Raw genomic sequence first — 71519 nt, 5'->3', positions numbered from 1 at the left:
TAGGTCTGTTTATGCTTTTGTTTATTTATTCATTGGTTTTGTTTTTTAGATTACACATATAAGTAATATATGTACCCTCTAGGTCCAGCCATGTTGTTTCGCATGGCAAGAGCATATCCTTTTTATGGTTGAGTAATAGTCCATTCTTTATCCATTCTTCTGTCCATGGACACTTAGGTTTCTTCCCTATCTTGGCTGTGCAGAAGCTTTTTATTTTGGTGTATTTGGAATGTTTTATTTCTGCTTTTATTTCCCTCGCCTGAGGGGCCAAATCTAGAAAAAAATTCACTAATGCCAAGGTCTAAGACTTTACTGCCTATGTTTTCTTCTAGAACTTTTATGGTTTCAGGTCTCACATTTAGATCTTTAGTCCACTTTGAGTTTATTTTTGTGTGTGCTGTAAATGTGCCTTGTGTTTCAGATGCTTGTTATATAAGGAACTACAGGGAAGGGGAACAGAATCTCGGCTGAAAGTGAAATTGAACAGCTATTAATATGCTTCTTAGCTATGACTAACTTTTTAATGTAAATTTATGTAAAATTCAAAGAATATTTAATTGAGTTGAAGCAGACAGCAAGAGGACAGTAAGAAAAATTGGACTAAGTTCAGTAATGTGCCTGGTCGAAATCCAGCTCAGTTTGGTAGTGATCTAATTATCATTTCATGCTTATTCACAGTTTATATTTCTATTGGATTTTCATAGCAGAATTTTTTTTTAATTTTCAGCATAACAGTATTCATTATTTTTGAATAATGAGCACCACACCCAGTGCTCCATGTTCATGGGTTGTCTAAATCCAATTCCTAAATGACATTTCACTTTAAAATTTCTGCCCACTTGACAAGTTCAGACAGGAATTTATAGATCATAGTGGTATAATTACTATTGCAGAATTAATTACAATTATATTTAGGTCCAGTGCACATTAGTGAAGTAGGTTTTGGGTTGGAACAAAATATTTAGGAAAAGCAATCTCCTCTCTGTCAGTGTAACTAAAAGGACACATATATATGTGTAAGTGTACAGGTATATCTTACACAAGTTCTATAGAAAGGCATATTACCCGTTATAGATAATCAATCAATATATAATCTTGTATGGAAAGGACTAGAAGTCTTATTAGCCATATTTCTGTTATTCGTTAGTATTTCTAATGCATTCGAGAAAAATGAGACCACAGTTTCGCTGTATTCTATTTAAGTCTCTCATGACATGTAATCTGCCCACCGATTGGTTTGAAAGCATGGCCCAGTTGAATGTCTGTATTAGATTTTTGTCTCAGACCTCCTGACCTTATTTCCCTACCTCACCAGTGAACCTCTTCTAGAGAAAATCCCTAATCCATCATTAATGCCAAAACGTGCTAGAAATCTTGAATGCTCGTTAGTGTGAGGCGAAGGAGAATAGATAAAGGTAACAAGTACTACACAAACTATAAACACGCCCAGAGGTGATGACAACTAGCCAAATATTCGTGTCTTTATATAAATTATCACTGTTAACTTTGTAGAGAAATATAGATGTGAGGGTGATTGCCATAATCTTTTTATTTAGCAGTTAAAAATAGCATGCTGAACTTGTCACATCAAACTAAGGCAAAATATTGTCTGGGGTCCACTGCTTTTAACTTATTTTCCCAGAAAAAATCTTTTGTGAGTGAAACCAACACACTTAGCAACATACATTTTAAGTATTTTCAATGGTGCTTTGATTGGAAAATGTCCAGTTTGGTAGAGCTAGCATTTAAAAGAAGACAAATCTCACCCATAGTTTAGAATAAAGTTTAACTGAGTTGATTAGTAAAACGGGAAGGTAATTTGTTGCTTCTAATGAAGGAGACCAACTTTCTGTACAAGCCATTTTGCAACTCTAATTTCACAAATGAGAAATTTACACTTAAAAACTCAGCGTCAATGTCGCCATGACAATATTTCCTTAATCTCCTGGTGCTTAGATATGTGTAATCCCTTTTCATGACATGGTCTAGCTGACCACAGGACGTATTTTTATAAAATTTGAAATGCTGTGACTTAATTCCCCAAACCAGGTATAATATAGAGCTGGTGGAGAAAAAAAAAGAATACTTTCTTCTTGTTCACTTTGAACTCTAGAAAAAGCAATGAAGGAGAGGACATAACTTTCAATGTTTATTTACCACTGAAATCACTAGGGGTTCTTAATTCCTAAGAGTAACAATGTATTCATTAATGAAAGCTGGATTACCACTTTCTTGGGGAGGAACTCTAGGGGCCTTAGATCCAGTCTCTTTCCTCTGGAAATGACTGGAAGAACATGATCTGGGTGGGGATAGGAATGCCAGCCCCAGGATCAAAAGTGGAAGTATAGGTTCGTGGGGAATATAGTTGGGCCTTATGAGTTACCTGTTTCGAAGAAAAAAGAAGAGATTAACCAAGAAGGTGAGCAGAAGCTTTTATTTTGTAAGACTCCCACGGAGAACGTGTATCATTCACAGGGTAGATTCTAACCATCTTATATTTTAGATAAGTATTATTATAGGAGTCACGAAATTGCTGAATTTGACCATCATTTTACTAACAACAGCAATTTCACATGATTCAACTGAATTTCTTATTTTTATTTATTTTTTATTTTTTTAAGATTATTTATTTATTCATTTGACAGATAGAGATCACAAGTAGGCAGAGAGGCAGGCAGAGAGAGAGAGAGGAGGAAGCAGGCTCCCTGCCGAGCAGAGAGCCTGATGCGGGCTCTATTCCAGGACCCTGAGATCATGACCCGAGCAGAAGGCAGAGGCTTTAACCCACTGAGCCACCCAGGTGCCCCTCAACTGAATTTTTTAAAGTACTTTTACAGTATTTTTTAATACTTATTAGAAAGCCCAAGTAAAAATGTTGAGTCATTATAAGTTTTTAATGATTTCTATGCCAAATCCCTAATCTTTATTTGTTTCACCTAAAGGAACAGACACTTTGGGAATTTTGACTTCTTATCATTCTGGCCAAGTTGGTTTTGATAAAACTGAAAGCCATTAGCAAAGCCTCCCCTTCTCTGATCGCCAAACATGTCAGTGCCACCTCTAATCTAAGAGTTGCTCATTCAGGGAGGTTTCTGCCACTAAAACATCTGGATTGAAAAGGCAGTCATGGGTGGCTGGGTGGCTCAGTGAGCTAAGCGTCTGCCTTCAGCTCAGGTCATGATCCTAGAGTCCTGGGATCGAGTCCCACATCAGGCTCCCTCTTCCTCGGTGAGTCTGCTTCTCCCTCGACCTCTGCCTGCCCCCTGCCTGTGCTCTCTCTCCTTCTTTCACTTCCTCTCTCAAATAAATAAATAAAATATTTAAAGGAAAAAAAAAAAGAAAAGAAAAGTCTGTCTTTCAGAATGATAAAACTCTTAAGGCCACTAACTTAAATCTACAGCTCATTTTTGAGCCACTACTCTGCCGTTGTCTTAAACAGACACTAAACATGGTCCTTGTTTCAAACGCAGCCACGGCTATGAATCATTCTCATCATTGATTATCTGTCACTGGCATCTGCATTTATGTGGTTTTCAGCAAAGAACAAATATATGTCTCAGTGATGTAAAAGTCCTTGAAAGATGACAAAGTAATAGTGACAGGAAGCTATTATTACCAAGCCCTTGGGTTTCATTTTTAAATATATCACCAAGTACGTCATCCTTATTATGTAGGCATGTTTCCGAGGAGTCTTAGAAATACATGTCGTGACTTTGCCTTCAAAGAACAGACCCTCGAAAACACTGAAAAGCCATTGAACGAAGACGCCCTTTAAAAAGTGGTTCACAAATCCTTAGTTTGCTCATCTGGAAAAACTGGATAATAATGGCTTGCTTACTTCCAGTTACTCTAAGAAAGTTACTCGAATGAATGATTTATATGGGAATGATATATAAACTTTAAAACACTGGTTTCAGGGGCACCTGGATGGTTCAGTGGATTAAGCCGCTGCCTTGGGCTCAGGTCATGATCTCAGTGTCTTGGAATCTAGCCCCGCATCGGGCTCTCTGCTCAGCAGGAAGTCCGCTTCCCTATCTCTCTCTGCCTGCCTCTCTGCCTACGTGTGATCTCTCTCTCTCTCTCTCTCTGTCAAATAAAATAAATAAAATCTTAAAAAAAAAACTGGATACAAGTAGGGAAAAAATGTAATTCGGGGGGGGAAAAAAAGTAAAAGTTATTTAAAGGGAAAAAAGTGCTCTGATGGGTCGCCTGGGTGGCTCCATCTGCCTTCAGTTGAGGTCCTGATCCCAGGATGCTGGGATCAAGCTCTGTGTCGGGCCCCCTGCCTAGCTGGGAGTGGGCTTCTCCCTTTGCCGCACCCTCACCCCGTTCATGCTCTCTCTCTCTCTCTCTCAATCTCTTAGATAAAATATTTAAAAATAAGTAAAAAGAAAAAAGTGCTCTGAAATTAAGTGAATAGCCATTCTAGAATGAAAACAACTAACATGCAACCTACACTCAGGGGTCAGTAACAAGTGGGGAAGTCTGGTGTTTGGTTTACCAGGGACAGTATTTCTCAGGTTGAAGGTGACCGGGCTCTTGCATCCAGGGAGCAGCGGGGAGGTGAGCGGGAGCAGGAGGCATCGCCTGGTGGCCAGGCTGACCGCAAGCCAGGGCGATACGGTCCTGGGCTTCAGCTGTACCTGCACTGCTTGGGGTTGCAGTTTGCTTTGAGACCAATTAACTCTGCTCTGCGGCATTTCTCCGTCTTTTCGGTCACCTTGAGAAGCGTAGAACCTTTGTCTATCCATCCTCTTTTCTGCTCGCATCTGTAGTTTGTTCCGGGCTTCTCCTCTATCTGTAATTCCCAGTGTTCCTCTCCTCGTGCAAAACTTCTCATTTGCCTTTGTGACCTTTACCAAAGCCACTTCACCCACGCCTTTATCCCAACCACAGAATACCTTCTGTGCCCCCGAAGCCTGGTCCTCCTGGCATCCTCCTGGTATACTCCCGGCAGCCCTCGCTGATGCCGCTCATTTTACTCCATGTCAGGGCAGGAGAAGCGATCAGCATGCTTCCCAAGTTCCTAAATCAATTTCCGGTCAATCTCCCTCTTCAGTAAAAGGACCCTCAATGGGGGTCAGCCTTAAAGCAGTGCTTTCTCCTGTGATCACCATCTTTTTTAGCCACAAACCTCCCACGCCCTCCTGAAACCCTGGAGATTTCTGCTCTTGGCGTTGTCGTCGTCTTCTCTATCCCAGTCCTGGCATTGTCTGGCATGTCTTCCCCGTCCAAATACACAATCCCTGACTCACAGCTCAGCCAGCGACATTCTTCCCTCCATGTGGGAACTGGGGAAACCCTAGAGAGTGTCATCACCTAGAACTCCCTCCACACCTCCGAAATAAGTCTCCTCTGCTGTGGCTACAACTTGCTCTCCTTTTACTCCCTCCCTGCCAACTTCTCACCACTCCTATTGTCCCAGCTCATTTGTCCAGTTCTTCTGTTTGCCTCCTGGGTGCTTCAGTCCTTGCTCCCTTCATTTCCTTCTCTACGCTATGGTGTGGTTTCTTTATTTTATTTATTTATTTGACACAGAGAGAGAGAGAGATCACAAGTAGGCAGAGAGGCAGGTGGGGAGTGCGGGGGAAGCAGACTCCCCATTGAGCAGAGAGTCCAATGCAAGCCTCCATCCCAGGACCCTGAGATCATGACCTGAGCTGAAGGCAGAGGCTTTAACCCACTGAGCCACCCAGGCGCCCCACCATGGCCCATCATTTTAACGCATCTCCTTGTGGGGAAAAGTGTCAGTCCTCTTATTCCTCCCACACCCCTAGCAAGACCTGACTTTTATGTCACTCAGAGAACTGAAGATTGCTCCAGAAAATGCAAACTGAACGGATGAGGCCATCACAAACATAACAGTCTCCAGCCGCGACGGCGTCCTCACGACCTGTCGGTTTGCTCCTCGGCTCCTTCCCTCCGTTCGCTTTCCTACATCTCTTTCCTCAGACCCAGCATCATACTTAGCAGTATCTCACCTCCTACTTCCCAGATAAAATAGAAGTCACGTACGCTCCCTCCACTCCCCACTTGCTCTCTGGAGGAGACAGCACATGTTTTCGGCGCCTGCCGTTCCCTTCCTCTCCTTCTCCCGACAGCATCTGGTAAGGGATCCTCAGCCAAGGGGAAGGGACCAAGAGATGAAATGGTGCCTTGCAGGGTGGGAATATTACAAAGCCAAATGAACGACTTCCCGTGGCGCTAGAGGAGGTCAGGTCAGAAATTTCAGACGCTTCGGCGAGCCTTTTTAGAAGCGATAGGGCTTAAAGTGCGGGATGACAGAGAGGACAGTCATTTCAGGCAGAGAGATGGATCTGAGCAAAAAGACAAAGAGTAGAAACGTGCATGATGTTTCTAAAGGTAAAGAACCATCTCTAAGGACAGTTTGGCCAGGGACACCCAGGTGCTTCAAACAGCTAAGCATCTGCCTTTGGCTTGGGTCATGATCCCAGGGTGCTGGAATCGAGCCCTGCATCGGGCTCCTTGCTTAGCAGGGAGCCTGCTTCTCCTTCTTCCTCTGGCTGCTGCTCCCCCAACTTACGCTCTCTCTCTCTCTGACAAATAAATATATAAAATCTTAAAAGAAGAATAAGAGGAGGAGGAGGAGGGGGAGGAGGAGGAGGAGGGGGAGGAGGAGGAGGAGGGTGGGGAGGAGGAGGAGCTGGAGCTTAGCCAGGGGAAGAAAGATGCCCCAGAAGGGAAGACAAAGCAAACCACCACTCCCTTGCCCCGAGCAACCCTCCCTCACCCTGAGCCCCCATCTCTCCCTTCCCTACCCTTGACTGCCTCCTGGTTCCCCCATTTTTTCATCTTACAAATATTTATTTCACATCTACCCCATGACAGGCACCATAAAAGATTCTACAGATTTCCACAGGAGCATAACAGATGCAGCATCTGCCCCTGTGCAATTTTACAGCAAGTGGAAGGATTTGTAGAGCACTTGTTCTGTGTCCCACGTTGTGTGCGGGAAACACTTCCTATGCAATGTCTTGTTTATCTTCCCAACCCCAAGTGCTTGGTACATTTATTATTCTCATTTTTACAGAAAAAGAAGAAACCAAGGCTTAGGAAGTTCATATAATTCTACAAAGTTTGCATTAAGAATAGGCGGGGGAAATGATCGTTGAACCTAGAAAATTTGACCGATGTCCGAGCTCTTGTTCCTCATACAAGTGTGTTGTCTCGTCTGTTTATCCTACCACCTGTGTGTTTATTGAGGACAGGGACTCAACATTCTTAAATACCCAGAATATCACCTTATTTATGAAACAGAGTACATACTTAACACGTCTTTTTCATTTCACTTTAAAAAATCATTACCGTAGTGTAATTTACATACAGTACCATTCACATATTTAAGCATACAGGTGATAACTTTTCCAAGCATATACACCTGTGTAACCACCATTCCAGGAAGCATACAAATATTTCCAGCTCCCCAGAAAGTTCCTCTTGCCCTTTGCAATCAGTCTCTCTCCCACCGCAGGCAGCCACCAATCTGATTGCTGCCATCATAATCTTTCCCCTGCTAGAGTTTTATATTTACAAAACCATACAGGACATGTTTTTTCGTGCCTGACTTCTTCACACAGCATACTGTTCTTAGATTCATGCATCCAGCTGTGTGTATCAAGGGTTCATTCCTTCATTACTGGGGACAACTCCATTGTATGAATTCATATAATTTAAACAAATCGTATTATAAATAAAGTTATTATAAACATCCGAAAACAAGTCTTTTGGGGACTTTCTCCTTCTTTGTTTTTAAGAGCTCTTCCTCTTTTTTTTTTTTAAGTTTTGTTAAGGTATAATTGACAACAGTATAAGATTTAAAGAATTTTTAAAAATTTATTCCTTTGAGAGAGAGAGAGAGCATGGGGGTGGGAAGGGTCAGCGGGAGAAGTAGAAGCAGACTCCCCACTGAGCAGGGAGACTGACTCAGGGCTTGATCCCAAGACCCTGGAAACATGATGTGAGCTGGAGGCAGATGCTTAACGGACTGAACCCTCCAGACGTCCCTGACGGTGAGATTTAAAGTGCACAGGGTGATGATTTGATAAATGTATATTTTATAAAGGACTTCTACCCATCAAGTTAATGAACCCATCCAGCCTCTGACATATTTAGTTTTGGTTTCTATTTTTGCTTTTGTTTTTGGTGGGAATACCAAAGGTCTCCTCTCAACAAATTTCAGTTATGCAACACAGTGTTTTCAACTCCAGTCAGTGATGTTTTCATCTTTCTGAAGTATTTACAGAGATAGAAATGCTTGGTCACAAAATAATTGGGGTGATTAATTTTATGAGGAAGTATCAAAATGTTTCCCAAACTGATTGCAACATTTCATATTCCCACCAACAATGCAGTGAGACTCCCAGAGACTCTACCTTTTTGCCAATACTTAATATTTCTAGTCTTTTTCTCTTAACTTTTCATTTTGGAATAATTTTAGGCTTACAGAAAAAGTACAAACTAGCAGAAACAACCACAAGTAATAAAATGGCAATAATTATGTATCTGTCAGGAATTACTTTGAACGTGAATGGACTAAGTGCTCCAATCAAAAGATGTAGGGTCGCAGCAACATCTTCCTAGGAACATCGCCAAAGGCAAGGGAAACAAGGGCAAAAATGAACTATTGGGATTTCATCAAGATCAAAAGCTTTTGCACAGCAAAGGAAACAGTGAACAAAATCCAAAGACAACTGACAGAATGGGAGAAGATATTTGCAAACGACATATCAGATAAAGGAACTAGTGTCCAAAATCTATAAAGAACTTAGCAAACTCAACACCCAAAGAACAAATAATCCAATCAAGAAATGGGCAGAGGACATGAACAGACATTTCTGCAAAGAAGACATCCAGATGGCCAACAGACACATGAAAAAGTGCTCCATATCACTCGGCATCAGGGAAATACAAATCAAAACCACAATGAGATATCACCTCACACCAGTCAGAATGGCTACAATCAACAAGTCAGGAAATGACAGATGCTGGCAAGGATGCAGAGAAAGGGGAACCCTCCTACACTGTTGGTGGGAATGCAAGCTGGTGCAGCCACTCTGGAAAACAGCATGGAGGTTCCTCAAAATGTTGAAAATAGAACTGCCCTATGACCCAGCAATTGCACTGCTGGGTATTTACCCTAAAGATACAAATGTAGTGATCCAAAGGGGCACGTGCACCCGAATGTTTATAGCAGCAATGTCCACAATAGCCAAACTATGGAAAGAACCTAGATGTCCATCAACAGATGAATGGATAAAGAAGATGTGGTATATATACACAATGGAATACTATGCAGCCATCAAAAGAAATGAAATCTTGCCATTTGCGAAAACATGGATGGAACTAGAGCATATCATGCTCAGAGAAATAAGTCAAGTGGAGAAAGACAACTATCATATGATCTCCCTGATATGAGGAAGGGGTGATGCAACATGGGGGCTTAAGTGGGTAGGAGAAGAATCCATGAAACAAGATGGGATAGGGAGGGAGACAAACGATAAGTGACTCTTAATCTCACAAAACAAACTGAGGGTTGCTGGGGGGAGGGGGGTTGGGAGAAGGGGGGTAGGGTTATGGACATTGGGGAGGGTATGTACTTTGGTGAGTGCTGTGAAGTGTGTAAACCTGGCGATTCACAGACCTGTACCCCTGGCGATAAAAATATATGTTTATAAAAAATTAAAAAATTAAAAAAAAAAGATGTAGTGTGGCAGAATGGATAAAAAAACAAGACCCATCTATATGCTGCCTATAAGAGAACCATTTTCGACCTAAAGACACCCACAGGAGTGCCTGGGTGGCTCAATCAGTTAAGTGTCTGCCTTCAGCTCGGGTCCTGATCTTGGGGTCCTGGGATTGAGCCCTGAGTGAGACTCCCTGCTCAGTGGGGAGTCCGTTTCTCCCTCTCCCTCTGTTCCTCCCCCCACTCATGCTCTCTCTCTCTCTCTCACTTTCTCAAATGAATAAATAAAATCTTTAAAAATAAATAAATAGCTCAGAAATGGACCCTCAACTCTATGGTCAACTCAATTTCAACAAAGCAGGAAAGTATATCCAATGGAAAAAAGACAGTCTCTTCAACACATGGTGTTGGGAAAATTCAACAGCCACATGCAGAAGTATGAAACTGGACCATTTCCTTACACCACACACAAAAATAGACTCAAAATGGATGAAAGACCTTGATGTGAGACAGGAATCCACCAAAATCCTTGAGGAGAACACAGGCAGCAACTTCTTTGACCTCAGCCGCAGAAACTTCTTCCTAGAAACATTGCCAAAGGCAAGGGAAGCAAGGGCAAAAATGAACTATTGGGACTTCATCAAGATCAAAAGCTTTTGCACAGCAAAGGAAACAGTCAACAAAACCAAAAGACAACCGACAGAATGGGAGAAGATATTCACAAATGACATATCAGATAAAGGGCTAGTATCCAAAATCTATAAAGAACTTATCAAACTCAACACCCAAAGAACCAATAATTCAATTAAGAAATGGGCAGAGGACATGAACAGACATTTCTGCAAAGAAGACATCCAGATGGCCAACAGACACAAGAAACAATGCTCCACATCACTTGGCATCAGGGAAATACAAATCAAAACCACAATGAGATATCACCTCACACCAGTCAGAATGGCTACAATCAACAAGTCAGGAAATGACAGATGCTGGCAAGGATGCAGAGAAAGGGGAACCCTCCTACACTGTTGGTGGGAGTGCAAGCTGGTGCAGGCACTCTGGAAAACAGTATGGAGGTTCCCCAAAAAGTTGAAAATAGAGCTACCCTATGACTCAGCAATCACACTACTGGGTATTTACCCTAAAGATACAAATGTAGTGATCCAAAGGGGCACGTGCACCCGAATGTTTATAGCAGCAATGTCCACAATAGCCAAACTATGGAAAGAACCTAGATGTCCATCAACAGATGAATGGATAAGGAAGATGTCACACACACACACACACAGAGAGAGAGAGAGAGAGAGAGAGAGAGAGAGAGGAATATTATGCAGCTATCAAAAATGAAATGTTGCCACTTGCAACAACTTTGCCCTTAGTGGTAATCAGCACCTCGATACCAGCTCTTGGTTTACAAAGTACTTTCACGTTATCTTACGTAAGTCTTTCAGAACAAAACCACCCCTTCATACATATGCTTCCCAACCCCGTGAGGTCACATTAACTTTGCCCTTGTTTCCATCTGGGGAAACAGACTCATGGAGTCACACAACTTCTTAAACCTTACACAGCTAGCTGCCCAGGGCCTGGGTCAGCCTCCTGTGCTAGTCTCATATGGCTCCACTGAGGCTGTCACCAGGGCTGTGCTCAGGAGGCATTCGGGAAGAATGTGGGCAGAACTCGTGTCTTGGTTGACCAAGGTACCCTTTTCCAGACTGGCTGTCAGGTGAGAATTGCTCTCAGCTTCTAGAAGTATCAGTGGCTCCTAGCTGGTGAGTCCCTCCCATGCTTCAAATCTCCCTGACCTTTCCTTTGCCTCACCACCTCTCTATCTGATGGACTCTTTGACCTTCTTTTGATTTTCAGGGCTCCCGTGATGACATGGGACCCCACTGGACAATCCAGGTTCATTTCCTTGTTTTCAGGTCATGTGGTTAGTAACCTCCATGTCATCTGTAAAGTCCCTTTAGAGCAGTGCCTAGATTAGTGTTTGATGGAATGGCCTATGGTCACAAAACTCTCAGGGTCTGTCGTTAGGGTCCTGGTGTGTCACTGTAGGTGGCTACTGGCCAGCAGGGGGTGGCCACTGAAACAGCAGCTTTGCTTTAAAAGCAAGTACGGGACAAGCATACAAAATACTAGAGCAAAACTCTGAATTCTTGCAAGGACAAAAAGGTACCACAACAGTGTTACTAATTTCAGTTTCTGTGGGAAAAGCTCAGGTACCATGAGGAAGAAACACAAAGGCTTTTTATTTGGGTGTCCCAGTGCATTCAGAGAGCCAGATATGGGATTTGAGTTTCACCGAAATCCAATGAGGCTGACCAGGAGGGAAGCTCTGGGCAAGGGGCTGGTGCGGGCACCGCTCAGCTCTGATATTAGTTCTTGATACGATGATCCATCCGCTGAGCTTGCCGTACCCACGCATGCGATGCACACTCTCTTCCTATTACTTGGACATCCTGATGTTTCCATTTATGTCCTCTTTTCTGGAATAAAATAGATGCTGATACTGCTTCATACTGAAAAGAATAGACAAAAATGTTCTGTAGAGAATAAAACCACGTTTGATCATTTAAAAAAAGAAAACAGTGGCCAGTCCATATGCCTTTTATTTCTACTTTGTTTATTTTACTTACAGTCTACCTTCAACTAAATGTTTATTTTCAGGTTAATCTGTGGCTTGCTAATTCTTGTCTCAAATTAATTCTTTCTTTCTTTCTTTTCTTTTCTTTCTTTCTTTCTTTCTTTTTTTAAAATATGGGTCTGCATCTACCACCTGAATTTGAATTCTTAGCTGAAGAATATCTTCCCTCAAGAAGACACTTTGAGTAACCCGTCACAGTTCTCAATGTGTCTTTCATCTTCTATTTGGGGCTTTTAACATAGCTCATCTGTGAAAACTCTATGCAGCCATATCTTACTTTTCCATAGTGCTCAATTATATATGTATGTGAAATAAATATTTTCCTTGATTCTCATTGCAGGTAGAGACAGGTGATGAGTTATTATCACTGCTCTTTGTTCTTTTTGTAGTTGTTAAGCCTGTGAAGAAAAAGACATCCACGTGTCCCACTCAGCAAGCAACATCTATATGTTCTTGACCTTCTTTTTTTTTTTTTAATTGTATTTATTTATTTGACAGAGATCACAAGTAGGCAGAGAGGCAGGCAGAGAGAGAGGAGGAAGCAGGCTCCCTGCCGAGCAGAGAGCCGGATGCGGGGCTCGATCCCAGAACCCTGAGATCATGACCTGAGCCGAAGGCAGAGGCTTTAACCCACTGAGCCACCCAGGCGCCCCTGTTCTTAACCTTCTTTATGCCGATAATCTTACACTTTTACTAAACTTCAGTCAGTTGCTTCCATTGTAAAGACAGAACTGTGACTCTCTAGAAATGTTCCATAGATGAATGTTACTTTGGATAATCCACCATTTTGACTTCATCTCCACCAGAATTCACCGAGCTCTAAGCTTGTATATACTACTGCCTGCTGGGACACATTTCCGTGCATATCTGAAGAGTATCTCAGACTCTGCTTGTCCTAAACTGAGATCATGAGTTTCTCTTGCAAACCTTATCCTCCTCCCAACTTCAGTTAATGGTGCCACCACCATTTCTGCCCACAAGCTAGAAACCTGATGCCTTTCTTACCACCTACACCCACTCAGCCACCCACTCAGTCTAACCCCAAATCCTGGAGACCCCTCAATTCTCTGGCCTTCTGCTTACATTGATTTATTTATTGATTCATTCATTCATTCTTTCATTCATTCGTCTTCATTTCCACAAGCTCTCACTTTGTGCCAGATCCTGTTCTAGGTGCTAAGGCTACAGAACAGTGATCCTTGCCCTTACTGCATTTACCCATAGAGGTAAACTGTCATCATTGCTTTCTGGAACACTCCTTCCCAATCCAATGGTTCTGTGGCATCCACTCCTGCTCTACTCAAACCCATTCTTCACCCTGCAAAGTGGCCATCTGGAAATGTAAATTCGTATGCTGGAAACCCTTCCCTGGATTCCAAGAAAAAGTCCTGTATTCCTTATCTGCCCTGCAAGGTCCCGGGTAATCTGGCCCCACTAGCTTCATAGCCTCTTTCCCGCTAGTTCCAGATCCTCCCTCAGCCCCACCTCTTTGTTTTAGTTAATTCCAATCATCTTTCAGTATCTCAAATAGCACAGATGAGGGAAGCCTTTCTGATGCCCATATGCAGACAGACCTCCCTGTCATCCACCATATAGTTGCCTGCACTGTGCTCCTCTTGTTTAGTTAACGTTTGAGTCTCTCGTCTGAATATGTCTAAGACAAGGAACATAATCTTGTTTCTCGCCATTCCATTCTCTGAGCCTAGCGCCAGTCTTGCTGCACGGCGGGTTTTCAATCTCTGTTTGTTAAAGGAAGCAGTAAGTAAATGAATGAACAGACCCACCGCTTGCTTTCTCTTTTTCATTGTCTACTTCCATGCTATGGATTGCAGTCGTGCCGACTTCCTCTGGAACTATTCTTTATCAGATGTTTCTTCTTTCTTCTCTCGCTTTAAACCCCACTTCTCCACTGGCTCCTTCCCCCCAGTACACAATCATGCTCAAGTCTCTCCGGTCCACGCAACAACCATCCCCGCCCCCGTCAGTGGCTCCCTTTCCACCCACACACTAGCCGGATCTAATGTTCTGGGCTTAATGCTGTTCACTTCTCCACCTCACTCTCCACCTGGGAGCAGTAGCTCCCAGGGCCTCTAGAACTACACGGGATAGAGTTCCCAACAGCTCCATGGTGGGCACATCTCAAGCTTCCCTTTGTGTGCCCTCCTGCAGCACCCAGACCTTCTGAGCATTTTCTGCGTTAATCTCTCTCCTCCCTTGTCTTACAGGTCACCGTCCTCCCCTGGTTTTCTTCCTGCTCCACTTCAGAGCACCTTTCTTGATTGTTTCCAATGCCTTTTACTAAAACCTCTCTCACCTTAAAATAACAGATAACATTCTGCTTCTTCCTCTAACTCTGTTCTTGTCCATCCCTTTGCACAGTTGAGCATTTGGGGGGCACTGTCTTACCTGGCTTCCTCACTTCCTACTTACTGCTCAATCTACACTCTCTTCCTGTGCTTCTCTCAGTTCAGGAAAGCCTGCTCTTCTGTCTTTTTCTTCCTTATTTTTCAGGCTGGCAGTTTTCTTCCCTTGCCCCTGATCCTTTTCAGCCACAGCACCCACCACTGCCCGAGAATCTCCGCTGGGTTTTCAAATAATTGCAGTGAATCTGGTTGGTAGACAGACAATCGTCTGTTGACCAGCTTTGGTTCAAGCTCTATCCCAATCCAATCAGTCATGTTAGGGTTATGGTCATAGCCACAGTCCTGTTCCTTCTAGAATCTGTAGGAGTGTGTTGTGTTTTATTGTGTCTTATTTCAAACATTCAAAATTAAAGTCTAATAACAACCTTTGCCTTCCATTGAAGGAAAAAGAACCTGGAAAGTTTTCTTTACATATGGAAAATCCTAGAATCCAATAGAACAAAATTACCCCCAAAATAAATCAGTTCCCTGTCTAGGGCCCCCCAGGCAGGTCCTTGTGCTAAGAACCAGCTTCCTCACATTGAAAGCAATGACAGATACTTACTGTATAAGCACAGGGTGGTTGACCGTGGTTCTAAAAATATTTCTCATTAAACAAAGTTTTCTTCCTGGGGAAAGTGTAATCATTGTGATTATTTATTAATCAAATAAGCAAAAGGATTTATGGTACATACATCAGGTGAAAAAATTGTACCAACCGCTATCAAGGTTACAAAGAACTGAGAGACACAGGGATTCCTCCTAAGAGTACACACTCTCAAAGAGAGACAAAGCGTCTACGGCTCATGGTTGAACAATGCTGGGGTTAGGGGCACCAATCCCCCGTGCAGTTCCAAATCCACAAATAACTTCTGACTCTCCCAAAACTTAACCACTAATAGCCAACTACTGACTAGAAGTTTTACCAATAATGTAAATAGTCAGTTAAAACCCATTTTATATGTCCTATGTATTATACGCTCTATGCTTACAATGAAGTAAGCTAAAAGAAAATGTCATTAAGAGGAAGGAAGAGAAAATACACTTACAGAGTTGCATTGTAGAGAAGAAAATCCATACATAAGTGGACCTACAAAGGTTGAACAGTGCTCAAGGGTCAAGTGTACTCACAAAAATAATGACACTTGGAAGGGGTACGTTAGGGACCTGGAGACTCAAACAGATCATGTGTGTATTCAGAAGGGAGAATGAGAGGGGAGGGGGATTTTGTGTGTTTAGATAAAGTTTTTTTTTTTTAAAGATTGATTTATTTATTTGGAAGGGGCAGGGCAGAGGGAGAAGGGAGAGAGAAACTTAAGCAGACTGTGTTGATACTCAGAGTCCAATGTGGGGCTCGATCTCACAGTTCTGAGATCATAACCTGAGCGGAAACCAAGAGCCTGATGCTTAACAGACTGTGCCACCCAGGAGCCCCTATTTAGATAGTTAGAAAAGGTGGCCTAAATGGCAGATCTGGATTGGGTCTTGCGAAACAGGAAATTTTAAGTGGAAGTGGCATGTGATATGGGAGGAATTAAACCATTCCAGGACGGAAGGGAGAGACTAATACAACAAACTCAGAAGCTGTGGAGTGAACGTTTACAGACTCATCTGGAGTCCTGGCCCAGGAGTGCAGGGGCTTTCGTTGGGGGAATCTCTGTGTCCCCAGATCTGAAGATTTTCTGAGTGGGTAGGTTCTTCTTGAAAAGCTAAGCCACTGACCTTCGCCATAAAGCCACTCTCTGCTGGAAAGCTTCCTGGAAGACACTCGGTGCCCCGTGTGCAAACATAACAGGTTATGAAGTGCATCATGCCAAGCCATCAAAGAGCTGAACCAGGTGCTGTCACGTGGTGGTGGGGGGTGGGTTCTGGTGATAACCAGCGCCCAGGCTGGACCGTTCCAGGTGGCAAAAAAAAGATACTGCCCTACTCTTCTTTCTTTCTCTTTTCTGATGTTAGGGCCGTAAACGCCCCCATGGTAATAGACTGAGATCATGGAAGAACTAAGCCTGGGGGAACCCATTCCATGCTGCTGAGACACATGACCCAGTTTTGGACAATGCTAAAGTGTTGGGTGACCACTGCTCAGGTCAGCAGGACTTCAGAGGCAGGGGACAGTAGCGGGACCGTGAAGGTAAGTCCTGCTGGGGATGGGAAACACCCTCCCAGTGTGCATGGCAGGGTAGAGCAGAGGATGTCAATAGAACACTCTCTAAAACAGCTTTTCTTTTAACTAAAAAAAATTTTTTTTTTTAGTTCCAACTTTTCCCTGTTCTATCTGATCTCTTGCTTCCAGGAGCGCCCCCATCTTCCTTCCCCTTCCTTCCTTCCTTATTTCTTGCACCCACGGGAGGCATGTTGAAGAGGTGAGCAGGGATCCATTCTGTTTTGACACTCACAGGTAAAGTGGGATCGGAGGTATGGTTAAGAGATGGAGATGAGAGAAGGGACATTACGAGCATCGCCCAGGCCAGGGCAGACCGTGTGACACAGGCCTGTGTGGGCAGAAGGACCCGAAGGGGAGTCATCTGGTGCTTGCTGCTCTACCACCGGACCTCAGGCTGCACCTGGTCTGCATTTCTCACAGGATGGACACCTCCCACCACAGTAAAGGGACATTGTGACACTCTTTGCCAAAGATGTCAGAGAAGCTGGGGTCTGCTCTGTTGGGGTCCCCTGACACACGGTCATGGTACGAACAGAAGTTGGGGGCTCAAGGTTTGGAGCATGTTGGGATTCCAGGTGAGGCATCCGCAATTGTCAGAGGGCCAAGTTTGTATGTCACCTGCTTCACGCCTCTCCTCCCCACACACTTGACCTTGTAAATGCTGCATCTATAAAACCGCAGACTTGGAAAGAACCTTAATAGGCTAAATGCTCTCCATTGTGTCTTTCTAATTTGTAATGGTTTGCCTTCCTCTTGGACACTCATGGCTGGAACTCACCACTTCTAGAGGCAACTCATTCCATAGGTAGCCAAGTCATAATTAGAACGTTCTCTCTTACAGTGGTTTCTAAGCCCTATGCCCGTATCTTCTGCCCATTAGTCTTAGCTTTGCCCTTTGAAGACACACAAAATAAATTCACACACTTTTTTTTGTCTGCATGCAGCTATCCGATCATCCTAAATTGTCTTTCCTCCAGGCAAATGTCTGGAATACTCCTGCCATTTCTCCAAGCTGAGCTTCCAGACCCGTCATCAGACAGGTATATCTCATGGGTGTATGGGCCATACCTTGTACTGGGCACCCCCACTCCCCAGACTGTCCCAACCCTCTCCGGGAGTGAAGGATGTCTACTTCAAAGACCCACATCAGAGATACAGCCCGAAGCTTGTTGACTGGTGGGATAGCTTCAGTCCATTCTTAAAGAAACTGCCCTCCTCCTGTCAACCCAAATGCTAACATTTTTTTTTTTAATTACGCTAAAAGACACGTAACATGAAATTTATTGTCTTGGCCATTTTTCAGTGTGCGGTTTGGTGGCATTAAGCACATTCATGTGACTGTGCCACCCCCATCCGCATCAACCATCCTCAGGACTGTTGATCTCGCTGAACTGAAACTTCTGCCTTATTAAACACTAACTCCCCATTCCCCTTTCTTCCCCGCCCCTGGCAAACACAGTTCACTCTACTTCCTGTCTCTGTCAATATGACTACTCTAGATTTCTCACGGAAGTGGAATCATACAGTTTTCGTCTTTCTGCGATCAACTTATGTCACCTGACAAAGTGTCCACAAGTTCAATTTACATTGTAGCGTGCATCAAAATTTCATTCTCTTTTGAGGCTGAAAAATACTCCATTGTAAGTTCATACTACGTTTTGCTAATCCATTCATCTGTTGATGGACACTTGGGCGCCTCCCTCACCTTGACTATTGTGGAGAACGCTGTGAACATGGACGCAAAATGCCTCTTCTGCCTCCAACTCTCTCGGGTATAAAGCCAGGAAAGGAACTGTGAACGCTATTTTGTACTTGCTGCTGATGCGCTGGGTTTCCCTAACACCGTGTTTGTGAATTTCACTTTTTGAAAGTGAAAGACTTTCCTATGCAGCTACCATTTCTACAAGTTGTTCTCATCATCTTACCCTGTTGAGAGAATTAAACCTATTCACAGAAACTGCTTGCCATTTATGCCTAATTATCATCCGGCACAATAGTGATCATTTACATCATTATCTCTATGTCTGATTAACTTGCAAGACTCTGTGCCAAGCACAAGATTTGTTTCTCACAAAGCTTGGTCACTTGTCTCCAAATTATGTCAATTAACGTGAACACCAAAGCAGAAAGCAGTCCTACGCCTCTCGCATCCAACACACCCCCTCCTGCCCACCCTCGATCCCCCCTTGTGAATCTTCACCCCTTCCCCTGTGTTTTCTTCCATATTCCGAATTTTTTCTGAGAAATGCATGGGCTGACCTCTGCCATGCTCAAGTGGGGGTGGGGTGTCAGAGACATCAGCTCCTGCTCACGTGGTCACAGGAGGGAAGTAGCCAGTAGACAGAAGGCCTAGCTGGACATTGCGGAGATTGCTAATTTCTCTGATGACAAAGACAGGTGATCAACGTGCCCAGAGCTGTGGGCCGAGAAGAGGAAGGGAGGCAGCCGACTTCGGTCCTCAAGATTCAGGTCCACTTTGAAAGCCAAAACTACAGAAATACTTGCACTCCTCAGCCCACCCCCTCCTCCAGGCTCCAGTCGACAGTAACATATGATTTAAAAGTATTTGGGTTTTGGAGGGGCGAGGGGTGGGAGGTTGGGTGAGCCTGGTGGTGGGTATTTAGGAGGGCATGGATTGCATGGAATACTGGGTGTGGTGCATAAACAATGAATTCTGGAACACTGAAAAGAAATTTTAAAAATAAATAAAAACTAAAAAAAAAAAGGTATTTGGGATTCCTTGGCCCAGTTGTAATATGGACCCAGGACAAAGTCTAAGTCAGAAGTGAAATACAGGAGACAATGGCAAAGTCATCTGAAGAACCCTTCTAATGATTTGTCAGGCTCAGCATGATGCCTACTGTTCCGGGCTGTCTGTCAGTAAACAGCTACCTCAGAACTCACTGGCTGAAAAATAGCAACCGTATTATTATAGCTCATGAGTTAGGTCCGGTTTAGCTGGAAGAATCTCAAATATGTAAAATATTTGTATTTTGTACTGTAAAATATAATAGTATATGACAAATAGATCGACTGCATGGAAAAAAAACATTTCTGCAGAATATTTGAAAACTATAAAAATGTACACGAAATAAAAGTCACCTATGTACTCCACTATCACTCAAAGACGACGTTTGGGAGCCAGCTGATGTATCTGAGACTCTGTACATAAGACTGTGTATCTTCAATACATAAGATCACGTAGGCTTCAGTAGTCTTCAGATCCATCTTCCACAGCTGTATATCTATGCTGTAGAGATACCATAATTTATTTAGCCATTCCCGTACTTGAAGCATTTTAATAATCATTTCATAATAAACACATGCATACGTATTGCATATATAACAATATCCATGTATTATTTATGAATAGCCTGTCTATAAATCTTTACCCGGTTATTTTTTTTTCTTAGGACACATCATGGAATCATCTTGAAGCACAAACGCTTCAAGGCTCTGGGAATGTATTGCCATATTGCCTTTCCAGAAGGGTGCCCCGGTTTTCACTCTCCTCCACGGTCAGGTGGCTCACTGACCCTGTCACTTTAAAAGAAGCACTTGGGAAAGCTGAATTTCTTCTGTTCGTTGGCACACTGGGAACTTGCTTCCCTCTTCACGTTTTAAACAGCGAGAGTTCAGAAAGGTGCCTTTCCCAAACTCTACTTTATTCTCAGATTCTTTTGCGGGGTTGGGGACTGTAGATCTCTATGACCCAAGGTGCCTTCCAACCCTGGGGTTTTGATATTTTCACCATCACCGTTGCCACCACATCGCTCGAGGCTTGGGCCAATGGGCAGACGAAGGAGGGATTCCAGAGCTCGCTATTTGGTAATACAGGCCCCATTAAGACAAAATGGGTGGGAGGTGTGGGTGGGAGCAGAGGCTGGGACAGCCAGCGCGCTGCCGCGCAGACGGTCACACCCGGCCCGCGGTCCGCTGGGCTTTGGTTACAGCAGCCAGGAGGGAGCAGGAGGTGCCTGGGGCGACGGCGGGACGAGGGTCTGCCCGCCAGCGACCCCCGCCCACTCCGCGGGACCACGCGATGGGCGGGGGTGCCCGGGCCGCGCTCCCAGTCCGGGCGGTCCGGCCAAGTTTGCCACGCAGTCTCAGCCGGCTCTCGGGTTACCTGAGCCGGCACCCACGTCAGCGCCACATCATCGGGGCCTTTTATATTGCAGGGAAGCAGGAAAAGAAGGAAGAAAAACCTCTCCGGGGCGAGCCAATCGCAGGCAGACGCCGCTGCCTGGGAGCGCGGGGGGCGCGCGTGGGGAGTGGGCGCGGGCCGGGGGCGGGGCCGAGCGGGGGCGGGGCGGGGCCGGTGCCGTCCGGGGCGGGGCGGGAGCGGGGCGGGGGCGGGGCCGAGCGGCGGCGGGGCGGCGGGCCGCACGCGGGCCGGTCTGCGGCGTGGGCCTCGGCTGTGGCGGCGGCGGCTGTGGCGGCTGTGGCGGCGGCGGCGGCGGGGGAAGATGCTGCAGTCCCTGGCCGGCAGCTCGTGCGTGCGCCTGGTGGAGCGGCACCGCTCGGCCTGGTGCTTCGGCTTCCTGGTGCTCGGCTACCTGCTCTACCTGGTGTTCGGCGCCGTGGTCTTCTCGTCGGTCGAGCTGCCCTACGAGGACCTGCTGCGCCAGGAGCTGCGCAAGCTGAAGCGTCGCTTCCTGGAGGAGCACGAGTGCCTGTCGGAGCAGCAGCTCGAGCAGTTCCTGGGCCGCGTGCTGGAGGCCAGCAACTACGGCGTGTCGGTGCTCAGCAACGCCTCGGGCAACTGGAACTGGGACTTCACCTCCGCGCTCTTCTTCGCCAGCACCGTGCTCTCCACCACAGGTAGAGGGAGGCCCGCCGCGCGGGCGGCCGCGGCCCCCGGCCCCCTGCCCTCCGCCCCGGCCCCTCCCCCGGTCCCCCCGCGGCGCGCACCGCGGGCTCCGGAGCCGGAAACCGGCGCGGCGGCCACCGAACGCGCCTTGGGTGTCGCCGCGCGTAACTCCGGGGAGTGGTCCCTAAAGCCTTCGGCCGGGGTGTCTGGGGGGCTTCAGGGCCCGCGTCCCGTTTTCCGCGGTTCCCTGCCCCTGCCTGTCCGGTGGGGATCTGGAGTATCCCAGCCGCCGCGCGGCGGGGCGAGGGGATGCTGGAGCCCGTTTACCGTTCCGAGTGCGCGCACCGTCCTCCGCCCCCACCCCACAGGGCCGAGGCTGCGCTCAGGGGTCACCTTTCGGAGGGTGCCCCGTCCCGGTGATGCATAGATTTCTCGCCTCTCTGCTCTTTGGGGAGCGGTTGTAGGGGTGGCCGGATGACATCACCCTGCTCTTCGCGGGTGACCTCTGAGCGGACTGGCGGATCCGGTTTCTTTTCGGAGTCGGAGGAGGGGTGCAGGAAGGGAGCATCGATCGCCTCGAGTCTGGCGAAATGGGGGCACCCTGATTCAGCAGTTTTTTCAACTTCAGGTGTGCGAGGCCGCCCTTAAACTTCGCAGCGACACTTCCCCGCCTTGCTCACCCCGTAGGACGCTCAGGAGTGGCGGAGCGTCCTGGGGTGCGGGCGCGGCCGGCGCGTGCCCCGGGGCGCCCTTCCTGTGCGGGATTAGATGAATGAAGGCTGGATTTTCCCGGCGGCTAAGCGAGGCGCACCCACCTGGTTGGAGATATTTATAAACTGATACTTGAGCCCTGGAAAGTCTCTCAAAGAACGTTCAGCGAAGTCCCCTTTTTTATCCAGGAGATGGAATCTTTCAGCCGCCCGTCTTGGCTGGAACAAGGTCACGCACTTCCTAGTTACCTGGGCAGTTCTGGAATCCGGGCCCCGGGTGACCCCTGCTAGGATACCGGGCCCGCCCCACCCCCACCTCCGGAGCAGGTGAATCAACTTTGTGTGGCAACAATTCTTCCTTCACTCCACCCTGGTGGAGATGGTTTATTTGTAATGCCCTTGGGCTAAACCCGGTTGAGTGTTTTGGTAATAAGTGGTACTAATAGTACACTTTCCATATAAATCCTGTAAAACAACGATTTGGAAGTCTGGGGTGCATTACCAAACTGCCGTGAACAATTCTAGCTTGCTTTGTGATATTCTAGAGACAGTGTTAAGCTTCGGGCTAATCAAGAGTGCTCTCTTTCCCACTTTGCCAACACCGGTCTTTTTTTATTTTGACAAGGGCTGCCTCCATTGTCTTTGTCAGGCTCCCAGCCTCCCGTCATTTAAGTCACCATGCTTTTCCTTTGAAGTACATTTGTTCTCAATCAAAAATCATTCATTCTCTGCCGCACTGTTTCCACCCGCTACAAAAGGTCTTAGAACTGGGTCACAATGTTGAGTAAACGTTAACATTTCTAGTGTTTTCTAAGTATTGGTATTTTAAAGGCAGAACCAGGATAAGAACAATATTAAGTGTTTGCTTTTACGGGGTGGGATTTTTTCCATGACTGACACAGCTCATGCCTAATCTCATCAATTAAATTGAATACAATAAAGCCATTTAAATCTCAAAAATAAGAGTTTACATCTTGAATAGAGAGTTACTTCCCAGGTTCCCTCTTCTCCCTTTTTGAAAATTAGGAAAATTGCAGTTCCTGGGTTTTTGTTTTGTTTTGTTTTGTTTTTTAAAGTGGGGATAGATGTCTTATTATTGGTATTCAGATTACATTGTAGTTCCCAGGAAAGTCTGTTTTCATGCAAAACAAGAGTTCACTTAAGGATACACTAGATGAAAGATATGCCTCTTGGTTTGTAAAGTCAGCAAATCAATTAATTTTTGTCATTGGTAGAATTGACTTGATTAATTCAAATAGAGTTCCGGTAAGCTTCAGAATTTTCTACATTTTTGTGTTGACCCAGGATCTGGCACATTTTGATGTCCCAGGTGGTAGCAGCACACTGGTGTGGTGGCAGGGGGTCAGACGGTTTGTCGAATGAAGCCAGTCTGCTTCATTACTAGAAAAATGTTTTCTGGAAAAATACTAGACAACTTGAAGCGGAATTGTGGTCCATGCTTCTCTTTCAGAGAGCTCTAAGGCATGTTGTGGTTCTGTTTGTTTAACTCTTCCAGCGCTGCCGATGGCAAATCTCTGAGCTCATTGTCCCCCAGTCTCTCAGTACAGTCAGCCCTGGCTTGCCCAGAGCCTTAACGGTGGGCATCACAGAGTTGCTGTTCTGAGTAGAAATCGCTGCAACCCAGGAACGTGAATAGGCTTAGGGCAGAATGTTCTCTTCTTAGGGCAGAATGTTCTCTTCTCAGAGAGTACCAGCTCCCATTCCTGTGAGGAACTGGTCGAGGCTTGTGGTCTCTTTGGAAGAAGACTTAGGTTGGTGATTCAGGGATGTTGACTTGAATCTCTGCTTCACCAAGGATCCCGTGAATGTCTCTTTACTTCTCTTGGATTAAAAAAAAGATAACAGCAACACGGGCATGGGATTTGTGTGGGGGTGGGAGAGGAAAGTGTGGTACCCTTTTACCTTTCCAGAGGGAAGAGCTGTATAAAAACAAAAGGAGGCATTCTAGACTGAGGTATTTCCCATATAACTTTGATACTGCGGTTTTGTTTTTTGCTTTTTGTTTTGTTTGGTTTTCAAGGATGAAGGGACATGTAGGTGACACTTGGGAAGTAAGAAATAATGAGGAACAATTTGTCATGTCTGTGTACTGTACGTTTGCTTCTTTGTTCACCCCCTTAAGCAGGGTTGGTTCTATCATGCTGATGTTTGGTAAAAATAGAGTTTTGTGGGTAGGTGACTCTCAGGTCCTTCCTTGTGCTGTGTTGTAAGTAGGGGTCCAAGATAGCCAGTTGTTGTCCGCTGTCAGCTTGGTACTTTGTATCAGTGATGAAGTTCTAGAAGCTAGGTGAGGTTCAGTGGGCTGAGGTCCAGAGCCGACGACCAAGAAAGAATTCTTGAGACATCTTTGGTGCAAAATGGTGGTTTATTAGAGCACGGGGACAGGACCCGTGGGCAGACGGAGATGCTGCCCCGTTATCCTGAGGAGTGGCTGATTATATACACAGGAGTTGGGTAGGTGAGGACAAAGGGGGTGATGTTAGTCTCTAAGGAATTTTGGAAGCAAGATCTCCAGGACCTTGAGGGGCTAGCTATTGTTGGGAGAAAGGTTATTTATTACTAGTAGTAAAAATCTTCTTGTGAGTCCCTTTAGATGTGTATCAATGGGCCATATGCTTGGGAATGATTCTTGACACTATCTTGGAGATCTAGAGATAAAGTTTCACATTTCTCCTATCAAGTGTCCTTGTTAGTGAGATTTGGGTTTAGAAGAAATTTAACTTTATTTTATTTTATTTTAAGATTTTATTTATTTATTTGTCAGAGAGAAGAGCCAGAGTGAGCACAGGCAGACAGAGTGGCAGCAGAGGCAGAGGGAGAAGCAGGCTCCCTGCCAAGCAAGGAGCCTGATATGAGACTCGATCCCAGGACGCTGGGATCATGACCTGAGCTGAAGGCAGCCGCTTAACCAACTGAGCCACCCAGGCATCCCGAATTTAACTTTATTTAGGGCTTGAGGAACTGAGTTATTTGCCTCTGGAAATTGTGCTATTGATAAGGTAACTTCTTTGTTGTAAATCTCTAGGACATTGGTAAACCTAGGGAGACTCCTGTCTTGCAGGATTGTGATTTCTGCAAGTTAACTGTTTGTTTCTCACTTATGGCAGTCAGGGGTGCCTGAGGAATGTCACACACATTACCGAGGGGAGCCGGTAGAGAGGGGGTGCAAGGTGCCAGCTTTTGCTTTGTCCTCAGCCAGCCTCCTGCTCCCTCATCGTCAGGACTTGCTGCCTTATCCCTTTTTACCAAGAGAGGTTTCAGAACTCTTAAGCGCTCAGAGGGGTGCCTGACTGGCTTAGCTGGTTAAGTGTCCAACTCTTGATGAACTCAGCTCCGGTCTTAATCTCAAGGTGGTGAGTTCAAGCCCCACGTTCCCTGCATTGGGCTCTGTGCTGGGTGTAGAGCCTACTTAAAAAAATAAATAAATAAAAATAAAGCGCTGAGGAAAGGAACTCAATCTGTCTTATTTTGCAGTGGCCTTTGGTTCAGTTAGGCAGGGAGCTGCTACAGCATTGGCTGTTTTCAGGAAAGAGAAGGTGGGAGAAAGAAATGGGGGTACCAGGTTGACCCTGAGTTTTCAAACTCTTTTCATTAGGAGAAATGGGTTACTGTTCGCAGCAAATCCATATGGAACTTTTGGAAGCTAATAGCGGTGGGCTGGTGATGGTTTCTGGGTCACATCTTTACAGTGGCAGAGTTGAGTCTTTTTGACAGAAACCACGTGTGTCCACAAAACCTAAACGTTTCACTGCTTGGCCCTTTGCAGAAAAAGTTTGCCAAACCCCGCTTTTAGAATGAGACTTGGAAGGAGCTCTGAGTCAGGGGTGCTCAGTGCTCCGCTTCCTTTTGGAAAACTTTCTAGAAGACGGTTTAGCATCTGAGACTTCCTTGTGCTGTTTTTTCAGGGGCATGAAGTTTTTATAAATTAGTTGCTACCATCCCAACCACTTCCAAAACCAAAATGATTATCATAGAATGACACTGCCCCTCCCCCCCTTTATAAATACTGACAAAGCCACACCTCATATTAGAATTGCCTCATCTAAAGTGGGTGGCAGATGTTGTGTTGTATGTGGAACAGAAATGCCAAGAAACAGACAAGCATACTATCAGCTGCAAGAAATCTGAAATCCCACGTGCTCAAGTTTGCATTCCTTATTTGCAGGAAAGCCTTAGGGCTTGGTTTTGAGCCTTTATATCTAATTCTAACAAATTTAGTCATCTGGTTTGGAAGCCCCCAACAGATTCAAGAAGGAAAGGCACAGCTATGGGCAGGCCTAAAGGAAAGGTTGTGAAAAGACAAATACTTCAAAAATCAGAAAAATGAAATGATATTTTGAAAAACCAACTTGCATTGAACACTTTATGTAAACACCTGTCTCGAGGTATCGGTCTCATTATCCTCACTTCAGAGGCCGCAGCTAAAACTTAGGTTGAGTGACCTTACCTACATCACAGAACTAGAAATGGGGTAGCCTTGATATGAATTCAGATGTATCTGGGTTAAGAGCTTGAAATTTGCATGGTGTCTAGCAATAGGAGGTTGTTATGGGCTGAGTGGGTCTCCAGAACTCGTATGGTGAAGTCCTCACCCCTGTACTTCAAACTGGGACAGTGGAAGCTCCTGGGTGGCTCAGTCATTAGGCATCTGCCTTTGGCTCAGGTCATGATCTCAGGGTCCTGGGATGGAGTCCTGCATGGGGGGTGGGGAGGGTGGGGTGGGGGGTCCTTGCTCAGCAGGGAGCTGCTTCTCTCTCTGCCTTTCTCCCTGCTTGTGTGTTCTCTCTCAAATTAAAAAAAAAAAAAAAAAGTGACTGTATATTTGGAGATAGGGCCTTTAAAGAAGTGATTAAGCTTAAATGAGGACACAATGTGAAGGCTTCATCTGCAAGTCAAAGACGGAGGTCTCAGAAGACACCAAGCCTGCAAACACCTTAATCTTGAACTTCCAGCCTCCAGAACCTTGAGAAAATAAATTTTTGTTATTCAAGCCCCCTAGACTGTGGTACTTTTTTATGGAAGCCCCAACAGATGAACACAGAAGTGCTGTTTTGTGTGGGGTTTTTTGTTGTTGTTGTTGTTGTTGAACTGAAACAGACAAAAACAAATATAGGAGCACAAGAAACAGCATTTTTTATTTTTTAATTTAAAAAATTTTTTTAAAGATTTTATTTATTTGAGACAGAGAGAGAGAGAGAGAGAGCAGGAGTGCTGGGGAGGAGCAGGGGAAGAGGGAGAAGTAGACTCCCTACTGAGCAGGGAGCCTGATGTGGGACTCAATCCTAGGACCCTGAGATCACAACTTGAGCTGAAGGCAGACGCTTAACCCACTGAGCCGCCAAGGTGCCCTAAGAAACAAAATGTTTATGTCTTTGCTTTTGCAACCAACAACTTCATATGCATGAATAAGACATCATTATTTGAGAACACAGCAGAATAATTGATAACCCTGAATTATCAAGAATAATATTTCAGTATGTCTCTATTTAAGAAGGCAGAGAAATGTGTAATAAATCCTAGAATCATTTCCACCTAGTGATAGACTGTGTCCTGGTGCTCACTGTGTAAGCCCATCCCTGTCTATAAAACATCAGTTCTTCACCATTTCGAAGGTTTTTTTTTTTTTTTTTAACTATAAATTTGCTGTTATCTATGCCTATTTTATGACCTTTGGAACATACTGTTGCCATTATAAATGACAACACGAAAGAAATTACACATTTGCTTTTATGACTTAACTGTAAATCTTGTCAGGGCGCCTGGGTGGCTCAGTGGGTTAAGCCGCTGCCTTCGGCTCGGGTCATGATCTCAGGGTCCTGGGATCGAGTCCCGCATCGGGCTCTCTGCTCAGCAGGGAGCCTGCTTCCCTCTCTCTCTCTCTGCCTGCCTCTCTGCCTACTTGTGATTTCTCTCTGTCAAATAAATAAATAAAATCTTAAAAAAAAATTAAAAAAAAAAAAAAAAGAATGTAGTTTTCTATGGTCCCAGTAACCTAGTGAGAAATCTGGTGCCTTTCAGGACGAGCTATTTTATGACGCTGCTCCTTGGACTGCTGTTGGCGGAGAGAGCAACCGCCCTCCGCAGCGCAGAAGAGGATGCTAAGTTTGGAGTGTGTGAAATTGTCGGTGCTTGGTTGTTTTGACCCATACAGTGATTTCATGTGGTTCAACTACCTACAAGTCGGTTTCGGGACAGAGAGACTGTCTATATCCTACCCTCTCTTTGGCGTAGAATTGCACTGTACTAGATTTTATTCTCAAGAGACATCATTCGATCCCAGCTGGAGCCAAATGCATGGGGTACTGCGATGTCTGACTGTACCGCGATCACGTTGTCTGTTACCAGTGGGAGGTGAGGGGTGTCCTCTGGTCTCCCAGACTCCATTCGTGCTCTGACATCTTTATTCAATCTTGGCAGATCCATGCCCCTGACCCAAGGTTAAAATGAAGACTGGGGTGAAGATGGGCACCTGGGTGGCTCAGTACATTAAGTCTCTGCCTTCGGCTCAGGTCATGATCTCAGGGTCCTGGGATCGAGTCCCGCATCGGGCTCTCTGCTCAGTGGGGAGCCTTTTTCCCCCATTCTCTCTCTCTGCCTACTTGTGATTTCTGTCAAATAAATAAATAAGTAAATATTTAAAAAAAAAAAAAAAGACTGGGGTGAAGGGGGATTTGGAGGCATCGATGAGGTAGAGCTAGAAGGACTGTGATTCTGTCCCTGGGCATGAGTCAGACCAGCAGTCGCGTATTTTCTAGTTTGTATTCATCTTCCCGTTCTTTGATCTGTGAAACAGAATCAGTTCTTATACCAAAGAGATTAATTGGGCTGTGTTTGACATGGGCAGTGTTTCCTCACCGGCTACTGTCTTCCTGCTTCTGGGGTCAGATTCTAACTGTTTGCATGGGGTACTCTGGCCAAGGTGGACTTGCTCTGTGAAATGAAAGCATGCATTCTGAAGCTTGTGTGGCTTTAGCTGTTGGTACCTGGCGATGAGCTTTCGGGCAGAAAGCTGCCCAGGGACTCAGTGACCAGGTAATGTAGAGTCCATATGAACCTGGCTGTGGGGGCGGAGCTGAGAAGACAAAAACGTGCAATAAAAAAATGCTTTGATTTCGGAATGTGGTCAGTGGTCAGTGGGTTGCACATTAGAAATAAGAACTGAAGAACAGACTTGTCGAATCGCTATGTTGTGCACCTTTAGTAATGTAATGCTGTCAGTGTCGTGTGTCAGCTGTACCTCAACTAAAAGGAAGGTAAGAAGGAAAGGACTGGGAAGGAGGAAGAAGAAGGGCAGGAGGCTGAATGATAAGGCTTGTGTCTTGTAATGCTTAAGTGGCCCCGGGGACCCAAGTTAAGCTCTTTACTCAAGGTGACACCTGTCGTCCAAGTGTGCACTGAGGAGGGGAGTGGAGGGGGGCGTTGCGGGGAGGGGGCGCTCATATCCCAGGGAAGAGTGCTGCCCTAGGGAAGGCTGAGCTGGGCACCCACAGGGTGGGGGCTACACAGAGGCAGGCTCTGCTTCCTGTCTTCCCAGGGAGGGGGAATCCCCGCTCTTTCTCTTCTGCCTGCTGGTCCCCATGACATCCGGGACCCCACCTTATATTGGAATATTCCCTTCTCCCTGTTAGAGCACTTAGGAAGGACCTCGGATGGAAATGATTCGTTTTCATGTCTGTCTCCCTGAAAGAGAGGTTTCGCGAATGAGCGCTGTCTTGGCCTCATGCTGCGTTCCTGACACTCAGTAGGAGGTCAGTAAGTGCAGAGGAATGCACATTTCTTCCCATGTCTGAATCTATTTCCTCTTCTGTAAAAGGAGGATGTTTCTAAAGCTCTTAATGGTTTTCGGGAGACCTTAGATCTAATTTCACTGTCTTGATAAGGAAACAGGCTCACGTTGCTCCAGTGGCTCCTGTGGCTCCTGTAGGTATTTCTGTAAAGATAGTCCTATCTGAAGGCCTTGTGTACACACGTACACTGTGGAAGGCCCTGAGTAATCTGCAAAAAGGAGAGAGGCACGCATTCTTGAACAAATATTTATTGAGCACTTAGGCTCAGGAGGAAGGATGTACGGTAAATAAGATGACTAAGTGGGAGATAATCGAAGATACATCTTGGTCTCTGCCCTGTTGTTCCTGGCACAGAGCTCCTAAAACCTTTGTAAGTTCTCGATTGGAGCACCAGGAGAGCCTTCTTTTCTATAAGGCAGCTCTGCCTGTGCTCTGGGACGGGGGCTGGTCACCAGACAGATCAAGCCATGACGAGAAGCTTGGAATTTTCAGCCCCTCTCTCATCAGCCCGAGAGGGGAGAGGAGCTGGAAATGCGGCTAAGCCTCTGTTGTGTCATCATGAGGGAGCCTCCATAAATATCCCCATAGCTCGGGGTTCAGGGAGCTCCTAGGTTGGCGAACAGATCTGCACTAGGGGATGGACACACCCCCAGCTCCACAGGGACAGTAGCTCCTGCGCTTGGGACCCTCCCAGCCTCGCCTTCCGTACCTCTCTCCCTCTGGCTATTCCTGAGCTACATCTTTTTATGATAAACTGGTGACCCAGTGACCAGACTGTTTTCCTGAGCTCTGTGAGCTGCTCTAGCAAATTAACTGATCCCAGCGCAGGGATCATGGAAACTCGGATTTGCGGCAGCCAAGTCAGAAGCACAGCTGATCACCCAGACTTGACAGGCATCTGAAGTGGGATGGTCCTGTGGGACGGAGCCCTTCACCTGCGGGATCTGACATCACCTGCAAGCAGACAGCGTCAGAATGGGGTCGAATTGCAGGGAGCCAGCTTACCGCCGTCTGGGGAACTGTTCTAGAAAAGAGTCCCTGCATTGGAGGTGTGGCTAGAAAGCCATCGTGGCTGGCGCTGAGTAAGACAGCACATGCCAAGGTTAAGGAGAAGGGAAGGGGGCAGATGGGACAGCATGTCCTCGGCCACTGCAAAACTTTGGGCTTTTCTCTGAGTGAGGTGGAAAGCCCCAGGAGAGTTTGTGGGAAAGGGTAATGTGATCGGACCCACTGTTCTACCAGGGTCACTCAGGCCAGTGTCGGGGGACAAGGGTGGAAGCTGGGGCCCAAAGCAGGACATTTGCTGTGCCCCAGATGAGGCCCAGGGGTGGCTTCTGGAGCAGGCGGTGGAAGTAGGTGGGGAAAGGTGGTCAGATTTCAGATACACATGGATGGTGGAGCCAACAGGGTTTGCTGATGGGCTGGATAGGAGGTGTTGGGAAAAGAATTATCAAGACTGAGCGCAAGGTTTTTGGTCTGAGTCCTGCCAGGACACAGAGAAGGCCAGGGGAGGAGCAGCTTTTGGCTAGAGGATCTGAAGCTCAGCCGTGGGCATGTCAGACTTGAGGTCACTACTAGGTGTTTGGGGTCAACATGAGGCTGCACTGACTCTGACGTGGCCTCCTGAGGGCCAGGCTCGCCCTGTAACAGCTGTGATGTCAGCTTACATCCCGTGCACCATGTATCTGACTGCCGAGATTAAGAAAGCTTTTGAGGGGTGATATCTGAGCTTGGCCTTGAAATCCCGCGTCCATAGGTAGAGATGAAGGAAAAGTGTTCCAGATGGAGCAGGCGAATTTTCTGGGTCGAGTTGCCATTTGATGAACACTAAATATATAGTAATTTTATACACACACACACACACACACACACACAAATATATATATTTAAAATATATAGTTGTTTAAAACACTTCAACTTCCAGGCAGAGAAAGAGTATCTAAATTTCTAAATTACTATTAAATAAGTCTGTATGGAAGACTGGGGGGATGGATGGAAGAGAAGGATTTGCTTCTTTTTTTGGTTAAATTTAACAACAGGATATTTAGTATTTGACATAATCAGTTTAAAATTTGCCTTATATATAGTCCAAAGAATAAAGGTAATTAAGTATCTTCTGTGCATTTTTTTTAGGAGCAGCTAACATTAATTACCAAGAAATCAGCATAGGTCTTTTCTGTTTTTAGGGAGTAAGTAAGAAAAACATAATTTTTTTCCCCCGTGAAGGATTGATCTAAGCATTTTATCAGGAGGTCTGTCAGCTTCAAAGAGACACATTTACAGTTTGTAACAGATGGTGAAACGATCACGTGACTCTGCAAACCACCTGAGTACTTTTCATCTCTCCGGTTTGGCTTTAAGTTTGCTGGGTTACTGTTTGAAATGATCCCCTTCCAATAACATGGCTCCTAGGTACTCGATTGAGGATCTGAGGTATGTGCCTTTCGGGTGCCAAATGCCGTAGTTTTGATGTCGCCTGAGCCTGTGACCAACAGGAGGGAGAGCCGACTGTTTGATGCCAGAACTGGAAGGTTAAAACGCTCCTGTAGCTAAAATTCTTTAAATGTTTGAACATTGGTTACCCGGGCGTTCAATTATTTAAGGACTGTGGTTCGGGGATTAGGTTAATTCAAGGCGCCAGAGAGACTGTCCTGCTTTGGCCGCCTGTCCCAGGGCCTCCCTGAGTTCTGAGCTGGGGAGGAGACCCCGCCTCGTGACCCATCTACCCCCATTACCTGCACCCCAGGGCCCACAGGAACCCCGGCAGGAGCCCTGCCCACGGGCAGCCTGCACAGGTGCACCTCTCCGCGGGAGGGGGCGGAGGCGGGCCCCCGCGCTCACAGCATGGGGGAGCCCTGCTGTGTGGACCAGCAATCTGTCATCCGCCAGGCCAGGCCCACGGTGCAACTCTGCAGTGCATCCCGGGTTTAAAAATTGAACCAACAAAGGTGGGAAGAACAAAACTAAAATTACAAAAGAAAAAGGAAAAGGCAAAGTGCTGTTGGTTGGTAGTTTCTGGAATGTGACCTAAATCTGCATTTGTTCTTCCAGCAGCTCTGGCCAAACACCTATGATTGGTGAAGGTAATCCCAATGAGGCTGAAGAGACAGGTTTGCCCCTGAACTTCCTTGTCCGTTTTCCTTCCTCCACCGTTGCCCAGCTGCGTCCTGGGTGCTGATGTGCGCTGGTGGTCCTCCCCCGCCTGGCCAGCCTGTGTCCTGCTCCCTGGGGGCTGGCTAGGCTGTGTATGTCTGGGGAAGCTGCTTCTGCCATCCCGCGCTGTCACTGCTCGGTGTCCTAGCCCCTGCACACAGCCAGCTGAGGGGAGGAACAGCACATAGCAGGGTCCCCTCATAACCAGGGTGGTGGGGGGATGGATTTCCCCTCAGGAACCAGGGAATGCTGCCGTCGAGTAGGATGGTCATGATACCAGACTGAACTAGTACTGAAAAGTACGGCCTGACTGAGTGAAAAGTGAGAATCGTGACTTTTTTAGGGGACATGTTACAGCCCTATATAGACTAAGTCAGATGTTGCTTAGCAATGTTTTCTGGGGAACTTGAAGAAATATGGCCCAGGGACGTAAGTGCGGGCTGGTGCACACCAGAGGTGCAAAAGCATCGGCCTATGGACTGGGGGGGGGCTGGGTTCTCTCTCCGCAAGTCGTTAGCCGCATATACTCCCTGGTAAGGTCTGCAGAGTTCAGTCGTTTCGTCTCGATTAGATGAAAGGACCGAGAAAGATCCTTTGTGGGCTCTAAGCGTCTGTGGCTCTAGTGTCTGGAAGGTGGACTTGCCTGCCCTGTGCCCCCAGGGGAGGACACATACAAAGCGCTGGGAAGGGATAAGCCCTGACCTTGAAAAGCCTGCAGACGGGCGGTGGCAGAGACTAAACCATCAAACGCAGGGAGAGCTCATGGCTGAGCTGACTGGGGCCCTGGCAGCAGCTCTAGGATTTTGAGGGGTCGACCCGTGTGGGGTGCTTCCTGCTGGTCGGTGGCAGCCAGGAGGCGTAGACGTGGAGGCAGAGGTCTGCCACCATGGGAAGCTCTGGACTGAGCAAGGGCAGGGGGCCATGTAGCTCCCGACCCACGCTGTGACAGTGCGGCTGTCCGCCACCCGGCTGGAAACAGGGACAGCTGGAGTCGGACAGCCTGGCTCCGAGGCCTTGGCCTCCGTGGCTCACCCACAAGCCGCCCGGCCTGCGGAGGAGAGTGAGCAAGGACAGGGCAAGAACGGCCTAGAGGACAGTGGGGCGTGAAGGCAGAGTTGCAGGGGTGGGGTGCGGAGAGCCAAGGGCAGACCTCCCACAGGATGCCTGGGTGGGCATAACCGGGACCTCCTGGGCCTCTAGGTGCGGTGGGATAAGAGAGATGACCCTGGGTTGGCAGAGCAGGACGTTCTCAGCCAGGACGCCAAGCCTCACCCTGAGGCCCGGGTGAGAAGCCAAGTTGTTGCTGGAAATAGGACTGTAAGTTCTTTCTAGGTGTGTTTGTGGCAGGGAATATGGAAGGGAACAAGCACCAGTTCTGTCCCCCTTCCCCTCCTCACACAGGCATGGCTGACCAGATGCCTGGCTTTGGGCGGGCTTCTGGGGGCCCTGAGGAGCCGTGGGGAGCTGGGTCCTCCACCCTGCTTTCTCAGGGACTTGGCCAGGAGATGATATAAGCCCTTGAGGCTGTGGCTATGGATGTGATTTGTAATTAAGATTTCAGTTCGTTACAAATGGGCATTGCTGAGTAGTTTGAGAAAGTTCTAGTAGACTAGCCATTGCCTATATCATGTTCTTGCTCTTCATCTGCTCTAAGTCAGTTCTCTTTGACCTGCTAAAATCCCCATCGTAGCCCAGGGCCCGAGTAGCCAGACTGTAACTTAGTGAATATTTGGGGGTTCAAAGAGCACGCATTGTAAATATAGTCCTTTGCATTTTGTAATTGCTCAAGGTAATTTCTTAGTGCATGGGACCCAGGATAAGGATCTCTCAAGATTTTTATTTTTTTGCCCAAGGCTGTCCAGTATTCCAGGTCTGTTCTGACTTCATGGAGAAGCTGGGATGATGAAACTGCTGTAGCACACTCAGAAATGCTTTGAGCAAAGGGCACCACTTAGCGTACTTTTTTTTTTTTTTTTAATTGGGGGGAGTGGCCAAGGGAGAGGGAGAGAATCTTAAACAGGCTCCATGTCCACTGTGGAGCCCAGTGTGGGTCTCGATCTCATGACCCTGAGATCATGCCCCAAGCTGAAATCAAGAGTTGGATGCTTAACCAGCTGAGCCACCCAGGCGCCCCTAGCGTAAATCCTTAATTTTATAATCTTACTTTCTTTCTCATTAGATGTGGTTTTTGTTGTTGTTGTTGTTTTAACTGCACACACGTTCATACCTACAGAATTTTCTTTCTCCCTTGTCACCTTATTTGAATGGTGTGTACTTAAGAACTAGGTCCATATTGAACCGACACGTGCACAGGTGGTTATTTTAGCCAAGGTTTTTGCCCAAAGGACCTGAGAGATGGACCAGTACGTGATCTAGTTCATAAGCAAATCTGAGAATAGACCAGTACGGGGCTGTGTTTGATGAGCAAAGCAAAGTGAATCAGATTTTTATAATCTCTTCAAAACCTGCCATCTGAGCTCTGAGCATCGGTTCTAGTAAATCTTGGGGTCAGACAGGCCCCCCCCACTCCAAGGCTCTGGGGTCTTGTGCACTCTCAGAGCAATAGAGAACCCCAGAGAAGACTGATACAGATGAACTTCGGTATTTCCAAAAGACTTACTTGAAACAATTAGAGTAGATTGGGTATTATACCCATAGTAACGTCACCCTTCCTTCCATTCTAGCATGCTTTCTTGAAAACGGAGACCTGGCCCTGAGAATTAGGCATCATGCACAGTTTGTCGTATTTATATGTCTGGTTGGTAACTAGTAATTCTAATAGGCATGATGGTTATTGATCAGCGTGCTTCCTGTGTTCTGGGGTACAGAGTGAGACCATTTATTTGTTTCCACTCATTTCCTCTGTGAGATGAAGCTGGGCTAGAGTCTAGCTGTGTGTTCCTGAAGAAACATCCTTGATGTTCTCACACGTTGGGCTTTTTCCTACGTTCACTCTCCTGAAATGCCCATAGGCTCTACCTTTTCCGCAGCAGGTCATGCCCCATTTCCCATTAAATGGAGAGGTAGAGAGAGTTGTGCCTTCTAGAAGCTTTAGCAGCAGAGACTGTCTTCTGGTTTGGTGCCCTTTGGTTGGGGCTGGAGGAATGGCTGCCCTGGTCCCTACAGAGCCCCCGGCCCTAAGAGCCACCGGGGACCTCCCCCAGACCAAACCAGGCAGCATCTGCCCAAGACACCACGACAGGAATTTCCCCTCATTCTTTGCTGCTGCGTGTGTGTGCCGCTGGCTCGTTCCAGAAGGAAAACTCTGCTCTGTGTTCTGCTTGGTATGAAAATGACATTTGCCTGAAGAGCCTCTTAACAGGGGTGACTTCGTGCTCTGCCCATTCAGTTCAGGGAATGTTATCTCCCTTCCTCAAAGGCTGCTGCCCAAAGGAATGATTCCTTTCCTGATGTGAAGACTTCTCGTGGCCAGAGTTGCCCTGTTTTCTCCTTTTCTTCTCCCTGCCGCCCCCACCAAACATACCAACTCTAATTTGAAGCTAATACATTTTGACATGCGAACAACCAGATTAGTAGGTGAAGTCACAGAGGGACATTGTAGTCGTCATTTTGACCAGGTAGGGGGATAAGGCCAGTTAATGGACAAGAGGCTTGAAGGGTACCTTTTTTCATAATGCTACCAGTCCTGGCTTTTTATCCTTTTTCCGAGATCAGTGCAGACTCTTCTGCTGGCTCTCCTGGCAATGCTTTATTCCCTCCATGCTGCTTGGACTTCACCAGGGGTCTGGTTCATGATTCCAGTAATTACTACCACTAGCTGACCACATGCTGCGCACCAGCCACCGGACATGCTTCATTGTCCTTCACTTAACTGGGGCCTCTGTTGTCCATATGCCAATCTCAAGGGCACAGCCACGCTTTTCTGATTATCCTGGGTTTGTGCCCCTTCCCAGAAGGCGCCCCGGGTGCACTTCCTGGCCGGCCTGTCTGCTTTGCCTCTGGCGTTTCCTCCTCATCAGGCTCTCTTGCAAGTCAGCTCTCAGAACTTCCTTGGGGACAGCTTCTCAACTCTGAAACAGCCTTTTCCTATAAAGACGAGAGCCAGGAGACTGTACTTTTTCTTCCCAGAAATGCTAAGAAAGCTGGCTTCCCAGTGTCTCGTGTCCACCTGCTCTGCGGCCGGGCTCCCTGTGGGTCCTGTAGAGGCTAGGTTAGCCGTTGTTAACTTTGGTTTGATCCCAAAGTCTTCTCCACGAAAATGGTACTGATTAATGCGTGATTTTGTACGACAGTAGCGGTGAGATCCTTGAGAAGCAGGGCTGGAGAGCCTTGTAGCAAATGCTGGTTCATCCCCTGACCCTTAGAAATCTACCCTATATTCGACAGACTTGTCATTTTCATCCTTCTGGCAGGTATGAAACCGTAAAAGTATGTTACAAAAAACCTCACATTTTAAAGAAGAAAACATCATTAGAGTGTAGATTTTAGGGCATTTCCCCAGGGCATTTCCCTGTAGGTCAGTACATTAATAAAGCCAGATTAGCATAATTGTACTTGGGAAACGTTACTAGCCCATTTAAACCTCATGTTTGTTTTTCTGATGAATTCGAGAAATATTCTTGAATCTAAGAATACTTGACTTTATACAGTCCTTCAACTGCCAGTTTTGTAAGAGAGAATTTTGAGTCCTATTTGCTCTTTCTCTATAGAAGAATAAATTGTGGTGCTAATTTGTCCAAAATCTTTACTAACACCCTGTAAAAATAGTAAATTTGCATTTAGAGACGGTCTGAAAAGGAGACGAGTTTTGATAGTTTCCAGGGTCTGAAATGCCATGGTTTGTTTTGGGGGGATTTTTTGGTTTGTTTTTGAGGTATGGAGAGATGATTGGAAAGGAGGGGTACAAGAGGCCTATGACCGAATTGTTCATGGTAGGCGTCAAGGGAAAACCATCGTGACTTTTAGGAGGGGCTGGTGGGGGGACATGGTAGAATACTTCTCTGTCCACGGAAGAACAGTAGTCCCATTTGTTTCACGGACTCTCTTCTGGGTGCGAGAAATCATGACAACAGGTGTTTGGCCCTGACAATGAATCACATAAAGAGGGGACAGTAAGAAATAACACTCTAGAAGAATATTTGCATTTCAATACCACTTGGAGACTTCCCAGCTGCTCTCACTACCGTTCCTTTCTTGGATTGTCCGGTGTGGACGGCAGAGCAGACCCCCATCCACTGGGTTTTACAGCTGTGAAACCGACCAGAGACCACGAGGGTCTTGGATGACTGGAAGCAGCTGGGGAGTGGCAGAATAGGGAGGGACTCAAGTCCAAGTGCTCTGGCAGTCCTGGGAGGACTTTGGGGGAGTCGGACAGATTTTGAGAGAGTAGGTGTGGTGGCAGGGTGTTCAGTAGAAATAGGGCTCATGGGATGGTGATGGCCACAGCTGCCCATGGTGACGTGATTCTGTGAGGGGCCTCGGGTTGCGAACTGGTAAAAGGATCACCAGAAAACTCTCCTGGGGCTGATGAACCTGTACTTATGCTTCCTTCAGATCAATTAATGAAAAGCTGAAGGAAAATCAAGCTCATGATCTCCTGGGAGTAGACAGCCACCTGATTCAACTCACGCATCTGCATATGAAGTGGTCATTTCATCCAGATGGAACCCTTTAAATAGGGAAGGAAACAATTGTTTCCTTCCAAAGGGAAACTGACATATTATCACCTTCATTGCTACTGGAGTTGGCCCAACTCCAAAAAGAGACGGTTGTGAATTTAGGTAGTCTTCTGGTCTAACCTGTCTGCTGTATAGGCCAGTGCTTTAAGATGGAATTATCTTGAGGTGGGGGAAGGGAGCAGTAGGCAGAGAACAGAGGAGTTTTAGGACTGTGAAGTGACTCCGTATGATAGCGTGATGATGGATGTGTGTGACTGTGCATTTGTCCAAACCCATTGATCATACAGCAGCAAGACTGAGCCCCAAGAGAAACTGTGGACTCTCTGTGATGACACTGTGTCACCGTGGGTCCAGCAGTCATAATAGATGCCCCACAGCAGAGGCGGTGTTGATGAGGGGGGAGGCTGTGGAGGAGTGGGGGTAGGAGGTATATGGGAACTCTCTGTACCTTCTGCTCCATTTTGCTGTGAATCTAGAACTGCTCTACAAAAACAAAATCTTTTCCAAAACTGTAGTTCTCATGATAGCTGACAGGTAAATACCCATTTTTCCCCCCTCTATTTCAGGAGCCATTTAAATATGATTAATAGCAATTATCAGCCTTTGAGTGGGAAAAAAATCTTTTCCATAGAAATGTTTTACAGGTATATGGGCACAGGTGGGAGTAGACCTCTCTACCCCCGAGGGTGTGTTCAGCCTAGCATGCTCAAGAACTAATGACATCTGACCAAAACAAAAGCCACATTTAGTGTTCATTCAAGCCACAAATATTTTTTGAATTCCCACTGTGAGCCGACCTCTGCTAGGCTTTAAATATGGGATTAAACAGAGCAAATGTACTCTTGCCCAAAGGGAACCTGGCTCCAAGACCATCACATTTTTGTTGCTTTTCATGCTTTTAAGTTCTTGAATAAAATAGGAAGTTTGAGCCAGTAGAACATCACAGCTTTGTGTATTTTATTTGAAATTTGGTACTTTTTCCCATGTGATGTGGTGAGTAATAAGTCAGTGAGACACCAAACCTAGTAACTGGGGTTTTTGTTAAAGATTAAGCGATGGATTTGATTTTGCCAAGTGGAATTCATTTATTCTCTCATTCACTCATGCATTCTTTAGTACTTGTATTAAACACTTTTCAAACAACTCTATTATGTGGGGCACATTTTTAGGTGCTGAGGAACATCAGGGAACAATGTAGACCACAGTTCCCACCATGGAATCTAGTTCCTAGAAGGGAAGCATGACAATATTAGCAATATAAGTAAATAAAATATATGCTAAGGGAAAAAATAAAGTAGGGAAGGGTGAAGTAAGGTTTGAATGAGGGGATCATTGAAATTTTTCATAAGGTGGCTTGTGTAGGCTTCTCTGAGTTACGCAGCTTTTGAGTAAAGACCTGAAGTCCATGAGTAAGCCAGCCAAATGGATAGTTGAGGAAAGACCATTCCGGGCAGCAGGGACAGCATGTGCAAAGGCCCTGAGTCAGGAGTATGCTGTCGTGAAGCTCAGAGGCCAGTGTGACTGGAGCTGGGTGAATAGCAGGGTATAATTGCCAGTGAAGGTCAAGAGATGTGATGTGGGGGTCATATCCTACAGAATCATATGGACCATAATAAGGACTTTGGGTCTCACTATGAGTGAGAGACTGAGTACCACCTGAGGATTTGAAGCAGAAGAGTAATACTTGTTTTCTAGGGTCGCTCTGCTGCTATTTGGGGAACAGAGTATAGGAGGCTGGACAGATCAGGGAGACCCGTTGGTAGACCATTAGTGTGATCTTCAGAGAGAGTTCCATGGCTTAGACCACAAGAGTAGAACAGGGATGGTGAGAATCAGATAGATTCTGGACATCCTTTAGTGGTAGAACCAACAGGATTTAATGATGGATTAGACATAGGTGAAAGCGAGGAACCAAGAAGAGAGAGCATGGCTGTAGGGTTTTCAGCGTGGAGCACTGAGATGGAGGTGCCACAGACCGAGAGGGGACAAACCCAGAGAAGCAGGTTGGGAGGTGGTGAAGGAGACCCAGGAGCTCTCCTGGAGATGTGGTAAGTTTAGGTGCCTGGGGGGAATGGGCAGCCAAGTGGAGACGATGGTTGGATGTGTGGGTCTGGGCAGTGCAGCATCACAGGTCAGAAAGAGGAGGGATTGATTGAGAAGCTGGGAAGGCGATCAGTGAGGTCATGGGAAAGCCAGGTGGCCACCATGGCCCAGAGGCCAAGCAGTCAGTAATGGAGACATTGAGACCTGTGGGTGGCTCAGTTGGTTAAGAATCTGCCTTCGGCTCAGGTCATGATCCCAAGGTCCTTTGACGGAGCCCCTCTTTGGGCTCCCTGCTCTGTGGGCACCCTGCTTCTCTCTCTGCCTGCTGCTCCCCCTGCTTATGCACGCTCTCTCTTTCTGACAAATAAATAAAACCTTACAAAGAAAATAATGGAGACGTGGAGAGGAGGCACGCATGAGCGGTGTCAGATGCCACCCGTGGGTCAGCAGGTGAAGGCCGAGACCGCCATGAAGATTTAGCAAGGGCAAGTCCTGGCTTGGTGCGGGTAAAAGCCCAGTCTGAGTGAGATTCCAAAACAAATGAGAGTGTCCTTCAGGAGGTGGGTGAGTAAATAAGGTGTGGTCCATCCAAGATAAAGTATTACTCACCCCTAAAGAGAAACACTCTACAAAGCCTTGGAGAGACTTGGAGGAACCTTCAGTGCCTGCTGCTAAGGGAAGTGAGGCAGGCTGGAGGCTGCAGACTAGATAGGATTGCAACTATAACGTCCTGGAAAAAGCATAACTTACGGGGACCGTAAAAAACGCTGTTACCAGGAGTGGGGTGTGTGTTGGGGGGGATGAGTGAGCAGAGCACAGAGGAGTTTCAGGGCAGTGAAACCAGTCTTCGTGGCACTCCCGTAGCGCATACATGTCATTATCCATTTGTCTAAACCCGCAGACCACAGGGCACCAAGAGTGAAGCCCGGTGTCCACTACGGACACTCTGGGCGAGGATCGTGTGTCCTTGTGGGTTCATCCACAGTGACAGATGTACCCCGGGAGCGCTCCTGGCGGGGTGTGGGGGGGGCTGTACCTGTGTGGGCAGGGAGTACATGGGAACTCTCTGTACCTTCTGCTCAGTTTTGCTGTGAAATGAAAACGGATCTGAAAAATAAAGTCTATTAAAAAAAAAAAGAGAGAGAGAGAGAGGTGATGAACTGAAGGCAGGAGGTCCGTACTGGTTTCTAAGGAACAGAAAAATGGGTGGCATCTGGGAGGGAAGTGGCGGACGGGAGAAGGGTCTGTGTGTTTATATGAGACAGGAGAGTTAACAACGTTTATGGAAATCGTGCTGACATGCTGGCCTGGGCCCTGGGCTTGGGTGAGTGGGTCTGGCGCCTCATGCTCCAGGGGAGAGCTGGCGTCAGAAACCCAAGAGAAAGTCTGGGGTCTTTGTCACAGGTACAGGGATGGGCCAGTGTGTTCTTGTGCCAGCTCTTGGGTGTGGGTTTCTTTGTTTTCTCCGTGGGAGAACAACATAAGGAGACGTGGATACAAAAGGAGTTTGAAAAACGCACCAGTCTACCTCGCCAGTTTTTCTACCCATCTCTCAGTGTTCACCATCATTGCTTCCAAGCTGGCCTCTGAGCTCTTTCAAACCAAAGTTTCCATTTGGCGGCACGTGTTCCTCTTTCCTTAAACACAGAATGATTGCGCTTTCAAGTGGGATCTTCCTGACGGTAGCATGTTTCCCAGGGCCTGGCCAGTGATGAGATTTTATCGGTATGAAACCTACATAGGAATTTTTTTTTTTCTTTTGAATGTCATGTCTTTTTTGGGAGCCTCTGGATTAAAAGTAAATGCAATTCAGTTGTTTGAGGTGCAAGAAATTCATCTTATTTTTTGGGTGGTTCTGTTGGGCAGATTAGACTCAACATTTAAGGCCCTTAAGAGCAAGGGCTGTAGAGTCTCAACATGTGTGGGGGAGGGGAGAGAGAGGTAGTGTGAGTACCAAGTATGATATTTTATATTTATCATGCAAATTACAGAAATTAGTGCTTGATGGAATGTTCAGGAAGACGAAATCGTAAAGGGTTATCTGCCCTCCCCTAACCAGAGAAGCCAGACTCTCTCCCATGATGGGTTTACTTTTTCCTTGGGTTGTTTATCTGAAGGGAGTACTGCTTTTCAAAGCTAGTATAGTACTGGTTTGGATATCCATCGCTGTTAGCTGACACGTCTTACGTAGTAGAACAAAGCCCATGGTATGTCTGATTGACATGCTTAAAGGTGGGGGGGGGGGCCGTGTGCCTCCACTGCCTCCTGACTCTGCAGTGTGCCTGCCCTAAACAGGAGAGCTCACAACCGCTGTTTCCTGATGTCACACAAAGCTGTGGGTTAGGAGAAGAGAAAAAGTGACTCTGTTCTTTCTCTGGTGTGTATGTGTGTGTTTGATGATCAGTTTCAAAAAACAAAAGAAAAGAAAGGATCAGCTCTAGAAACGATGGTCCAGCACACGCGAGAATGCTTCCTATTCCTTAGATGGGACCAAAGCCCTGTGGGATACACTGTCGTGCAGCAGCTTTGTGACGATTCCGGAGCCTGCTGGCCCCGAGTCTCCTCCAGTGAGGGTCTCCTGACGGTCCCTTCTGGCCGACTGCCTGATGGCACAGGTGCAGGGCCGGGGGACCCAGCTGGGGCAGCGCCCAGTGGGATGTGTACTCCAGCTCTGCAGCCATGGGCTCGATGACTAAGTCGAGCCATGCTCGGTAGCGTTGTATGCCAGAGAGGAATATTTTTAGAAAGGGAGGGATTCACATGACTCCTCCAAGCAGCTTGTGCTGCCTACGTTTGGCTCGATGGGGGTGCGTGTGTGTCCACAGATGTGGCAGTAGGTTTTTCCCGCTACCCCAGGGTAACGGCCCACAGAACAAACGATGCCACTCACTGTTTGGGAAAGGACACCGTAAGCCTGGTGATAATTAGTTTCCTTGGACCAGAAGGCTTCAGAAGCCTTCTCCCCTCAATTTTGCACCCACGTGTGTATTGCGCATGGCTGTTGGCTCCACAACTGGGCTCAAGTCTTAAGGCACCAAGACAAGAGGCGAATATACAGGATTTGAATTGAATATGCAGGATTAGCGTTTTGCATTCTTGGGACCCTGAATCTGGACCAGAGCAAAGAGTGGGCTGAACCTCTTCTTCCTCTCTTCTGTAAAGCTTTTTTTTTTTTGCATTTTTTAAGATGCTCTCTTCCTGTTTCCACATCTTTATTTTTCATAAGAGGAGAGGAACGTTGCTCTGTTCCTGTTTCTTTGAAGAACCTGCACCATGTGAAGAATCCAGAAGCCTTTGGCGCCTCATGGGTGTGGCCTAGAGACCTGAACATCACAGCCAACACAGTCAAACTCTACTCCTGCTTTTTGGGCTTAGATATGGTTTTGTGTTGCCTAGTGGGACCATCAAACTTCCTGCTCACTTATCTGCCAAGAATCTTTAAAGTTAGAAGAATCTAACGTCTGACAAAGCACTGAACATTCTCTGTGTGCTTGGGTCGAATACCTGATCTTCCTCCCCAGGGAATCCGGAGAGGGGTTTCCGTGCTTTTTAAGCTGTCCAGTTTTTAAAAAAACAACAGGCTATCAATCATCCCATGAATCTGACACTGTGGTTTGTTCGCATGTTAGCTTGGTTTCAGTTTGGATTTTCACTTTGTACTCCTGGATTTTATCCTGAAAACTCCTTTCTGCAAAGTGGTACTGAATGCTGATTCCATCCTACACATGGTCCAGGTTAGAATGTACCTGATCGAGGGCCTCAGCGGGGCTCTTCCTGCCTCATTCTTGCTTTATGCCATTGCTAACCTGAGGTTTTGGATGAATGGAAAAGAGAGATTACAAATTAAGCATATGTTGGGGGGTCACCGCTATTACTTCAATATTCTCATTTTTCCAGTGAGGCTCTGCAAAGGGGACCTCGCACATGTATCCAAAGAGAGAGCTGAGTTGCGAATTCTCTTCTCCAAACAGAAAGACTGTAATACCCCGAGTGTGTGGGAAGCAGCAGTGAGAGAAAGCCATATGATACTTGTTTGAGGTGTTAAACATTTTTTGTAACATTTAAGTAAATTGGAAACTAGTTCTTTGATAAAATATAACTTTTTTTTTTTTTTCCCCACCACGGGTAGATTCCAAAAGACCTGGAAACACTTATAAGAAATCACAATTGCAGGATATCCGTGTGGGCTTAACTCAGACTGATTTATTGTAGGCTGATCAGGTAAAGAATAATGGCATAAGGGGCCTGCCTTCTTGTTACTGAACCATCTTAGGGACCTTTGGGAGGCCCAGCCTTGCTTTTGACCTAGTGATTAGCCCAAATTCAACAGACTCATCATATTGCTAATTTCATCTCCATTGAAAGAGAAAACAGACAGGGAAGTCATTAATTATAGCTACATGTTAGTGGTAAAATGAATTGGCCTCAACAGTTAGGTTCTGTTCACGTGGACTAATTTCCCCATGCTGGAAATCTGGTTACATTTTACATATGTATTTTTCATCTCTTGGAGAGGTACCCCTGTACATTGTTCCAAAGGAGATAGTTTTCTGGGAAAATGTTGAGACTAAAGGTCAGGACTGTCTCGTGTCTGCTGGTAACAGCCTTTCAGGACTGCCTTCTTCTGCACAATGCCCCCCGCCTCTCGTGGCTGTGTGAACTTGCCACCTGTGAGGCTCTGTGCCGGGCTCCAGAGTTAGAGAAATAAGCAAAGAGCACCAGGGGTCAAGCATATCTTAAAGACACATGTAAACTGATCATGATTATACAAGTCACTGACCAGTTAAGATTGCTTTCAGCTCTGGTCAACCGAAGTTCCAGTTTGTAGTGGCTGACACTGATGGGGGGACAGTTTTCCTCTGGCTATGAGGTCTGGCTGTGAGCAGTTGCTGGAGTAGGTCTAGCCACTCAGCCTGGCTGGCCCCTTCTTCCAAAGGAGCTGTCACACTCACACCGTGCCCCAGGAGTCCCAGGATGAACGCTCAGCTCCAGATGTGCTGTCTGAAATAAAGGCAGGAAGAAACAAAGCTTTCCTTGGACCAGCTTCCCTCTAGTGGATTCCCACTCATAGCTCCTTAGACGGGTCTCTGTCAGACAGTCAGCTCCCAGCTTCTGGGGCGGCAAGGAAGGTAAGTGTGCAGCTTCTGGGTTCTGGGGTGTCACCTGCTATGGGAGCCCATCCAAAGACCTACGCCTGAGGGGCAAGAGATGGCAGTGGCAGGGATGGGCAGAGTAGGAGAAAAGTGAGCAGGAGCTCTTTGTACAGGGGACATGATAAAAGCCTCATCTAAGACATCAGGGGGCTGATAGAGAAGAAGGAATAAATTGGGGAAATTCTTCCAAAGTCAGTGGCTCTTGGTGTTCGCTCGAATGTTGGGGGGAGGCCCGAAGAGTTGGGGGTTACTGCTAGGCACCTGGTGGGTGGACAATGGAACTGTTCTCTAACCTAGAGAATGCAGGTGTCCGTCTGGGTGCTGGGTTAGAGGCAGCTGTGGTCTGTCCAGTGGGGCGGGAACGGAGGGCTGGGTTTGATGAGAGAGGTGGGGGCTTGGAGTACGTATGGACCGGGGACTTCGGGTTTGGGGGCGGGGGGTGCATGTAAGTATTATTTGAAATTTAACGGCTTGTTGGGAGTTCCTGGGTTAGAGAATGGCCCCCTCGCTGCACGCTGACTGGAAATCATGTCTCTATGAATTCAGTTCCACTTTTCCTTCCATGATGCACCATTTTCTCTGATGGGTTCCTATTTTTAGCACTTTTCCCAGAGTGAGTTCCCTTGAGTCACTGTACTTCCTCCCTTGCTGGGTTTTATTTTCCTGGTCCACAGTCCCCAGAGAGCTATGCTGCATTTCACGTTTCTTTCCAATTAAACTCACCGTCTCAGGGGGTTTTATGATGCTCCCCAAACAGACAGCCTTCTGATTCACACGGCCAACAAATTCGTAGTAAGGGCACCCTACAGGCAAAGCAGCTCTCCTAGGCATGTAAGCATTCAGCAATAAACAAGACGAACAAGGGCCCTGTCTCCATTTTGGCTGGGGAAGCAGCCAGCACAAAACTGAGTGAGATGATGTTTGGAAACTGCAGTAGGGTGGTGGGCGTCAGCAACTGCGAGGGGATGGAGCTGCTGGGAGAAAGCAACCTGGGAGCCTGCTCTTGAGGTAGTGATACTGAGTCTGAGACCAGAATGAGGAGGAAGTACCAGTCCTGGAAGTCTGGAGGGAATAGCACATGCAAAGGCCCTGGGGTTGGAGGTTGGACTTTCTGAAGAGTACACACAAGGCTGGTGTCCCTACAGGGTAGTATGTGAGGGAGATAGTAGTGGGAAAATTTGGTCACAGAATTTAGTCAAGAGCCAAATCCTATAGAGCCTTAGAAAACATAGCAAGGAATTTAAGTTCACATTTTCTTTCTAGCACTTGCAATGAAAAGTTGTTGGAGCAGTTTGATCTAATGAGTAATGGGATATAATTTTCATTATTAAAAATTACAGTGTTGTAGTGGATTGGTGGCAGCCCCCCAAGTTTGTGGCGATGTCCTAACCCCTGAACCTTATTTGGAAAACGGTCCCTGCAGATATAATGAAGAATCTTTTTTTTCCTTCATATTTTTGTTCATTTATTTGTCAAAAAGAGGGAGCACAAGTAGGCAGAGAGGCAGGCGGCAGAGAGAAAGAGAGAGAGAGGAGGAAGCGGGCTCCCTGCTGAGCAGAGAGCCCGATGCGGGACTTGATCCCAGGACCCTGGGATCATGACCTGAGCCAAAGGCAGACGATTCGCTGACTGAGCCACCCAGGCAGCCCTTATTAAGAATCTTGAGAGGAGATCTTCCAAATTATCCAGATGGGCCTGAGATGCGATGACGAGTGTCCTCGAATGAGACAGAAGCGGAGAAGGTACAGAGGCGAGGTCGAGTGGAACTGGGGGCAGAGGGCAGAGTGATGCCGCCATGAGCCAAGGAAGCCACCTTCCTTGAAGCCTGGAGCCACCAGAGGCTGGAAGAGGCAAGAAAGGATCCTCCTCTAGGGCCTTTGAAGGGAGCGCAGCCTGCCGACACCTTGATTCCAGACTTCTGGCCCCCAGAACCGTGACACACACTTGTCTGTTGTTTTAAGCCATCACACGGGTGGGGTTGGTTAGGACAGCCACAGGAAACCAGCACGGGTGTCTCCCAGACTTGGCGTAGGGCAGAGGGGGCAGGAGGAGTGTGTTCCTTCCAGTCAGTGGGGAGAAATCATGTGGCTTGGGTTAACGGGCATGGGAATGATTAAAACAAAAGTGCTCTGATTTAGAACATACTTTAGAAGTAAAACCAATAGGATTTGTTGATAGTCTTGATGCTAAGGACAAGGGAAAGAGGAATTTTTAAAAAATCTAGCTGGTATTTGGCCTGAAGAACTAAACAGGTAACAGTACTGAAATGAGGAAAACTAGAAGAGGGACTGGTCTGGGCTGTGGTTTTCATAGCAAGGGGCAATGGTGGGGGCAGGAGGTCCTTTGTGTGACGTAATCAAGGAACTTTCTTGGATCCAGCAATTTTGAGGTGCCTGTATCACATCCCAGATGGGATTTTGAATCGGGTTTTCGGCATGAATTTGGAGCTCAGAAAAAGGGGAAGGCAAGTACATTTGGGAGTCATTAGGGTAGATCAGTGGTTCCCAGCCCTAACTGGTGACTCTTGGGGAGCCTTGGGGGGGAGACAGCAGCCTGGCAGGTGCACCCCAAGAATTGTGTCCCACAGATGGCAGCCGATAGCCGACTTGCTTTAAAACCCTGGAAACACTGTGAGGAAACCCCCGACTCTCTCTGCTCAGCCCCTTGCCCATGGCCCAGGAGTGTGTGCCCTCAGAGAGCAGCTGGAGATTTCAGCTCCTCTGGCTGAGGAGATGATGAGACTTTTAGAGGTTTAGAAGGCTTAGAAAGCACATTTGGCTGTACCAGAGTGTAAGTGCTATACCTCTGGGTTCTGCTTCATCTTGTTAATGCTTTTATTTAGTATTTTTTTTTTAAGGTTTTACTTATTTATTTGAGAGAGCAAGCAAGCGAGGGAGAGAGAGCACAGCAGGGTGAACTGCAAAGGGGGCGGGAGAAGCAGGCTCCCCGGTGAGCAGGGAGCCCAATGCAGGGCTTGATCCCAGGACCCTGACCCAAAGGCAGATGCTTCACTGACTGAGCCACCCGGGCACCCTTGTTAGTACTGACTGTAAAAGTGGGATTTTAAGGAATAAAGACAGTCTAGGACTTCCTCAGAGGCTGTCTAGATGAAAAGCTATTAATGTCCACATTTCAAAGTCTCGACGCTTTTACTTTTTATTATAGTTATTATGAAACCTGTAAAATTAGAGAATTGTGTAATGAGGACTCCCTCCACCCCCAGGCCAGCTGTCCGCATTCAATTCTGCCATCCTGTTTCATCTGTCCCACATGCCTCCCCCACCTTTTAATTTTATCCTAGCGTATTAGTCCATTTTTTCAAGGCAGTGCTGGGGTGACATGGCCCCCAAGTCTTGGTGGCTTCCAGTAACAATGTCCTTGGTGGGTGCAGGTGGCCCTGCCCCTCACCTTTACTCTGGGGCCAAGGCAGAAAGGGGGGCCTCCACCTGTGCAAGTCTGCAGAGAAAAGGGCTATTTTGAGTCACTCTCCGGGCATTTGACAGGAATTCAACCCTGCTCATACCAAGTCTGGACATTTAAATAAGGACCTGAGCTTAGGATTCCTGCCCCGCGTTTCCACTCTGCTTTTCCTGGGGCACCTTTGAAGGTAACTACTTAGAGGGGAGCCTGGGTGGCTCAGATGGTTAAGCAGCTGACTCTTGGTTTCAGCTTAGGTCCTGATGTCGGGGTTGTGAGATCGAGTCCCATGTCAGGCTGGGCATAGAGCCTGCTTGACATTCTCTCTCCCTTTCCCTCTGCTCCTCCCTCCCTTGCTCATGCGCATGTGCTCGCGCTCTCTCTCTCTCTCTCTCTCTCTCCCTCCCCGTCTAACCTGGGTGGCTCAGTGGGTTGAAGCCTCTGCCTTTGGCTCAGGTCATGATCCCGGGGTCCTGGGATCGAGCCCTGTGTCGGCTCTCTGCTCAGCAGGGAGCCTGCTTCCCTTCCTCTCTCTGCCTGCTTCTCTGCCTACTTGTGATCTGTCAAATACATAAACACAATGTTTAAAAAAAAAAAAAAAAGACTGACTAGGAATCTCCTCTTCTCAGTCTGTCTCAGCAAGTACCTGAACAACTAGACCAGAGAGGTCATTCATTCGCCTAAGGAGTCCTAGGGGTGTTTTGCATGGGTAAGAGTGGGGGAGGTCAAGTTATGTAGATCAACTAGAGATGTCCGGATGTCATTTGTCTGCTCTGGCTTGGAGCGAGTAGAAGATCTTTGTGCGCCCAGCAAGTGGGTACCCCTCACAACGCTGTTTAAGGCCTAGGACTCGGTCTTGTTCTGTGCTCTGCCACTTAAGGAAGGACCTGAGTATTTCATCACCTGATTTTTCAGCTGCCAGAAGGGAGTTGACTGCAGCTTCAAGAACAGTGTTGCCTCTGACTCTGGCAAACCTTGCAACGAAAGACTTGCTCAAGGATCTAAAGGAGAAAGGGTTGGAATTGCCCCGAGTTTATAACCTGTTGTATAACTATTCTGTCCCTCTTTCTGGTGTAATGTGCCACCCAGTAGAGGAGTTTTGTGGGAGGGGACCTGCAGTTTTCCCTACCTTTGGTCACTGGAATCTGCTGGTGTCTCCCCATGAAAATGGGACTGTGGTAAACGGCCACCATATTGGATCAGTTTACACTGGAGGGAACGAGAAACTGAAAGGGAGTCTAGATCTTTCTCTGGGGTCATTAGTAGACCCTCCCAGTTGCGGAGTGGCCACAAAGTTCCTATATCCGATTGGTCCCTAAGTGCTGTTGTTAGGTCTCTGGTCACTCTCAGGAACTGCTTCAACCGTCGGTGTGGAAGAAGTGACCTTGAAGGATGTGAGGAGAATTAACATGTGTGCAGAGAACAGAGATGAGAGTGCAGACAGTTTTTAACCAGCGTGCCTAGATAGAGTGTGACCCACCAGAAAGAACAGACTTACTGTCGAGATGATTTCATTAGCGATGTCTTTTGGCATCAAAAAAGGAGTTTGCCTTCCCCGCACTTCGGACGTACCAGCATCTGTGCTAATTGCTTCACGTGGGTTATTTTATGTAAACCTCGTTGACCCCTCCGTGAGGGTAGGAAGTATGACTTATATGTGATAGATGAGGAAAATATAGATATAAAGTTTCCCGGGGCCTCACAGCGAGTAGGGAGCAAAGCCAGGGCTCAGTCGAGGAAATCGGATTCCTCCTGTTCCCGAATCTCTGCTGAGTTTACACGTGTGGCCTTTGTTTGCACCTTCCTCCCGGTGTTCTCAGAGCTCAAGCCTCAGAGTCTTTACATTCTGATGGAAAAGGGAAAAAAAAAAAAATTGGCTTTATTTCAGGAACCTCTCCCTCTAAAAAATGTGGAGATTTTCCCATCAAGCCAGGCGGACACCTGTGTTTTCCTCCCAGAGCCCCTAGAACCCTTGGAACATCACTGTTTTGAGACCCTATAAAGAGAGGCATGGAAACGTGGTTGGATTCAGCAGATGTCTAGGTGTCCCCCACCCCTTTTCACCAGGTGGCAGTTGGGGACCACTGTGGCTTCTACTAATCTGAAGTCAAGCTTTGGGCCAGGCAAGATCTCCATTGATGATACGCAGGGTTGGAAGGCAGAAATTCAGCGTCAAGTAAATGGTGTGTCTTCTTGGCATCCAGCATTTTCTCTATTATCTTTTGAGCCTGTCTTCCAGAGGGCAAGGTGCCCAACTGTTCCCAGGGCAAAAGAAATTGAAATCCTGAGCTGTCTTCCCAGCATCCATGCCGACAGCATGAAGCTTAAAAGCCTGTTCTGAAAGTGCATCCCTGGCAGGCCTTTCCAATAGGATCTCTTTTAAACCCCATGGTCGTCGTGGCTGTGGGATGATGATGTCAAACCTGAAGGCAAACCTGAGCAAAGTGGCAGGTGGAGGAAAAACCACTTCAGTTAACAGATCGGGAAGCCTTGTCTGAAATATTGGGGCTCTAGGAAAAACTCGACCCATTGTTCTGTTGCTTTCTTCAGCTTCGCTTGGTTGTCCTGCTGCCAGAATTCCTAAGAAATGGCCAGGAGTGGGTGGGAGGGGAAATAAAATTAAATAACGAAAAACACAGACTAGAATCTGATGGGTGCCTCTTCGGCTGTGCCATTTCCCGCAGCGATCAGACTTTGAGTCTGTTTTCACTGTCCCTGCAGGCGCCCCAGCGGTGAAACCGTGGGTCCCTGTGTAACAGACAGGCAGGCGGGAGTGTGTACCCGAGCCCGTGTGCCGACCCCTCCGCAGGGGGCGCCGAGGGACTGCTGTCCGGGGCGCGCATGTCCAGTAGCAGCTGGTATGGGAACGCCAGGCCCGTCCACGGGGTTGTCGCCTCTGCAGCAGAGGCTCATGTCTGCGGGAGGAGACGGGGCCTGCGGTCACTGCGAGGATGGATAAGCCCCCTGACTTCTGTAATCGGGACCGGAAGATCAGAAATGATTTCACTTAGATGAAATTTCGAAAGTGGAAAGAAATCTTGGGAATAACCTCAAGGTAAAGGCAACCGTGAATCAAGAAAACGGGAGGGTTAGGTCCAGCAGGGATTGGGACAAGTCAGTGCTCTGTCCCCGTAGCCTGGCTCTGGCCTGGAGCCACTAGGTCACCAGGGCTGGGGAGTTTCTGGAGGTCCCAGCGTTAGGTAGCCGAGCACTGCCGTCGTTGTCCTAGGTCTCATCTTCTTAGAAGGTTCCTTTCCTTGGAAACATCCAGGGATTTCTCCAGCTTTTATCCCCCAGGTAATTGGGGAATCGGCCGCCACCCCCTTTCTGTTCTCCCTTGTTCCTCCTCGCCACAGCCGCCGGACCCCAACTGAAAAGATTGGTAAACACAGGGTTCAGTTCTGCCGCCCTTGCCTGCTTGAACTTTGCTAAACTAATGACAGTCTCCTTTCCTGTAAGAGAGGGATTTGCCTGCTGATCTCTGAGGGCGGCCCCTGCCCACCGCCTGGGGCCTCACCCACCAGCCACCCTCCTTTTCTCTCTGGAACACTCTGCTCAGGTCTTCAGGCGAAGCCAGAGCTGACAAGTAATGAACACCGAACACCGGGAGACCTTAAAGGTTCTAGGAGTTCAGAGTATGGAAGGGGTAGTTATTCATGGGCCATGTGCTGTGCCCCTCCTGGAATGCTGTCAGGCACATCTCCCCGCGCCTGTACCCAGTCCACTGGACTCTTCCTGGGGTGCTTATTACAACAGGCCCCGGAGGCTTACTGTTGCTTCTGCGCATGCCTATCCAGAACCAGCCTCCTGCTTTATTAGGTCTTTTTATTTTGACTCTTTGACCTCTTGGAGCCTTGTTGCCCCTGAAGGAACCCCCCTTCCCAGGGTCAACCATTCCTAGAGAAATCAGGGCTTACCTGTGAGCCCACCCTCCAGATACAAGCTGACCAACCCAGAGCCCCCACCCCCAAGCTCCTCCTTTCTCGGACTCTTACCCTCCGAGCTACTGTCCCACTGCCTTGGTGACCCCAAGGCCAGATGCTGGACAATGAGGAACAACATCTGTGCCCCAACGCACTTCTCACAGCAGCCGGCATACCCTGCCTTGCCTGTTCCTTCCCGTAGGAACCACAAGAAATGCAACTGCTTGGAATTCTGGGAAAGCTGTACTAAAAATGTGACATAATTGGGTTATAGCCTCCTATTGGGTAGTGGGTCATGAGCTCCCTTTTCCTGCCTCTGGGAACCTAACAAAGACTGTAAGTCACAGTGCTCAACAGATGGTATAGTTGGACAAGCCGGTGGGGACAGGTGGGGATGATTACCTGCTTTTTTCCATAGGGAACATGTATAATTATGACAATTAGCAAAAAACGCCTTTGGCTGATGATTTCCAGTCTACTACTGTGACATAGAGTATCTTCCCGCCAATGTTCCAGATTAAAACTGAACGATGTGGTTAGGCTCACGGGGAAAGACAAGGTGGGTGGGAAGCTGGGCTGGCCTGCTGGTGCTGGCCTGATCAGGAATGGTAGAAAGGAGGATGGATAGTTGGAAAATAGTGCACTCCTTTCCCTCCTCATTTCAGTTTGGTGAAGCAGGGCTTCACGGGGGATCTTGGCTTGCAAGAATTACTCAGAAAGGCTAGTGTGGGAGAGGACATTGCAGGGATATATGTCCTTAAAAATGACAGAGAGGGGCGTCTGGGTGGCACAGTCAGTTAAGCATCCAGCTCTTGGTTTTGGCTTAGGTCATGATCCTGGGGTGGTGAGATTGAGCCCCGTGTTGGGCTCTACGCTCAATGCAGAGTCTGCTTGGGTTTCTCTCTCTCCTTCTCCATCTGCCCCCCTCTCATGCTCACTCTCCCTCCCTCTCAAATAAATAAATAAATAAATTTTTAAAAACTATGAGAGTAAATTGTAAACGATGGAGAGACAGTATTATTTATTTGGGACATAGAATGAAAAAGTACACGTTTCAGAGTTGCAGGAAATGGATAATGCTTCAGAAAGAAAGAGTCCATAATAGGAGTTCCTAAGTTGGCCGGACTCCTCACCTAAAGTTTAAAATGAGAAAAATGAAATATTTTTGGTTGAGTACTTCGGTACAGCCAGCAACAGGTAGAATACAACGAAAAACTGCCTATGGAGTCAGAATCATCGGAACAAAAGGACTTGTTCATATGTGAAAGATTCTATGTTGACTCTAGAAGGCCAAGAGAAAAAATATGGTGGTGTTCCCAGCACTATTAGCGAAAACCGTACCCACATAAAAGTGGGCCCAGGTGATAGGAGGTGGGTAGGAGAGCCGGCAGGACAGAGGGTTAGTCTGTATACTGCATGCTTGTGCCAGAAAGGAAGTGTCATTGTGCCAATACCACCCAGGAGCTGGGTGTTCGGACTCCTGGGGATGGCCCCTGCTGGGAGCTGGTGGTTTACTCACCTTCCTAAACTACTTCCGTTATAAGCAAAGTGAGAGAAGCTGGACGTTCCACGTCCTGTCCATGACCCCGATGGAAGGGATGAACAGAGTTCACCCACGTGTGAGTCTTTGAAAAGTGTTGCAGTAAAACACGGAACTACGAAGGCATGTTGTGTGTGGGGTGTCTGGAAGGTAACCACGTACTGAAACCTTGGAACAAAAATTTATTGCAAACAAAAGACACAATGAAAGTAGCAAAGTCAGCGTGACCAGAAGACTCTTCATTGCCAGACAGTGCATTTGTGGCCCTCCTGTGTGTTGGATGGCACCGTGGTTGGAGAGCCAGGAGAGCCTCACAGTAGAGGAGGACAGGATTTCCTCCCCATCAGGGGCTCACAGCTCAGTGGGAGAGAGATAAGTAATAAGCGGAAGCCCAGGATTGCAAATTACACTCTATTTTACAGGAGAGGAAACATTGTAATTTATTTCAATATCTCTACTGGCCTTAGTCTTCAGAGGTTGAGATTCTGTCGTAGATGGTTTTTAAGCAGGTGTCAAGCGCACTGACTGGGAAGTGTATATGTTGTACTAGATCATTCTAAATAATCTAAATAAATACAGTATGTGTTATATGGTCAGGATCACAACCAGAGGCGTAGCAACCAACTGTCCCTCTCTCAGAAACATGTGTGGGAAGAAGTTGCCCGTCGGTGACTTGGTCTAATGACCTGAGTAGGAGCCCACAAAGGTTTTCTGTCTTGGACTTTATTCAGGAGGACTTAAATACCAGAAAAACCGGAAGGCCCAGGTTCAGCAAAGAACACCAGCTATGTAAGGTTTACTACTCTTTTGCAACATTCTTCGTGGTTTGTAATGGATTTTAATAGAAGGTTTTAAAATAGGAGCTTTACTTTGTGATTCGTCTAGGGGTTCAACTGACTGCACTTGAGTAAATTATTCACCACTTCATTAAAATTCAGTAGCACTGAAGGCTTCAGTCTCATGCACTCAGGGCTGTCCGTTGCAAAAGAAATGCTGGGCGCTCTGCGCAGGGGCTAGTTTTCCCAGTCTGTCCTGCACCGGAAGTATAGGCAATACCAATGGAGTGTAAATTTAACACTTTTATTTTCCATTAACGAAAATTATCTATTTAACCTCAGGAGAAGAAACAGGCTTTCAGTGAGTCATCTACATGTTGGTGATTTTAAATCTCTTAGTGGGAACATATTACTGGCTTTATGCATTTTGATAATACATTACTGCGAAGAGGGGGAATTTGACTTCTTTGCTAGTTTGAACGCCTTTTGTTTCTTTTTGTTCTCTCATTGCGGAGGCTAGGACTTCTAGTACTATGTTGAACAATAGTGGAGAGAGTGGACATCCCTGTGTATTCCTGATGTTAAGGGGAGAGCTCTTAGCCTTTCCCCAATGAGAATAATATTCACTGTGGGCTTTTTGTAGATGGTTTTTATGATATTGAGGAATGTTCCCTCTATCCCTATACTCTGAAGAGTTTCAATCAGGAACGGATGTTGTATTTTGTCAAATGTTTTCTGCATCAGTTGAGAGGATCATATGGTTCTTGTCTTTTATTGATGCGCTCTACCCGTTGATTGACTTGTGAATATTGAACCACCCTTGCATCTCAGGCATAAAACCCACTTAGTCGTGGTGAATAATCCTTTTAATGTACTGTAGGATCCTAGTAGCTAGGATCTTGTTGAGTATTTTGGCACCCAAGTTCATCGAGGATATTGGTTGAATACCCACCATTTGCATCGACGTGGATGGAACTGGAGGGAATTATGTTAAGTGATGTAAGTCAAGCAGAGAAAGACAATTATCTTATGGTCTCACTCCTTTGTGGAACATAAGCAATAGCACAGAGGACCACAGCGGGAGGGAGGGAAATCCAAAGGGGGAGAAATCGGAGAGGGAGATGAACCATGAGAATCTGTGGACCCCGAGAAACAATCTTGGGGTTTCAGGGAGGAGAGGGTTGGGGAGGGTGGCAGCATGTTGGGTATTGAGGAAGGCATGTACTGTGATGAGCCCGGGATGTTATACTTAACTAATGAATCACTGAACACCGCGTCCATTAGTACACTAATTATGTACTATACAGTGACTACCTGAACATAATAAAAAAATAAAAAAAATTTTAAAAAGACATTACTGCAGGGGACAGGCTTAGAGCCTCATCATGATTATCTGCATTGCTCAGAGATAAGATTTTAGTCCATGAAGAGTCAGTTAGCACTCTAATGGAAAGAGCTATTGTCATTTGAGAGTAGAAATTACATCCTAAAATATTTTAAAACTGGACCTTTGTTTACTTTTTTTTTCCTAGTAGAACTGAAATCATGTCATTTATTGGAACAGATGGCACAGAAGAGGTGGGCCACCAGGAAATTGGCGTGTTCTACTTTTAGGGGGAAAAAAATATATATATATATATATATAAAAGCAGTACAAAAAAGCATAATGAAGTTATGGACTTATGGGCTTTTGCCGAATCTGGCTGATTCAACTCCTCTCCAAAATTCCCGCCTCGGTGGAAGGCCTCCCTGGCTTCCCTGCTTGAGTTCTATGGTCTCCTCCTACTTTGACACCGACTTCGTGATCGCTTTCCAGTGGCTTCGTCACGGTCAAGTGCAATGTCCTTTCCAGAGATCTCTGACCCTGAGAACATCCCTTCTGATGTTTCGCCTCTCCCCAGGCTCTTGCTACGTGGCTGCTTTACTTGGGCCTCGTGGTCATGAGCTGCATTTCTCCTGCTTCCTTCTGTGGTGGGAACAGCATTGGCCCCGCCGTCCCCATCCTTCCTGTTCTCCCTGTGCTCCTTGCCTTGCCCACTTCCCTGGCAGCCGTGCCCAGAGCCCAGCACGGTACGGCGGGAGCCGCTGGGTGGGCGCGGCTGCTCAAAACAACCATTCTGAACCCCTTTCAAGAATCTAAGATTCCAGGATCTCATCCCGGAAAGAGGCACATGGGGCTGCATGCGCTGCAGACAATCGCAGCAGGTTTCTGGGACTCTGGAGCACATTCATCCGCCTAGGGCCTCCCTGGCCGGCAGATAACCCCCGACTGTTGTGTGGACACGGTGCCTGGGAATCCCTGGGGAGGCTTTCCCTGACCACCCGTCCCTGGGCCCTACCCCACAAACTGCCATAAAGCTGAGAAAATGGGGATCCACAGCGGAAGGGTTTTCAGAGTTGTTTATTTTTAAGGAGGCTATGCTGGAGAAATCTGGTTTAGAAATCACGTTTTAATCCTAATCACATATGTGAGGCTTCTTCAGGATCCAGTTTCTCTCTCTCTCTCTCTCTCTCACATACATACACACACACCACACACACACACACACACACAGGCATTTTGTTGCCTTCTTCCTGAACTGACTTGTACAGGCGTGTCAGGCCTTTTGCGGTGAAGTGCTTGTGAAATTTTAAACGTGGTTCTCCGAGCTGCAGCTGCCTGGCTTCTCTCTTGCTGGCTCTTGTTGGATGAAGCCTGGGGAATGGCTTAATTTGGGGATGATTCAGACCTGGTGGAAAGTCAGACAGGCGTACATCCGGATCATGGGGCCTAGCGTGTTTTTTTTAAATGTTTGTTTGGGGGAATGTACGACATCTTGGAGCCTTTGGAAATGACAAGGGAGGGAAGTTACAGTTTCTGAATATGCTGTTAGCCACATAGCTGAGCAAGTACAAGAAAGGCTCGGTCCCGTGGCTTGGTGTGCCTTAATCTTCGTTTTCCTTTGGTGACGTCTGTGGCTTCCTGGCGTCTCCTTCAGATGCCCACTGTCCAGCTGCCCCCGTTAGAACATTGCATGAGCAGTTTGTGGTGGAGGCAGGTGTAGACTGGTGTTTGGTACTAACGAGGGTCCCGGGGGGCGGGGGGGGCGTGAGGGCAAGGGGCATCAGCCTGGGGGAGGAGGCCTGTCCTCTGATGCGTTTGCCTGGCTGGTCTCAGACAGTGTTTCTGTTTCAGCCTGACGGTGGGTTCAAAACCAGGCTCGGATGTGAGGGGAAGAGCTGGTCCAATTTTGCCAAGGGCAGTGACATCCTTTGTGCAGTGTTCCCGTTGAGACTTTAGAGTATCAGACCCGAGCTCCGACTCTTTGCCTTGGTTTGAAGGGGTCGGGGTGGACAGCAGGCAGGCACGAGTTGACAGAGGTGTACTCTGCCCCCACTTCCTACTCACCTCAGTTTACCTCCTCCCCATGCAGGTTATGGCCACACCGTGCCCCTGTCGGACGGAGGAAAGGCCTTCTGCATCATCTACTCGGTCATCGGCATTCCGTTCACCCTCCTGTTCCTGACGGCGGTGGTCCAGCGTGTCACCATCCACGTCACCCGCAGGCCTGTCCTCTACTTCCACGTCCGCTGGGGTTTCTCCAAGCAAGTGGTGGCCATCGTCCACGCCGTCCTCCTCGGCTTTGTCACCGTGTCCTGCTTCTTCTTCATCCCGGCGGCTGTGTTCTCCATCTTAGAGGACGACTGGAACTTCCTCGAGTCCTTTTATTTTTGTTTCATTTCCCTGAGCACCATCGGCCTAGGGGACTACGTCCCTGGAGAAGGCTACAATCAGAAGTTCAGAGAGCTCTATAAGATTGGGATCACATGTGAGTATCGGGGACCCCGGACCCCATCCCCTTTGGCCTCTTCTTGCTGCTCCATGCCCCACCTCACCTTCCAATGAATAGTGTCCTTCGTAAAAGCCCTGACTGATAAATTTTTAAGCTCTTTGTGCAAAACTCTTACTGCTGAGTCTTATTTTTTCCAGGTACCTTAGAACTGCTGATCAATTTCCTACTAACGACTAATGCTATAACTGATCAATTTCTTACCAATAACGTAATAGGCATTGTAAATTACAGTGTAAAAATGCACCGCCTAGAATATACCGGATTGCCAGCTTTTAATTAAAAAAATTTTCCTGCTTTTATTAAATATTTTAAGTTCCAGAAAACTAGGCTAGGATGTAGCCTGTTCCTATTAATCATGTTCTTCAGTTTGCCAAGAAAATCATAAAAGAGTTGCGTATCTCATTTGTCCATCTGGTTCTTTTTCAAAGAAGTTAGAATATATGTGAACAATTTTCAGAATTTTGGATGTGGAAAGTAGGCATTCAAATTCAGATGGCCGGTAGTTTATCATTTTTAAACATTTTTTTAAAATTGGATGTCGGTATTGAGAGCTTAGAAACCTGTTTTCAAGAAACTTTTCATTTTTGCATAAAAATACACACACAGTCTTCCTTTCTGCCATCTCAAGAACTTTTCAAGATGCGGCTCATGTCACGTTTCCGAGGAGATCACAGGAGGGACTCAGGCAGTCAGATGCTGTGTCCTGGCCCTGTCTTGTCGTCATAACCTGACAACATGCTTAGTTGAATTATGTATATTTTAACACCTACATTAAACCAGGGGCTCACCCAGGACAGAGACCCCAGTCATGAACCCCAGTGCTCTGAACAGTGCCCGGCTAACACACAAGTTCCAGAAATGCTTACCAAATAGTTACAAGCATGAGCTCCAGTTTCCTATAGTTACCATAATTCTTTGTACTGTCCCCCGCATATTTGAGCACTGGCTCTACAGTAAACTAACGAGGCCTCTGTTGTTGACTGTTCCGACTGCCTCCTGTTGGGGGACATTATAAACAACACCGTAGTAAATATTTGTATATGTTTATATTTTTTCTACTTGGATATCTATCCAAGAAGTAGGATGGCTGGCCCAAAGTGAATATCCCTTTCTTGGGACTCCCAGAACATGCCGACCCTGCCCTTTGCAAATAGTGTTCCAGGCCTACACTCTCAGCATAGCGATCCGAGCGCAGCGGTTTCGGCCCTCCCGGGTGGTGGGACACCAGCCTGTGGGCTGTTTTTGTGGCAGATTTAATAGCTCCGATAAACGTTAGCTCAGCCTTTTTTTCATGTGGTAGGTAAACTATTACCTCCTTATTTTAAGGTAGTATTTTTAGGACTTGGAGAAGTTGAATGCTTCTGCGATTGCGTTTGCTAGGGCTGCTTGTCTCTTGTGTTCACTGTCGTCTCATAAATTCTGCCCAACTGTCGAACTCCCTCAATTTTTCATATAACGCTAAATCCTTACCTATCATCTTAACACTTGTTGCTGTGTGAACCAGCTTGTTACAGGCGGTCTACGTAGCATATGTGCTGAACAGAGCAAATGAATATTCCAAAAGTGTATTAGATTATGAATAGGATAAAATCCTACCGCTTTTGCCTGAAACCCCCGTGGAATATTTTTGTCCGTGTTCAAGGGCTTGACTAAACACTGGATAAAGGAAAAGGAAGGGAATTGTCAACTCGTCCGACAACGTCATTGCTATTTCTTATTTTTAAGATTTATTTATTTATCTTAGCACATCACCCTTGCACAAGCCAGGGTGGGAGAGGGAGAGAGAGAATCCCAAGCAGACCCCCACCGAGCCGGGAGCTGATGTGGGTCTCCATCCCCGGACCCTGAGATCATGATCTGAGCCGAAATCAAGAGTCAGATGCTCAACTGCCCGAGCCACCCAGCATCCCTGTTATTGCTCTTACAAAAATACACCATGTTATCATGAAAACTTAATAGCCAGGCTCTCAGGATGCTAGAGCCGTGTCTCTCTGCATTCTTGAAACAATCAGCCTCCTGGTTCCTATTATGCTGCTCATTCTAGCCGGTTCACTTGTTTTCTGAAAATCCTCTGCAAGCATTTTACCACTGGGCCACGAAATTGGGATTTTTGTTATTTTTAGTTTTCATTTTCACTTCCCTGTCCTTTCCATGATGAATTTTTTATCTCCTAGAAACTGATTTTAAATGTGTTGGAACTCACTCAGAGTCACCACTGTCCCATCACTGAATTGAAGGAACAGCACATGGCCTGAATCCACAGGTTATCTTCTATTTCGGAGTAAGAAGCTGGTGGAGTTAATCAGTGAGTGGTCCACATGCCCCCAAAATGACTGTCCCATCACGGACAGCTTAGTGGGCAGTTAGATCCCGGTCGGGTGCGAATCGCCACACGAAGACCAGTTTCATGTCTGCGTCCATTCTCAGAGGGATTCTTATCTAGCTTCAACTATAATTTCTACTGCAATACTTGTTACTCCTTAGTGGAAAAACTGATGAAAGTCTTGAATCCTTAAGAAGATGGCAAGCTCTGCTCCCAGCACTCATGACAATCAAAACCCTTCGGGACATGTCACTGACTTTTTTTTTTCTTTTTTTTCTTTTTTAAGATATTATTTATTTTTTTGAGATAGAGGATGTGAGAGAGTGAGCATGAACTGGGGAGGCAGAGCGAAAGGGAGAAACAGGTTCCCCGCTGAGCAGAGAGCCTAATGCAGGACTCCATCCCAGGACCCTGGGATCATGACCTGAGCCGAAGGCAGATACTTAATGACTGAGCCACCCAGGTGCCTCTGGCTTTTTGAGAGCCGCTGGTCATGAAGCAGAGGTGGAGAGCCTCTGCAGGTCACCCTTGAGGTGTGGGTGAATACAGGATGGTATTTCTCCTTACGATGCCACGTCAGCTCCAAGTTTTTCTTGTTTTCTCAGAAATTACACCCTGATTCGGAATAATCCCAAGTTTATAGAATGTTAAGTCATTCTTCATTTTTCTCTGGGTGGTCCCTCTTGGAGCCACGGACCTCAGAACATTCCTAGCGATTCGGAAGGTGGCGGGGAATTAGTTCAACAGCACACTGTCTCTGTCACCACTGAAGTCATCTGTGACTCGGTCCCACTGAGACGCTGTCTTTCTTCTCACCCAGGTTACCTCCTCCTTGGCCTCATTGCCATGTTGGTAGTTCTGGAAACCTTCTGTGAGCTCCACGAGCTGAAAAAATTCAGAAAAATGTTCTACGTGAAGAAAGACAAGGACGAGGATCGGGTCCACATCATAGAGCACGACCAGCTGTCCTTCTCCTCCATTGCCGACCAGGCTGCCGGCCCGAAGGAGGATCGGAAGCAGAACGAGCCTTTTGTGGGCCCACAGTCTTCCACCCACCCCGACGGCTCCGCGGGCAACTGAGGGCTTTGCTGCCTTGTCCCGGGAGCACCAGGGCCGGGGCAGGGAGAAAGAGCCTTTGTCTCATTGATTTGTATGAGAATGTAGAGGCCAAGATGATCTTTTAACAAATATCTACTGTTTGAAATATTTACAAAAAACAAGTTCAAAACACCACAAAAAAACAACATAATGGAACAAAGCAAGCTTTTACTCTGGAGGAGTGACCTCTGAGGAAACAGGATACGTACCTATAATTCACATGTGACAAAATTACCTAGACTTTACGAATAGGTAAGGATACATGAAGAAGGGTGCTGCTGTGGGTAGAAGCTGATTTTATACTTTTGATCGGGGACTTTGGGATTTGTGTTTAAATCATTTTAGCTAAAGGCTAAATAGCAACATTTATATTTAAGAGCAAAAAAAAAGTATAGAGATGTGTTTTATAAATAAGTTTATGTGTACCTGTTTGCATGTGCCCATCCCAAATCATTATTTTTGTAGAATCTAACTTAAACCTACTATTTATAATGATTAGGCAACCGTTAACTGTGTACATACAAGTATAAACCTGTTTGTATCTTGTACATACGGTTTAGCCACCGGGTCCCAGCATCCTTCTTAACCCAAGATTGTAGATATTTTTCCTTTTGATTTCTCTTTGTACTCAAAAATCCAGTCGCTGCAATAAAATAAGGGAACAATACACTTGAGAGTGAGTTACTATAGGATTCTGCTACAAAAAATGTTTCCACCCTTTGTAAGAGTACGATAATCTATGTCTCACATGTTTGTAAGCCTTTCTCCGGAGGGGAACCGCTCACGAAGAATACGGTTTGTAAAAGAAGTTACTTTGTTTTGAAAGTGCGCTGTGATTTGTAGTCACCTGGTCTGCACAGCCCAGGACGTGAACGTAGGCACCTGGAACGAACAGATTCTGTCAAATTAATTGGAGAGTTTTTACATTTACAAGCTGAAATCAATAAAAGTCCTAGCTGGTCGCAATCCTATGTTTTACTGTATCAAGGAAAGCCTTCCTCTGTGTACACACGAAGTTTGTACTCCTTTACAGAAGCTGTTCAGGCAGCATTTAAATGGTGCACACAGGACACTGTTAAGAGTGTTCAAAGATGAAATGAAAAAGACCCCGTGAGATCACTGAGCCTTGGGGAGATCACTCGGAAATACCTCCGTGACGTGCCACCCTGTTACCAGCCCGATGCTGCTGGTTGCTGGCCTGTCTTTATTGTAGGAGAGCCCGTCTGGCCTCCGAGCAACACAGCCCTAAGAAGGAAGTACCTCGGCTCCAGAAGCCCCCATGCTGCCCCAGGTCCCCCGGAATGCCATCAGTAGACCCCACCTTCCCAGTGCTGGAGTCCATACGTGTTTTCTTGCTCTGAATCTGGATGATATTGCCCCGTGAACACATTTCCGTGTGTGTCCCACGCTGACCGTCTCCACAGTGGGGACTGCTCTTAGGTGGGGGTTGGTGATGGGGTAAGGAATGGACTAGAGACTCTTTAGCAGGAGGGACATGCATCAAGTACACGACAGGGTCTGGAAAGTTCACAGTGACCACAGCGCAGGGTGTCGCAGGATGTCGCAGGATAAAGACCACAGAAGCCGTGGGTTTTACACGGGGAGAGTGTGTCTTTATGTTCTGCGCAGGAACAGAACGGATGTGCGCGACTAATCGGAGAGGGGGGCGCAAAACACAGAAGGAGAAAGAGCAGAAAGGGAAGATTCTGAATCAGGAGGTCATCAAGTCCTGCAAGGGTCAAGTTAATTTTCAAAGCATAACTTTATGAATCTGCAGAGAAGGCACTAACCCTTAATGCCCTTCCAGTTTGCCTTAGTGGTTTTGAATGGGAAGGGGGGACACGCAGAAATGGGAGCAACGTTTGCCTCCCGCGTCCTGGGGGATGCGAAATGTAAGGCTGAGTATCTTCCCTGTGCTCTGCTTTTCATCCTTGGCCGTTGGGCAGATGCTGCTCTGTGGTCCTGAGGGGGAGCCAGCTGTCAGTCAGAGAACAGAAGCAGAGAAGCAGGACCTGCTGGGTGGGGGCAGAAGGAGCCCAGGGCAGCAGGGAAACGACCTTGGAACCTTCTAGCTGAAGGTGGGCGAGGATGAAGCTGGCAGTGGGGGTAAGACTAGCAGGGAGATTTGGAGTCATGTGTCAAGGATAAGCACAAGGATCCAACTCTTGGGCAAGGGTGTTCTAGATTGAGTTCTTTTTTTTAGGATTTTATTTTCCTTTTTAAATATTTTATTTATTTATTTGACAGTGCACAAGGAGGCAGAGAGGCAGGCAGAGAGAGAAGGGGGAGCTGTCTCCCCGCTGAGCAGAGAGCCCAATGCGGGGCTCGATCCCAGGACCCTGGGATCATGCCCTGAGCCGAAGTCAAAGGCTTTAATCCTCTGAACCATGCAGGCTCCCTTCTAGATTGAGTTCTTAAGAATCCTTACCAAATGCCCTCAGAGAAGCAGCAGAAAGCTTTTTCTTTCAAGGAGAAGACCCCCGTGTGTGACTTTAAAGTCACATGCGCCCAGCAGGCATCTGGATTTGGGAGCAGCAGGTAGACCCAGTGTGAGCAGGGACCAGTGTTGACGGAGGATGAGTTCTCCATCTCCCAGCGGTCCAAGGCAGTGGAGCACAAGGGCTGGGAGCAGTCTCCAGAAGAAGCTAAAACAGAAGTAGAGCAGATGAAGTTGGGCCCAGAGGACTCTGTTTATGAGGCTTGGTCTCTGTAGGAATCACCCCCCTCACACACAAGGGATTTAAAAGGTGATTTGTTCAAAAGCCAAAGAGGGCGATGAGTGGCTGGGAGAAGGGGATGTTTTCTGAACAGATGGTATGGTGTGACTTAAGGCAAAAATGGGAATGACTCGATCAGTAAGATGGGGAGTTGCTTCTCTTGCCTGAAAAACAGTCGTGCCCACACTGTACAGCCTTCTGGAAGCCTTTCGGAAGGTGAACAGGGAGATGTTTACAAATCTGGCAAAATACTGAAACTTTCAATGCAAAGTTTTATTAACCCTTTAAAATTACCAGTAGTACCTCTTAAAAGCAGCAGGTATTTGCTTAAGAGTTCATTTTAAGTTGGCACAAGCTTGGCCTGGAAGGGAACCGAGGATTCTCTGTCTCACTGAGAAGGCAGTGAGCAGAGCTTCCTGACTGACTGAAAACCGCCTTACAGGGCTGAACCGGAAATCATACAGAACTTACCATGCATTTGACTCCCCTGGTACCATTTTCCATCTGTCTCTTTTCACACATGCAGAATTTTCCCTGTAGTGGTGTATTATTTTCCGAGAGTTCTACTTGTTGGAAATTTGGTACATCCAAGCCTTTTGTGTGAAGGCAAAACAGGAAATGGTTTGCTGACGACAATTTTCCAAACATCTCACTTATCTAATAGGAGCTGTTGGGCAAATTCAGCTTTTGAAAACACAGTAAGGAGCCCAGAAGTAGGTAAAAACATTTTTACATATCTTTGCAGCCTCTGGTGAAGCACATTTAGTAGGAAACGAGCCCCTTCTCGTTTCCACCCTACTGACAAAGGGGAGCGCTTCTACCCAGTTCTCAAATTTTGAGTGAGCGCCCTTCTCATAGTTTTTAGGTAGCAAGATATTAAAAGGCATGGTGCACATTGGCAGAACCCGCTGTGCAATCATCAGGCAGACCCAAGTCAGCACCGGATCTCTGTCCCTTAAAAGCATCCACGGTTCCTGCACCGTCCACCTTGGCCTCCTGGGCCACTCAGAGTCTGGGGACAGTTTGCTGCCAGACCACCCTTTTGCATACTTAAAAAAAATGGCCAAACACTATCTGACAACTTTCTCCCTTAACTGCAGGCTTTTCCATTCTGAGCGAAACGGCAGGGCACGCTCAGGCCAGCACAATTGTAAAAGTGTGAATACTTAATGAGGAAAATGGATTTTCCACATTGGTAAAACTTTGCCCAGCTGCCTGTGTGTGGTTTGTGGGTCTGAGGGCCCTGTGCCACCTGCTTTGAGAACCACATGCTAAGCTAGCAAGTGCGCGGAGAGGAGCCGAACATGAAAGACAGACTCAGACACAGAAGAAAAGAACTGCCTTCTACAGCCCTCCCCGGAGGGGCAAACAGCCCCCAGGACAGCACACTCTGTTGTTATTGTTGTTAAGATTTTATGAGAGAGCTTGTGTGCATGAGTGGGAGAAGGGGCAGAGGGAGAGGGACAAGCAGACTCCCACTGAGCAGAGAGCCCCACACAGGACTCGATTCCAGGACCCCGGGATCATGACCTGAGCCGAAGGCAGATGCTTAACCGACTGAGCCACCCAGATGCCTCTAGAACACTTTTTTAAAATGTTATTTCAACATTGTGATTTTTGTAACAATGTTAAACTATACTTAATATACTCTGTTTAAGGAGATAGAGTAAGTGAAGATGTAGTTCCATACAAAATGATTAAAATTAGGCAGTTTCTTCTAAAGATTTTATTTTTCAGTAATCTCTACACCCAGCATGGAACTCGAATTCTTAGACCCGAGAAAAGTAGTCATATGCTCCAACCACTGAGCCAGCCAGGCGCCCCGTGAAGAGACTTGTTTTTCAAATATAACTTCCATTGTCTGAAAAACTCGCTTAAGCTAAATACCTCATTTTCCAACATGAGGTAGCAAGTTCATGAGTGTATAGCCTTGCTATCATTTACCTGACTGCTAAAATCTCCTGTAAGTAAATTAGACATTATTTATTTTTAGTTGGAGAAATTGAGCTTTGAGGGTCTTTTTTAATTCTCTTCCATTATTTATATGATGTGACTATATATATATATAGTCACAACATATACAAAATGCATGATCATATATATACACACATATACAAAATATATATACAACATATACAAAATGCATGATCATATATATATGATATATATCATGATCAAAATATATATATATTTTGTATATGTATATATATGTGTATGTGATATATATTCTATATATATGATTATGCATTTTGTTTATTTATTATTATTTATTATTTATTTCCATTTCCAAGTAATGGCTGGAAATCCCAAGTCCACTGGCAGTGAGATATTTAACTTACCTACCAGTGAGTCCATAAGTGCTCAGAGACATCAGCATAATGTCTGAAACTCTTTACCTGAAGAGTTTACCTGAAAGAGTTTACCTGAAACTCTTGCATTACTTTGTTCTTGCTCTGTGTAAACATTATTGCTTTAAATTGCTGCATTAACGTGGAAAGTGTGCCCTTTTTTATGGACTCCCTTGAATAATGAAAGCCTTCCTCTGTGCCCTTGCTACTAACTTGGTACACCACATGGTGACTGCAGTTTTGGACAATGTGACCGTAATACTGGGACCAAGCTTGTTGCCACCCATTGGGCAGTGACCAAGCCAGATTTTAAAGGTCACTGCATAATCTGTGGCATGTGAACTAGTGGTTAGAACTCTGTAATGAAGTAAAACAGTAGACTTTTTTTTTTTTAATTAATCAGGATCTTATTTTTCCTGGGCTGCTCCCTCTGAATTTGGGGAGCTGAGAAAGAGACCAGGCTTCCCCAGAGAACAGCAGAGCCCCGGGCCATACCAGGCGTTGACTCCACATGACCCTGTTGGTGATGCCTAGGAAAGGGCACTAGCCAGAGAAGGACAAGCCCCATGCATCGGTCTGCAGGAACTTGGCTATGCCACTGAGGACATATTTCAGATCATTGTGGAGGGACTTTAAGAAAAGAACCAAATAGGGGTGCCTGGGTGGCTCAGACAGTTAAGCGTCTGCCTTCGGTTCAGGTCATGATTCTGGGGTCCTGGGATCGAGCCCAGTATGGGGCCCTCTGCTCAGCGGGGAGTCTGCTTTTCCCTCTCCTGCTCCTTCCCCTTCCCCTTCTCTGTCCCTCTGTTCATCACCCTTCCCCCTGCTCTCTCTCTTAATTAACTAAATAAAATCTTCAAAAAAAGGAAGGAAAGAAGGAGAGAGGAAGGAAGGAAAGAAAGAAAGAAAGAAAGAAAAGAAAGAAAGCCAAATATCTTGCATTTGAAATGGTTTCTTTCTGTTTCTCAAGTTTTCATGGCTATATCTAAGGCAGAAAGAAAAGAGGCGTTTTATGCATGTTGGGCAGAATACAGGTAAGTGATCACCCTGGTCGTAAAATGGTAAAATCATGTGTGTTTATTTCTCTGCGTACAGAGCGTGTGGGAATCCATGTCGGTAAATCCCACTCGGAGCGTCCACCTTGCTGGAAAGAGGTGCGTGTGAGTGTCCTCTCCTGACCATTTTGCCTGTGATCTAAGGAGAAAGAAGGATGCTATGGAGAGTTTGCTGCACAAGTTATACACTATTGTTACAGCAAAGAAAAAAAAATCCAATGTCAGCTTCCAAAATCATCTGAGAGCCTAGACTTGTTCTGTGTTTTTCTTTTTAATTTATTATAAGCAGTGACTGAAAATTAGTATGATGACCAAACTAAAAATAATTAAATATAACACCCATTTTACTTATAGGCAAATAGATGGAATCTCCGATGAGTGTGTGAAAAAGTCAAGATAATTTGACATCATTTGCACACTTAAAGTTTTGAACTCTCCCTACCAGTTTTTTTGCACGTGGCTCAACATTCCCCACCCCCTTACCCCAGATCACCCGCAGGGCCGCCAGTCCATGTGAAGAGACTATGAAGGGGGAGCTCTCCCCTAGTCCGGTTCTTTTTTTTTTTTTTTTTTCTTAAAGAGTTTATTTATTTATTTATTTGACAGACAGAGATCACAAATAGGCAGAGAGGCAGACAGGGGTGGGCGGGGGGAAGCAGGCTCCCCGCCGAGCAGAGAGCCCGATGTGGGGCTCGATCCCAGAACCCTGGGATCATGACCTGAACTGAAGGCAGAGGCTTTAACCCACTGAGCCACCCAGGTGCCCCTCCCCTAGTCTGGTTCTAAAAAGAACCAGTTCTTGTGGGAGCAGGAGAACCTAAGGGCTGTCTGCAGGTGTGACAGCTCAAGGGTTACAAGGGGGTATTTCCAGTGGTGGAAGGAGACGATGAATAGAAAGGAAGGAACCAGCACCTGGCACTTAGCAGCAAACATTTTCATGACTGTTAGCTGCTACCATGAAAGCCAATTTTGGGGGCACTGGGTGGCTCAGTCAGTTAAGCATCTGACTCTGGGTTTCAGCTCCAGTCATGATCCCAGGGTCTGGAGATCGAGCCCTGTGTGGGGCTCAGTACTCCAGGGGTCATCTCCATGAGGATTCTCTCTCCCTTTCCCTATGTCCCTCTCCCCCCACTCACATGCACTCTCTCTCTCCAAAATAATAAGTAAATCTTTAAACAAAAACAATTTTAGGCACTTTACTAAAAGACAAAATGCTACCTAGTGCTGTCAAAATCAATACATGGTACAGCTTCTCAAGGAATTCACCTGTTCTTTTCTATGGAGAATAAACCACGTCAAGGAACAATACGGGGTCATGAAATTCCAGTGCTATGTGGGGTCTTACAGGTGGAAAATGATCATGAACGTGGAGGAAGTGGTTCCTGGGAGCTGTGGTGGATGGTGTCAAAAATCCAGAAACAGGGAAAATTGAGACCAGATAAGTAAAATCGTATTTAGTCAGAGTTTACTGTGCCTGTAACAACAGTTTGCAAACTGGGAGCTTTCAAACCCAGAGCTGATATGAAGCTCAGGGGCGTGATGTTACAGAAGGACTTAGAAAGTAGAAAGGAGGGGCGCCTGGGTGGCTCAGTGGGTTAAGCCGCTGCCTTCGGCTCGGGTCATGATCTCAGGGTCCTGGGATCGAGTCCCGCATCGGGCTCTCTGCTCAGCAGGGAGACTGCTTCCTCCTCTCTCTCTCCGCCTGCCTCTCTGCCTACTTGTGATCTCTGTCAAATAAATAAATGAAAAATCTTTGAAAAAAAAAAAAAAGAAAGTGGAAAGGAGGGAGTTGTTCAGCCTTGACAATGAGGGATCATCCCAGTGGAGGGCTCCAACTGGCAGGGGGTTGCTTAAAAGCAGTTATCTCATACCAGTTTAGCAAACAAATAAATAAAGAAGAACAATTAAAGTACAGGCTGAGAAGGGAAGATGAGTTTGGTGGGTGATTATGTTGGGGTTGGTGTAAAGCTGACCTTCCAGATTACATGAGATGACGTGTGCAGAAAACCAGTACGGTGCCTGACATTTGGAAAGGAGGTGTCGAGACAGAAAATGGTCCAAGTGCCAACTGCTAGAAAGCTCCAAATGGGAAAAAAAAAAAAAAAGGGACACTGGCTGTAGCTACAAGGTAGACATGTTGGCTTTATGAAAGCAGAAGTGGGATAAAGAGATGAGAGGTTCTCAGGGTGGATACCCAGACTGGCAGAGCGTGGGTCCTAACATCTATTACATGGTGAGTTGGATAAACATTTTA

At 46.6% G+C, this 71519-nt stretch overlaps 1 protein-coding gene across 1 annotated transcript; it reads left to right on the top strand.

The window, feature by feature from the left end:
• The first annotated feature begins 21353 nt into the window (after nucleotides 1–21353).
• On the top strand, nucleotides 21354–64111 carry KCNK1 (potassium two pore domain channel subfamily K member 1). Its single transcript, XM_044239348.1, has 3 exons — nucleotides 21354–21740; nucleotides 59305–59700; nucleotides 62868–64111. The coding sequence occupies exons 1-3, from the start codon at nucleotides 21386–21388 to the stop codon at nucleotides 63125–63127; spliced, it is 1011 nt and encodes a 336-aa protein (XP_044095283.1). The 5' UTR covers nucleotides 21354–21385; the 3' UTR covers nucleotides 63128–64111.
• The last annotated feature ends 7408 nt before the right edge of the window (nucleotides 64112–71519 follow it).

The sequence above is a fragment of the Neovison vison genome, chromosome 2 (genome assembly GCF_020171115.1).
Source record: "Neovison vison isolate M4711 chromosome 2, ASM_NN_V1, whole genome shotgun sequence".
NCBI classification, from domain to species: Eukaryota; Metazoa; Chordata; class Mammalia; order Carnivora; family Mustelidae; genus Neogale; species Neogale vison.
This window is presented reverse-complemented; position numbering and strand designations above follow the sequence as displayed.

What these genes read in the sequence shown, in the direction of transcription:
- KCNK1 (XM_044239348.1), top strand. Translation starts at nt 21,386, where the DNA reads ATGCTGCAGTCCCTGGCCGGCAGCTCGTGCGTGCGCCTGGTGGAGCGG. An exon ending in CACCGTGCTCTCCACCACAG is followed by an intron (nt 21,741 to 59,304) that starts GTAGAGGGAGGC and finishes CTCCCCATGCAG; the next exon opens with GTTATGGCCACACCGTGCCC. An exon ending in CTATAAGATTGGGATCACAT is followed by an intron (nt 59,701 to 62,867) that starts GTGAGTATCGGG and finishes CTTCTCACCCAG; the next exon opens with GTTACCTCCTCCTTGGCCTC.